This window comes from Onychostruthus taczanowskii, unplaced genomic scaffold (assembly GCF_017590055.1).
Source record: "Onychostruthus taczanowskii isolate IOZ18803 unplaced genomic scaffold, ASM1759005v1 scaffold38, whole genome shotgun sequence".
Classification (NCBI taxonomy): domain Eukaryota; kingdom Metazoa; phylum Chordata; class Aves; order Passeriformes; family Passeridae; genus Onychostruthus; species Onychostruthus taczanowskii.
In genome coordinates, this window is record NW_024501237.1 from 13,240,948 (window position 1) to 13,313,036 (window position 72,089).

The 72,089-nt window shown below is 41.0% G+C and overlaps 1 protein-coding gene across 2 annotated transcripts; it reads left to right on the forward strand.

Moving 5' to 3' along the window:
- The first annotated feature begins 18,550 nt into the window (after window positions 1-18,550).
- ANKRD50 (ankyrin repeat domain 50) lies at window positions 18,551-59,126 on the forward strand. 2 transcript variants are annotated; one of them, XM_041412015.1, is made up of 5 exons: window positions 18,551-18,764; window positions 19,583-20,869; window positions 41,068-41,297; window positions 49,659-53,206; window positions 55,427-59,126. In XM_041412015.1, exons 2-4 carry the CDS (start codon window positions 20,391-20,393, stop codon window positions 53,201-53,203), a joined length of 4,254 nt encoding a protein of 1,417 aa, XP_041267949.1. In that variant the 5' UTR covers window positions 18,551-18,764; window positions 19,583-20,390; the 3' UTR covers window positions 53,204-53,206; window positions 55,427-59,126. The 2 variants fall into 2 exon arrangements, with proteins under 2 accessions (XP_041267949.1, XP_041267950.1); XM_041412016.1 differs by lacking the exon at window positions 18,551-18,764 and adding an exon at window positions 18,776-18,870.
- Window positions 59,127-72,089: the final 12,963 nt, after the last annotated feature.

Sequence of the window (72,089 nt, forward strand, 5' to 3'; positions counted from 1 at the left end):
TTGGTTTGTCCAGTGCCATTGGAGAGGTGGCACTGTCACCCTCCAATCCACTGTCACTTTTGGAAATCTATAAATATTAAAGTCAGAAATGAAACATCCTCTTTTTCACCTTAGAAAATTGCATGTCCACATCATTTTATTCCGTGTCCTATAGTGACACATGAGCAATTTTTTTTTTAATCAAAAGGTAGTCATTTCAGCAAGGAATATTCCTTGTCTCCTGAAGACAGTAACTGTGCTAAAAAGCAATATTTGCTTAAAAAGAACCTAATCATTGATATTTCAGTGAGGTAGTTATGAAAACAGAAGAGCACAAAGTATCTGATGAGACTCACAGAAACACCAGAGCAAGCAGGTAATTAAAAAGGAAAGGAAATTTCACCACTTGTACTTTAGATTCAGTAAGATCTTTTAAATTCTATTTAATGTTTAGAAAATGTTAGATAACATGAAAAGCCCAATTCTTTTGAAATAAATCAGTAATATACCTGCATCTGGTTTGCATCATGTACAGGATACAACTTCTATGAGTTAACCCTTCTAACCCTTCTAGGGATTATTTCAAAATGGATTGAGAATGTGATTTGTCAGGCAGTTTCCCAACAGAATGCAAAAATGCAAACTATGTATCTCTTTCTGGATTTTTTGAGCGTTTTTGGGGGTTTTTTTAGCAGGGGGGTTGGTTGTTTTGGGTTTTTTTTTTGCTTCCTTGTAGTGTCGTTTAAAAAGAAGCATTCAAGCATCTTCATTGCTTTTGATGTGCTCCTGCAGATTACCACAACACAGCTTGAAACACTTTTTGGCTCTTAATTTATTATTGACAGTAAAATTTCAACTTGCAAAATAAGAACTTCTTTAAAATTCCAGGTTTAGATATATGAAAGTTTTGTTTGACACACTGACTGACTGAAAGTGAGAAGTATACTGTAATCGATGTTTAATTTGGTTCTTTCACATGAGCCATTGAGACTGGTACATCCAAATTGTTGTTGCATTAATTACTGATTAATTTTTGTTTTCTTGTGACTCTTCAAATTCTCATGTTTAATATCCTTTTTCTCCATTTGCTCTAAGTTTGAGGTAGGGATAAGGCCTAATGACTCATCCTTACAACTGACTATAAAATACTTACTCCACTTTAATGGAACCACCTGCAGAATAGAATACTATTTATTGCCAGAAAGATTATTAAACATCAAACTTTAAGTGCCTTGGTCATGTTCAAGACTTGCTTTTGTAGATAGAAAAGAAAATCCATTCTCTAGGAGGTCTTTTGAATCCCAAAACGCTTTCCCTGAATTACTTTTCCAGTGGGCCTTCTAGTATGCCACAGGAAGTTATAAAAGCACTCCAATACTGAAAATACCTAATTCTTAAAGCATATATCAGTGTGCAATATTAATTAATTTCTTAGGTGTTCATACATATTCTCAGAGATACTTGAGAAATGAAACTTTATCTTGTCTCAGGGACAGACAGGACAAATGCAAAGAAGGAAGGGAATTTTCCATTATTCTCTGGGGATTCCTTTCATCCTGGAAAAGGGATTTGTACCATATAATAGCATTAAATCACCTGTCCCTGCAAGTTAACTCATAAAACCCAGGTCGTTAGAAATGAAGGTTGTAGACATTAAAATAAATGGAAAGAAAAGACTTTTAAAATTATTCAGTTAAATATAAAAAAATTGCTGTAAAATACTCTTTTGTCCCACACTTCTTGAGGGCAAGAAAAAGTGAAGAAAGGCAGAAAAGTGTAATTGTTTGTGTGAATTCCTACTCATTTAGGGTTTTTCCTTGGGAAGAAAGGAGCTTTTCCTTGGCAGAAATTGGTCTTTACCCATCCTTTGCACCTTAAAATCTGCTGGGTATGGCCACACTAGTAAAGCCTTGCTTATGCCAGATGACATATTTAAAATGATTTAGCAAGATCATTTCACCATTGCATTTCACATAATGTCATTAGATGACACAGTTATTAGAATTAAAGTTTGGCAATCATTTGAAAAAAAAATCTGCCATGTCTAACAAAATCTAATAGTTATAAGAGAGGCTTAATTCACATGCTGCACCATAGCAAGGGGATTCAGTTCCTCTGGAGGAGAAAAGTAATCAAAAGATTTAAGTATGGTCTTCAAATCTTGGAAAGGCCAATATCTAAGGATATTTATCTTAGGAGCCCCTGGTAAGGCAGTAAGTCACATTAACACATTATTTCAGAGTAGATGGGTTATCTTGCATTTTCATTTCCAAATGGAGAAAACAAAGCAATTCCTGTACTAATGGTCTTTTAAGCATTTCTATTGGTCTTCTATAGATGATGGTTTGATATTACAGAATTCTGTCTTCAGTTTTAGCTTCAGTTACTTTATTTACAGTGAAACTGGGAAACACGTTTTGCTTTTTATTTACATTGGGAATACATTTGCTACTTGTCTTGAACTGTGTTTATTAAAGTATTTAAACTCCACATTTGTTAAAGACAAGTAGGTCTGTGCTTCTTCAGAGCAGCCAAGCACATCCCAGCTACAGCTCAAAGCCAGAGGTGATGGCTTTGCATTCCAGCTCTGCTCCCTACAGTGAAAACAGGTTTCAAGGAGAGACACCCAAGAGAATGGAAAACAAATGTTCATGGCAGGGAGCAGGTGCAGCAATATCTGTGCCATCGAGTGAGCAGAAATGCAGACCTGGCAGATCTAGCACTGTAACTGAGATGTGATGCTATCTGTGGCTGTGTCCAGTCTTGGGGGATTCCTCAGCCTGGATTCCTCTCGCTGCTGGTGCAGGCCAAAGCAACTGGGACAAATTAAATGCACGAGGTTTTGATGACTGCAAGAGGGAAACTCATTCTGAGGTTTCGTTTTTCTCCCCTGCCTTCCATCCTGACCAGGCATTTTGCTTCAAAGCTGCAGGAATCTTGTGAGTGATTTGTTTCCAGATGTTTGATTCAATGTCTTTTCCCTCAGTAAAAAGACTTTAGCATGTCCTAGAAGTAGCTGACCGGTTTCCCAAATATTTTTTCCACCTTAAATGGGTTGTAAAATGCTTTGTTGGAAAATGTGGAGACTTCTAAACTTAGATCTGTGTCCAGTCAAATAATTCTTTCTTTCCAATAAATAAATATGCCCATCAACACTGAGCAGCCACCCAGACACATCACCCAACAAAGAAACTGTGAGCAAATTTTGCCATACCACTACCCCATGTCAGATGGTACATGGAAAGCCTTAAATATAAAAGATGCCTTCTTAGCTACAGATAGAAAGGTAATTTTTCTTTTTCTCTTGGACACAGTTACTTGCATGGGATGGGACTCATGGCAGAAAGAAAAGGTTCATTTTACTACAAACAGATTAATTTTTTAAGAATGTGTCTAAGCACTTTACATGCTCAGAGTACTTCATGTTCATGAATGACCATAAATTTGTGCAGAGCTGGTAAGATTTTAAATGTAGACATTTTTGTAACCCTTCCTGACTGAAATACGGGTGTGGATAAATAACAGTTTTATCCCTCTGATTCCCTCTGATCTGTTCAGAAAGCAGCAAGCAACTTTCATGCTGGAGGGACAGAGAGAACTGTCTGAGAGAGCTCATGCTGAAAGTGTTCACAGGTGGAGCTGCTCTTTCACAAGACCTAGGAGGAGGTACAAAGATTGTGTTCCTGGCACAGTGGATTTGAAATCTTGCACGTTTTTGGCCTAGTTCTGTTGGATTCACTGAAGGTCAGTGTCAGCCTGATTTCTACAACCTCTCAGAAATCCTAAATCTAAGAGCTGGATGGTTATCTCACAGGATCCATCCAGTGTCTCCTGCTGCCATTGCCAGAACTATTTTGTCATGCCTCAGTCTCATCTGCTTCCCCACCCAAAGCCTGTTCCTGTCATGTTTGGTGTCCCCAAGTCATTTCCTGCTGGCTACTCCTGAGTGTGGTGTGTGCTAGGAAAAGGTTCCTGGGAAGCACTGACTGGAAATGTAACTCCAAGTAACAGGGAGGTGCAAAGCCTTGACTGGCAAGTAAAAAGATTTCCTGGTGTTCCCTTTCCCACTTTTTAAATGACAGGCATTTACAGATGCCATGGCCAAGAACCTGTTGTCTCAGAGCTTAAAAATAAATGCTTTTTGTCAGCTGGCTTGCAAAGCCCCAGTGCTGGTTGATCACCAGGAACTCTGCTCAGATGTGATTTTTGCATAAGGACAGTGAGCAGACTTCCTCATCCTCTGGCAGATTGGAGTTTCAGACCACTTCCCACCAAAGGCACTGGACTAAGATCCTTGGCTGAAGTCCAGGAAGCATGTTCCCGCTCATGTTTATGGATATTGGCATGTTTAAACCACATCAAGGGCTGGACCAATGTTTTAATTGTGGTTGAGTGTGCAAGATGACCAAGAGAATCAGCCTTTTCATGGGAAGAAAGCTGTTCTGAATTGCTTAAAGTGATGTCTTCAATTTTACCTGAATCACACTATCAGTCTGTTTTCTTTCCAATACCTCACTCCAAACCTGGGACAAAAATAGACTCTAAGCCTTACACATCAAGATTTCTTTTACACTTTCCTTGGATGCCATCAAGTAATTTTTTTTTTTTTTTTTTGTTGCCTTTGGGTTCAGCATAAGGAGAAGCAGTCCCACTCGGCATCTGTCAAAGCATTTTCCTCTGAGAAATCTGCAGGGCTGTTACCCAAAATTCTCTTCACACATTTGCACGGCTCTGCACTTGTCCTTGCCTCCAAGAAATAATGATTGATTTAGAGGGCCAGCTCTGTGCTCTGTGTTTAATTAAAGCCTACACTGCCCTCCTTTTTGCTATACTGTCTTCCACATCCCAGAACCCTTCACAGAGTGTATAGCTGGTGTTGTAATTAAATCCTTCCATTCTGGGACCTTGTTTTTTACTACTAACCTCTGGGTTTTCACCTTTAGAGCAAAGTTTTGCTATTCCTAGAGCATGGGACTTATGTCTTAGAGTACAGACTTCACCCTTCCCTGTCAAGGCTTCCTAACTTTCCTCCCCTGCCAATTTTCTGACTCTGAAGAGCCTCAATACATCAGCAGCCTTGGTACACTGCTCTTGTCTGGACATGTGTGACATGCTTGTGGTTTTATGGCCATAAACCCCACCTTTCCAGATATTCCTGTGCTTTGGGTCCCTGTAACTCCTCAAAATGCTTCTCTAGACCCTCAACAGCAGTCACAGCATTTCTAGTCTCACGTTTCTTGCAGAGGTCCTTGTTTTTAATGCTGCACTGCTGTGTCCCGCCTTACTGCAGGGCATACCCACAGCATTTTCCACCGGTAAAGGCATTTATCAGCATCTGTTTAACAAAGGTGTGTTGGTGTTCACTGAGTGCTGCTTCAGGAACGTTTCTCAATTTCACAATGCTGATGTGGGTATATGAAAGGGCGCTCATTCTTATCCAAAAATTTGCTGGTGAGTAAAGGAAAAAAGATTTTTTTTTTTCTTTACCAAGCAGTTTATAAAGTTTGCCTATTTGTGTTATAAATAGACCGTGACAAAACAAATTTTATATTAAGTGATGTTTTAAAGAGGTCTACTTTTCAATGAAGGCTTACTGTGGGTTTTCCATATGAATATATTTATTATGCATAAATCTGAATGGCTGCACACACTGAATACCTAAAGGAAAACAATTCAGATTTAAGGATCAAAATTTTAATATGTGTCCAAGTAATCCATGATATTCTTCCTTGCATAACTTGAGTTTTCAGAGGCAGACAGGCATCTGTGGGGTAGAGAAGCAGGTGCTAAATGTCTGTATTTACATGCCCTCCTCTGGCACAAAGGTACACCTAAAATACATCAGTGGAAGTCTGAGACTTAGGTGAAGGCTACTTCAGGCTAATGCTGCCATTCTTCAAAGCCACCTCCATAAAGAAGTCTGAAAAAACCAATTTGAATATGAAACCTTTATTAAAAAATAGCATTTACAGCATTTATATGTTATCGGGCTTCCTCACTGAGCACAATGTGTGTAACTTTATCCATTTTTCATCCACTTTTATCTTTGTCCTCTGTAATCTGGCTCATTTCTTCAGTGCGGGGAAAAATACAGGGAGTCAATCTGCTTCACCTTCTCCTCTAAATACAGGATCTGTTTAATGCAGCAAAAAGAGCAAAGCCAATAATGGATGTAAATATTGACACATTTAAAATGCATCAGAAATCCTTCCTCTCAAAGTATCCCATAATTTTGAAAAACTAACTCTAAAAAATTATACTATGTGGAAGACAATTCAGACTTTCCTCCCTTGACTTGCTAAATAGGACCTTTCCTAATTGCAATGAGCACAGTTCAAATAATCTGAAAAACCAATTTGATTAAAACAAAAAATTGGTTTCATTTCTCTAATTTAAATGAAATATTTGAAGTACCAAAAGCTTAAATAGGAGAATGCAGATTTAAATTAGCATAAATGCTACTAGCAATAGAATATAAATTTGCAAATCACTGACAATGAGGATCATGCTTCATTATTAACTCAGCAGGATTTAGTCCAAAGTTGAACAACATTATTTGATGTGTGTGCTCAACACACTGACAACTTCAAGGTGTGATTTGAACAAACTGACCTGGATGTCATAAAAATGTCATAACATTTTTTAAAGGAAATGCTGTTTATAATTCTATTTTATAAGGGTGGCAGAAGAATCTTCAGTGACTCTTTCAGTTTTTCTGTATTAATGATGACTGTTTCTCAACAGTAATGACTAAATAATTTTTTTTTTCTTCCTGGATGAAGTAATCCAAAAATACCTGGCAACTGTGAAGAATGATATGACTGAGATTCCACCTTCCCTGGGATTTTGCTTCTGTAGTGACAGTAATTAATAATTATGAAGTCATTAGGATTAAATGGAAATGTCACAGTGATGTTATTATTAATGAAGTAGGTTCTCCTAGAGGTGACAATGTGCCTCGCTTACAAACTAGCGTGATGACAGCCGCTACATATCTTTGTGGCAATTGCTGTGGTCCAAATTTTCTATGCTCCCAGGAACAGCAGCAACATGTGTTGGAGTCATCTGGTTCTATAATCAGAACATGAATGTAATTACAGACACACACACACTGCTCTGACTCCGTGCCCACAAGGGCTGCTGCCGCTGCGCTCTCCCTGTGGCACCTGGGGCCAGCTACCACTTCATGCTGCTTCCCAGGCAGGGAATGTAGGGAATGGGTTTATCCTGGGGTTTTGTCCCGTTCTGGAGCTGGAAACACTTCCTGTTCAGCCATAAGCTAAGGAAAAGTCTGGGATTCTAAAACACTTGGGTTGCATTTTCCTAACTCTGCCTGTGCTCGTCATCCCTGCTCCCTCACAAAAGTTGTGTATAAAAGCAGACATTGGATTCAAAGTATTTAGGAATCTGATATCCCGAGTTGATTGTAATTCTAATAGAGTTAATAATGTTCCTCAGAAAGCCAAATTACCCAACTAATTAGTATACATTCATAGTGAGATAACATTGAAGCTGTCAGTCAGCAGCCAGTGATGCTGTATTTATTAAAAATTAACACAGTTTCTGTTTGCCTTTAAGTGGTAGCTGGTTTAGTTTTGTTTTGTTTTAACTGCACAGCTTCTACTAATCTACTTCTCATTAACAGCACCAAGGCAAATCCTTTCTTTCTGCTTTGGCTGGCAGTTTCAGAACTGTCTGTACATATAGTGCAAACAAATTTTGCCTTATTAATGCCAACCGCCCACCTCCCGCACAGCCGATTAATCCGCCTAATCTATGGCGCTCGAGAAACACGTATTGCCGTGGCATAATTACGTTTCCAGATTAAATATCATCTGATTTCACTGGCAGGGAATTACTTTTCGTGGCATGGGTGGATCTCGTGGAAGGTTTGGAAGAAGCTCCTTCATGAGCTACTCAGGGATTTAGTGATGGTAGCTCTCTGCTGGGAAGGCAAAGCACTGAAGAACGTAACCAGCCCACGTTTATGGCTTGAACAAGGAGAAAATGCAAGTGTGAAATTAGTGAAAAAAGATATTGATGGGAGGACGGAGCCTTGCTTGGACCATTGCTGCAGTCCCCACCATCCTTGTGTACTGCTCACATCTGACTTTGGTTTATGTCAACAGGATTATAAAGCTGTTGATACACATGAATGCTATTACCTCCAGTAATAAGATGCTGAATTAGTAGTAAAATACTTAATCCTCTTCCACTGAATTTAATGCTGTGAATAGGGTGCAAGAGAAAATTTTAGACAAGTCTAAAATTCCTTGGAAACAGACATTTAGATATTGACTTTCCTTAAAGGCACCTACTTGACTTCCAGGGATTTCTGAGATCTGGAACACTTGTCAAAGGAGGGAAATGACTGTTTACCTATTAGGGCAATGGCATTAATGAGTGTCTTAGCATGCACAGTTAATATAGTGGCTTCATATAGGGCCATAATTTATCATTCTTAATTAGAAAATCATTGAGTTTATTTTCTATTTTTCTGACAAAACCTGACAGAACTTCTGATAAATGTGGCTTGAATCAGTTTGGTTTGATTTAGTGTAAGAGTAATACTGATTAGTGGTGAAAGGGAAAGAGAAAAAATAGCTGCTAAAAACTGCAGAAAAACACAGCAGATATGATACTGGAGCCCCAGGCACCAAATGGGATTCTTACCCCTTGAGAAACACAGATTAATCTGAAAACAGTTGCAAAAGTATTTTAAAATGAGGCTCTCGGCAACGAGATGGAAAAGCTGTTGATGTCATGGATACACTCTGATTTCTAGTGCAGGTCGATCTGCTGTACAGGCAGCTTCCTCAGTTATTTTCAGACTACTTTCAATCCTCTCCTTTATAGTAAGATTGTCTTTGCCATGGTGACTAATGACTTTTTCCTATGTTTGCCAAGGTTGATTTTTGTGCTGCCCTTCTGTCTCACTTCACCGAGCCTCTAGTGAGACACTAAAGGTTCCTTCTCACACTGAGAATTATTCCCCAGGCCTTGGATAATATGTGAGACACAGCTTCAAGCATTTCCACCACTGACTGTGTCACCTGAAGGGAAACTTAACCTGCTCGAGCAAATACAAAAATCCCTTTAGTCCCAGCACTTCTCCAGCAATTCACACCTGACTCCCACCCAGATAATTTAATCTGTGGAGGCTTCAGAACTTCATTTATCATCTCTCCCTCTTCTCATTTACAAGACAGCTAAAGTTATCTCCACCTCCTTCTGCCTGGGTCCCATTACCTCCTTAATCCATTTAAATCCTTGCATTATTTTTTTTTTCCTCTGCTAAATCCTCAGCTTCAAGGTCCTATGTGCCACCCCTGAATGTTTCCAAGAATATTCCGCACTAAAGTACTGGAATGGTTTTTGCCAAGACTGAGTAGAGCCTTGCTGACAGTTTATCTTTGGCTTTTTTCCTGCTGCTTATGGCTATGCAGCAAAATGGACTCGGGGCTTTTTTTTTTTTTTTTTTTTTTTTTTTTTTTTTCCCAGTCTTCTTGCAGATTCAGGATTTCATCTATAAGGAAGTGAATAATGATTGGACTCGATCTTAAAGGCCTTTTCCAACCTAAATGAATAAATCTGTGAATGGGTCTAAATGGTAAATTTGCTTAGTTGAATACAGCATTTCAACAATAAACTAATTTTTATCTGCTTGGGTTTTTTTTCCAGAGGACCTGTATCACCAAATTCACGCTTTTTACTCTTTTAACCTCAACTCCATTTGTGTCTTTTAGAACTTTTTATTATGAGACTTGTTTCCAAGAGAAAGCTAAAATAAGAAGATGCATGTTGGTCTACATCTAAATATCCTTTAATCCTTTTGGGCAGTGTACTCCATAAAACAATCTCATAAACTCTCTGGTGCCTCAGCCAGGCCTTTACCTCCTCTCCCAGGTTCCATTTCAATTGTCAGCATCAGAAGAGCGTTAAAAGGATTTTATGAAGATGACACATGCATGGAAACAAACCCTTTGATCTTATGTCCTAGATTTTGACTCCAGTTTGGATTTCTAGAGAAAAGGCAGAGAAGGGTGTTGGGTAATGCAAGCTGAGTGGTAGGAGATCAGCTAATGGAAGATACTCAGGAATGCACCACCACACTCAGGGCTGATGAAGAGCTCTTCCAAAGCTATCATCATGTTTGTTTTCCAGGTTCCCTGGCACTGACTGGGCCAAACTTAATGTACTGAAATCTAAACTCCTTTGGAAAAGTCTGCATCTGCAGTTCAGGGGAGTTTTTTATCCATTACTGAAAAATAAGGAATTTGTGGAAGCTGTTCCTATTATTGATATTACTACTACTATTTTGGCTTACGACATTTCATAGGAACTGCCAACAAATATCCAAACTTAGTATCTGCCCTGAATCAATTTTATGTGCTTTCTGAATCTCGCCTGAGTTACCTTTACCTTCTGAAGTATCAATAAATCATATAGCTTATGTGTTTGGTAAGTGCAGAAGTAACTGGTTTTCCCATTATGACACACCAAATTCAATTTTACTTCAAAAACCCCTGATTTTTTTTTTCATGTGGGAAAATAGTAAGTGGAAAAGTTAGTTGCTTTGATGCAAGTATGTGTCTAAAGTTTTGAGTTATTTTGCTGTGTTGCATGAGGAAACATAATTTGATTCTTTTCTTTTCATTCCCTTTAAAAGGAATTTTTTTGGATTCCTAAAATCCATTAGAATAAACAGTCTGGATGATGAAAAACAGAATGAGTTTCTTATTTAGGAGAAGGGAATCAAATTCTGCTTATCAAATGACACTAATGACCAAACTAAATTCACTTCCACACAAAATGCACATGCTGTTTTTCAATCAACATTAATTTGTCTTTCTCATTCTATTTTCAAAGTCTAATGGGACATTTCTAAGGATATATTTTAGCTGCCTCTTCTAGATTCAGAAGATCTGCAATTAATCTAAGCAAACTTATCCAAAATATGCTCTAAAAATTCTTCATCTCACTATGTCTCATCTGTGTTTAGAAATGTGTTAGAAGGGGACTAATCAAGTGGTTTCATAGATGCAGTGAAACAGATTAAAAATCTTTCATATTTACCCCTGTTGATTACAATTTGTCATGAATAATTTTGTTTTCTGAGTGTCTACAAGAGTTTGGTGGCCTCAGCCTGGGAAAAAATATAGTTTATATTGCAATTTTTTTAGGATTATGCTGATTACTTGTATTTACTAACTTTGTGAGCACAAAAATAATTCCACAAGCAATGGGGATGACTATTGAACTAGGCCTTGGTGGAGCAGTGGAAGATGCTGAAACAGTTTTGCAGGGGCCAAGTCCACAGCTGTCCTATGAGGAATTTTGCCAGCAAGGGCCACCAGCACAGTTCTGAACTTGCTCCTTCTGCTCCTGGCTCCTCCAGTGCTCCCACTGAACTCCTGAAGTGCTCTATGTTCCTTGAGCCTCCTCGTAAGGAAGGAGGATCTGTATTTGCTATTTTGAGCATGCCTTATGCTAAGGAACAAAGATGGGCGTGATTGCATTCCATATTATCTTCCAAAGTGCTGATAAATCTGGAAGCTGAGCTTATAGATAACCCCAAATTTGCATTTGATAGATGCAGCACCCATGCAGGTAAGGCGATGGAAGGCAGAATGCTGCCCTGGCGTCACAGGAAACAGGCTGGCTGGGTGAAGTTTGATTAAAAGGATGGGCAAACTGAAATCCTGCCATTTTCTCACTTCTGAAGTGATGATTTGCAGAGCCCCCCCAAACTGAGAAGAAGGGCAGCAGTCAGTGCTAAGTGACCTGGGCAGCCTGCCTGCCTGCCTAAGGATTGCAGTGGCGTGTTTAAAATGCACGAATTCACAAACAACATGAAACCCTTGAGCCAGGGTAAACTAGATGGAGAGAAAATGTGTTAAAATGACTCATTATAGTATCACAGTGTGCCTTCTTGCATAAAAGCTTTTGAGCTACTACAGGCCTAGGGCAGAAGTTTGTAAGAGCTTATACAGCAAAAAATATTTTGGTTATTTATTACTCCTGGTTTAGCCTGAAGAGTTTATGCTGATTCAATAACATCAGTCAAATTTAGCTGGTTGGAGCAAGTTTATGCCTATCTTGTGTTACTGAAGTGGTACAAAATATCTTGGCAAACCTTACTTTAGCTTGCCATTTGACCAGGCATAAGAAAGGAGATAGGAAAGATTTACTATTTATATTGTACTGATGGAGAAACAGAAGCAGGTAAGGTGACATGAGTTGCTCAAGATCACAGAGCAGGTCAGGGCAAGTGTTCAGACACTGCACTGACTGATGAAAACATTGAGTTTATGTGAGAAACATACATACATATATATATATATATACATACACTTTTACTCATGTTATTTGTACACAAAATTTCCCAAAGTTCACAGCTTATCCATGTGGTGCATAAAGCAAATGTTCTGCTAGGTTTCACCAGGTTTATACAGAATCTTGTGCCAGCATAATGTCTTTTCTAATTGTAGTTATTTGGAATATTCACATGAGAATCAGTTGCTTAACAATGTAAAAATTTCTTTCATGCCTGGTCTGAGAATGTTGCTGAATATACTTCTGGACCAACTCTCACACAAAAAGTCACTTTCATTATTTATCTTTCTCTTTTGACTTACTGCTATGGATTTATTTTTTTTCTTTCTACTCCACAGACATTTTCATGCCATCACTTAACAGCATCTAAAGTCTTCCCTTCCCAAGGAACAGACAATTATATTTTCATCCAACAGGACAATTTATCAACTGCAGCACCTGCTTTCAAGAATACCATTGCTTTGGTGTTAATTTTGGCTGGCGTTGTGCATTGTCAACTGTTATTAAATGGAATGGTGAGGTTATACCACAATTCATATTGCACAAATATTGGGTAACATGTTACTTCAAGGTAGGAGGAAGCTGAAGCAGATTCATGTTCCTGTACACACAGAAGTATTTAAAATTAGAATGACACAAGCTGGACAGAGCACAGCACTCCAGAGCACTGTACACATTTCTTGGATACTAAAAGCAGTTGTTTGGAATTTTTTGGGTTTTTTGTGTAGCTGGCTAAAAATTGTGATGCATTTTGCAGACACAGAGCTAAACCCTTGCCCAGCAAGTATCAGAGGTTGAGCATCCATTATTAATCAGAAGATTCCTATCTTCCTCTGTGAAGATGCATATTTGTGAGTGTATAAATACTACACATACATATAAAAAAGTTGCTGCCACAAATCTTTAAAGCCAATGCCTGGGTTTTGCTCAAGAGGCATAAAAAGTGCCTCCAAGCCTATCGACTAAGTTTAGTGTGCAATTGGGAGGATGGTGTTCTCACATCAGCACAGAGCAAGAATAAAAGCTACTCCTGAAGGAATTCAGAGCATTTAGACTGATCCCCTATTTTGAACAATCACCTGCAGAGTGTTTTCCTTGAGAGCACAGCAGTGAGAAGAAGGATCACCATCCTATCTACAGGGTGACAGTAACACGCAGTAGTAGATATAAGCACAGTTATAACTATATGTGATACAAATTATATTTTCCAGGCAGGACATGGACAGCAGGTCTTTTGAGTGTATCTTAATTCTATTATTAAGCTGCAAAATGGACATCCACCACTGCTGGGTATTCAATGCACACCTGTATTTGTACAGAGGATGAGGATATGTGGATGCAGACCTCCTGCTTTCCCTTTTCTGCAGCTACAGGACAGACCCTGGCCCCTGTGTATCAAGGGACAGAGAACTGCCTTTTCTAACACAAAGCACAATAGCCATTTCTCTACCAAAATGCAACTAGATTATGTTGTGGTGGCAGCTCTGTAATGACCTAGAGATGAATGCTGTCAGCCTGGAAATGAGAACTATTTCCTTTTCAGGGAAAATGGGAGTACAGCTCCCTCCTCTCCTGGCCAACTGTTCCAGCCACCACATGATCCTATCCCAGATCTTTTGTTTAATTTTGCTTCAACTTAGTCATTCTTGCATCCTTTGTTCACAGAGCTCCAGTTTCAATAGATGGGACAGATAGTACTCCTATCCAAATTACCTGGTAATGAGGAAGGGTGAGGAAAGAGCTGAAAGGAACTATTATGCTTCCTGGCTATATTCTTAGGTAAAAGAACACTATTACCTTCATCTATTGAAAATCGAAATTGTGAGTGCAAGTCCCTAATAAGTAGGAAAAAAAAAAGCCAAACAAAACCAACCTGCATTATGTTCCTCTTTAAAAAAGACAAGAAGGAACAAGATGGTCAGCCTCACTCAGTTCCTGAGGAGCTCAGGAAGCATATCCTCTTGGAGTCCATTGCCAAGTATGTGACTAAGTGACCAGTGTGACTCTGAAGGATCTAATAAATGTGAATAAGAACTAACCAGACCTTTCTGAGGCCTTTGACATCCATCCCCTGTAGCATCATTTAGGAGCTGAGGGTTTCTGACCTGGGGCAATGGATGACCAGAGATGGATGGATGGATGGATGGATGGATCAGAGACTGGCTGTGGCTGCCAGAATGGACACAGGCCACTCACAAACAGGACTTCCAGGTGATTTTGTGGAGGCGTCTTATACAATACTGACAGTCTCAAGTGCATCTCAGCCTAGACAGATTTTAGGACTAAGAGCTGAAACATCCATGTCAGAGGAATGCTTTTGCCTGAATACTTCACGTGATAAGATTTCCACTATTTGCTTGCGAAATTGTAAAATGGATGGATGGATGGATCAGAGACTGGCTGTGGCTGCCAGAATGGACACAGGCCACTCACAAACAGGACTTCCAAGTGATTTTGTGGAGGCGTCTTATACAAGTGCATCTCAGCCTAGACAGATTTTAGGACTAAGAGCTGAAACATCCATGTCAGAGGAATGCTTTTGCCTGAATACTTCACGTGATAAGATTTCCACTATTTGCTTGCGAAATTGTAAATTTTTTTTATGTTTATGTTCCTATGTTATCCTAAGTCTGCACTATCTTTATTTACCATCAACCTCACTAATTTTACCTGTCAGAGAATGAAAGCATCTCAATTAAAAGATAATGATGCACGAAAACCAGAAACTCCAAAGTTACAAAAGTAGTTAAAATGACTACCCCGTGCTTAAGCAGATAATCACGCCTCAGGCCCACCCTTGCAAAACATTTATTTTTGGATGTGAATCACTGCCTGCCCAGAGCTGTGCCCAAGCCATGAGGAGCTCCGAGGATGTGCAGCCCTGGCTCCGAGCTGGATGGGACGTGCGTGCACCCCGAGCAGGGACCCACGGCAGAGGGAACAGCGCTCCCAGCTACACGCGGGGCCAGTCCAAGTCTGTGCACACACAGGAGGGCTCCTGATGACTCCAAGGATCAGACGCTGCCTGTCTCGTTGTGATCCATCGTGTTCTGCCGTCCATCAGGACTGCCTGCTTTCACATGCAGCTAACATCATACTGAAAGTGGTGAAATAATTGAAAAGCACGTAGCAACCTTTCCTAATACTCTGCAAAAGATGTGGCAAATCATTTGGAAAGCATAAAAGATTTTTGCTTAACCCAGCCCCACATGTTTTTCCATTGTTACCGCAGACTTCCTAAAGTTACAACTTTCTGTGCAATCTTTTCACTCAAAGTTTCCTCTTTTTTTAACCTTAACCAGCTAAACACAAAACCATACTCAAAATCATGCACAACACAAACATCCCATCATTTAAAATCAAGTGCCTTGGTGTGGCTCAGATTAACCAGGAAGGTTCCCACAGCTTCAGACCACTAAAACAAAAAGTATAGAGTGTTTTTGAGAGGTTTTGGTGGGGTTTTTTTTGGTTTTTTTTTGTTTTTTTTTTTTTTGTTTTTTTGGTTTTTTTTTTTTTTTTTTCATATAGGAAATTTTGCTCTGTTTCATCTTCTTTTAGGCCTTATCTGTCAGCCTTGTAGCCTGCAAGGTTGCAGCCAATTAGATCACGGCTTGTTTGCTATCTGTGTCAAACTAAGTTATACAAAACCACAAAAATAAGGTTTGGTTCTTATCCTGATACTGTCTCATTAACTACAACGTTGCACAATTGTATCAGAAATATCTGACCCTCAGCTATAATAATTCACCAGGATGATGTCATCTGAGCTGTCACCTTAGGTATAGGAGGTACTACACAAATAATCTTGATAACAAAATGCCTCCTTTGCTTTTGAAGGTTGACTTCAGGGTCTTAGTTTCTTGTGTACAGATGAGAGATTGTGGCTGCTCCTCTTCATGACAACCTTGGGTTTTTAACCCTTTGAACTTAAAGATTTTTTTTTCTTTTTTCTAAAAAAAAAAGATTTAACATGGAAAGTGTTCAGATGCTGTTGCTTCCTAGTAGTAATTTGAGGGGAGGGTCAGTGCAAGACCATTCACCTTTAGCTTGTACATAGAAAGTTTTTGAAAGGTCATGCTTTGGACTTTGCAAGATTTTGCCTAATTATACTTTAGGCCTGCCACATTTTTTTTTCTAACTTCTGTTCCTCTCTCCCTTCCCCTCTCCTTCTTCCATTTGTAATTCCAGCAAGTATATTCATACTCTCGATGTCAGCTGTAGGAGTGATATCCTGAAGGGAAACTTAGCTCAGATGCAGTGCCCACTAGTCAGTTTTAGGGGGTTAATTATTTTGTGTCCTCTGTACCACACTAAAATCAAATTACTGTCATCTAGTTTAGGATTTATGTATTAGCATGGAAGGGTTAAGTGTTTTCACAGTTATTATCTATAACTCCATCATGCTAAATATCTGATTTTAGCAAACCGTGCTGTTATTCCACCTGCTTCACTATCTTCACACTGGATGTTGTGAAATCTATTTTTTTTTTTCATCTAAATTAGGTTTTCACTTGTGTCTTGGCCATCAGAAAGGCAGAAGTTGCACTTTCCCCTGCATCTCATCATTGTCCAATTTACTTTTTTTTTCCTCCTTGGGTCACCTACCAGTCTAATGCTTGTGCCAAGATCTGCTCCTTAACGTGTTGAATCTGCAGATATTTCTTGTGGGTTTTTTACCTTTTTTTTCTCTCTGTCAATTTCTGTTATTTCTCTAGCCTGCTCAGCAGACTAGAACTACAATCCCATCACTCCAACCATTATCTGTGTCTATCCCTTTATTGTTAAAATAAAATAAAAAAAAAAGAAAAAAGAAAAAAATTTACAGTTCAAAGTCTCTTGAACTTGTATTAGCATTAGTTTTGGAAGTCTTGAGTTTCCACAACATTTCGAAATGGAAGGGTGGTGCAGCTAGGAAGAAAAAAAAAAAAAAAACAAGCCTAGAGAAGAATACTTGCCAAAATTGTAGGGTTAAAAAAACCCAACCAAGTCAGAAAGCTTAAAAAACCCCAAAACAAAACAACCACACAGCATTTTCTTACTACTAATCTTATTTCTGTTTCTCCCCCACTCCCAATTGCTCTGCGAATTTGTAATTCACTGCTTCCAAAGGTTCTTCAAACTTGTTCTACTGGTTTTCAGAAGCAGACAGACTCGTTTTCCTAAGCTCTTCAGTACACCAACTGAATTTATTTAATTTTTCATTTTGCTCCTGCAAAGAACCCCGGGATGCTCCTTGAAGGGCCCTAAATCAATCACTCCGTTGTATCCTATGGATATATTCACTGTGTCCTCCACAATGCTGTGATTACCTGGTGTACAAAACCATACAGAGCCGTGCTAAAATGAAGGCACTGTTTAGCAGCCATAAAGACCTTGATCCTTGATGGAAAAGTGCCTCATCATAACTAATGCAGCCAGCTGCAAGGGGAGCAAATTTTCATGAAAATCCTTCCCTTGCTCTATCACTGACATAATAAAGGAGAGCGGTGGCTTTGTCATCATGGGTGGAAGAGGCTTCACAAGGGCCTCGTAACGGTGTCCTGGGGCGAGATCCACCCTGTTTTCTTCCATATCAAAGTTGTCCTGGAGGAGGTTCTACCCTGTTTCTTCCACAGTAAGGTCCCTGGTTCCAAGGGTTTGCAGGGATCCGCAAACTGTAAAGCTCAAGGGTCACTTTAACGTGGTCTAAGGGAAGGATGTGGGATGCCTCTTGGAGCTCTCACAGTCTTGGAAACATGATTTTGAGTAAATCCAGAAGCATGGTTGGGAAGGTGGAAAAGGCTCAGAACTGCTGCTACGATCCGGAGAGGCTGTCAGGGTAATTCATGGGAGCTCTGTCTGAAACGGGCCAGTGCGGGCAGCGAGTGAGAAGACCAAGCTCTGAGGTGCGTTCTTGCTTCTGAAAGACGACTCAGCCCAGGTGTCAATGCGAGGGCCTGTGCCAGCCCCGCGGTGAGGAGGGCTCGCCCCCAGCCAGGACCTTTGCCGCCCAAGTTCCGCGGCCGCGGAGCGGGGCCGGGCCGGGCCGGGCCAGCTCCCCGGGCCCGCGGCGGGAGGCGCGGCCGCCCCCTGCAGGGCCGCGCCGGGAGGCGCCGCGGCAGCGGGCGGGACGGAGGCGGCCCCGGGGCCGGGACAAAGCCGGGGGCGGCGGCAGGGGCACCGCCCGTCTCCCTCCGCCCCGCACTACTTCGCCCCAGATGTCCCCGCCGCCGGAGGGGAAGGGGGGCGGGCCGAGGCGGGGCCGGGGCGGGCGGAGCGGGGAGCGAGGGAGGCGCCGAGCAAGGAGAGCACCGGGCGGGCTGAGGCAGCCGCGGAGCGGGGTGGCCGCGGCCCTGGCACGGCGGCGCCCGGGGGCGGGAGCCCAGGGGCCGGGCGGAGGAAGAGGAGGGGCGCGGGCAGCGGCGAGAGGAGCCGTCTGGAGGAGCCGCCGCGCCGAGGCGGCGACGGAGGTGAGCGAACGGCGGGAGGAGGCCCCTGCCCGGGCGGGGCTGACACCGGCCCCGGGGCTGGGGGGTCCCCGCCGGGCGCGGTGCCCGGGTGCCCGTGCGGAGCCGGGTGTGTGCGCGGCGGAGGGCGGCGGGCACGGGGCGTGCGGAGCCGCGCCGGGGGGCAGAGGCAGAGGAAGGGCTGGGGCGCTCCCCGGCTGCTCGGAGGGTTCCCCGGAGGGAGGTGGTCGCGCTGGCGGGCGGCTCCGAGCCGTGCCTGTGCGGCGGTGCCCGGGCGGGCAGGGCGCGGGGCGGGAGCCCGGCCCGGCTCGGGTGCGCGGGGCACGGGGCGGTGGCGCGGGGTGTCACGGCGTGACCCCGGGGCTGCCGGGCGCCGCTGCCGCGAACAAAGAAGCGTGCGGGGAGCAGCGCTGCCCTGCAACACAAACTCCCGAAAACGCCCGCAGCCGGCAGGAGGAAAATGGGCTGAGAAGAGGATTCGCTGATGAGGGGATTCGCTGAGGAAGCCTCGCTAGGAGGAATGTTTCTAGGATGGAAGGATATATTCGGTTCTCCTCGGGAGAAAATGCAAGACTTGCAGTGGTTTTGAGGCCACTGTCATATCTGCTCATTGTTTGTTGTTGGGGATTTCTTTTTTTGCATGTGGCTAATCACGCCTCGTAACAAAAAATTTTCTTTAAGACGGCTCTCTTGATTAATTCAACAGTATTAGGAAGAATAAGGAATACGAGCCCTTCACTTTGGTCTTTGTTGTCTGCGTTTGCAGCTGACTGAATTATGACTTGCATGTAGGGTTAAAAGTGCTGTCTCCTTTATTTCAGAGCTCTAGGGGAAGATGTTGTCTCTTCTGACATCTTGCGATTGAGATACCTGAGAACAGGTTCAGTAAGAATCAAGTTCCTGAAGAAGACACTACGAATGTATTGAAATAAGAAGCTGTAAACATTTTTTCCCCCCTGTTGCCTGTGCTGCATAAGAAACCATAATGTGAAGCACTTCTCGGACACTCTCCCAAATGTATGAAATCTCCAAAGCTCGCTGGCCAGACTGGCTGCTTTAGTCAGTGGTACTTGCCATGTTTGTGGTGTGTTTATAGTACTCTGAAGAGAAATCAGTTTTTTTTATGAAATTCCCAGAAGGAGCATTTTATTATGGACAGCTTTTTCTGTATGTATATCCACAGAGATTAATGCCTAGAGTTGAAAGGCATTTAGTATACGCTGCAAAGTTGGCTTTCCCTCAGCTTTTCCAGCTGTATTGTCTCCCGTGTACACTGGGAACACACACAACTGCCTGAACCGCAGATGCAGCCATGGAGCTGCTTGAACTTGTGAGCCACACCAGAAGTCTTGCCCAGGGCTGGTCCCAGCCGCCGCTGCAGGATGTCAGCTGAGCTGTGATTGATAGTGCCATGCTGATGCCAGCACAGCAGCACACAGATGGAGTGACACCCGTCCTGCGGAGCAGAGGCTGCTGAGTTTTACGAGGAAGGGTGGCTGGTTGCTGTCACCTCTGTCAAGTTCCGCGCACAGGATCATCCCGTGCCGGGTGAACGCGCCTCTCCCCGCTCCTGAGATGCTGAAGATGTGCTGCAGCTTATGACACATCCAAGAGAAGAAGCTTTATAAAATGGCTCAGACCAGCTTGCTGCAGGGAAAGCAGTTTTACTGTAGGGAGTGGGTTTTCCACAAGCTTCAGCACTGCCTCCAGGAGAAAGCGAGCTGCAGCGGCAGTGCTGCCAACAAACCATCTCTTGTAGGGAATCCTGGGAATAACACCGGTGTTGTCTCTGGGAAAGGAGCTGCCTGGGGTGTGTTGTTGGTAGGAGGGCCCGGCAGTGGGAAGACAGCCCTCTGCACTGAGTTACTGTGGCCAAGCTCACCTGCCAACCTGCAAAGAGGCTTACATCGCCAGGCCCTGGCCTTCCATTTCTGCAGGGCCCAGGACTCTGACACGCTCTGTGTTGGAGGCTTTATTCGAGGTTTAGTCACACAGATATGCCGCAGTGGACTGATCCAGGGGTATGAGGACAAACTAAGAGATCCTGCTATTCAAAGTCTCTTGCAGCCCGGGGAATGTGAGAGGAACCCTGCTGAAGCGTTTAAAAGGTAAAAACAAATTTTAAAAAAACCAAAAAAAACCCAGCCCTATTGAAAACAAACCCAAAATAAAACAAACAAGAAAAATCTGCTGTTTAGGTCTTCCTTCCAGTGAGCCTAAGATGCAGATAGTTTAAAACATGTTTGCTTCATGGCTTGTTATCTCTGTCAGAGCGTGCAGACTTACCACGGAAAAAACTAACTTTGTCGTTATAGCTGACATAAATAAATATTTACTTTCAAAACAAAGTTTATTATTAATAGTGAATTTATTTACATTTGTATGTTAGTACCCTCAGATGTAACTGGGTGTTTTGGAAAGACTTGAAAGTAATTGACTTCAGAGTGGAAAATATCTGGTCCATGGTCTCTATGTGCCATAAAGGTAGGGCAGTTATCCTTCACAGACCTGAAACAGACCTTACAGGACCCTTGGAAAAGCTTCCAATTGCATGCTCTGTCTAAGAGGAAACTGGGCTAATGGATCTCTGGGTCTGATCCAGCACATCGGTTTTATGTTTGTCTAAAAATATGTGGTAGGAAAATGTCAATTAACTCCTTATGTTTCTTCTCACAATATGCACAGATTGTGTCAAATCTTTATTGCTGCTTCTTCTGTAAGTACTTCAGAGTGTTGATGGAATCAGAAATTGATAGAAATTGATCACCCTGCCTCTTAAGAGGTTTGTCAGCTGTCTAAGCTGAATGGAAAAGAAGCAGGCTTTTTTTATTAGTGTTCCCTAACAAACTATAGTTTCCTGAGTATATCACTGATAATTCTGTTTCTGAGAGGATAAGGGTATATGAAACGATAAATTACATGTATATAAGTGTATATCCATAGATATACTTAGAACAGTGTACAATCTTGAGCACAGCCTGTGTCTATTGGTCCTTATTCCTTTGGGTTACAGTGAAGGAAAATTGATGAAGGGTAAGGCTTGTCTTCATCAACAGAGTTTCAGTTGAACATGTTGCCAGCATAAAACTTCTCTGGAATATTGGTTAAACTGAATTTTTTTTTGGTACTGTGTAGTGGTGTAACTTTTTGTGGTGCTTGAGGGTTTATTGCCTGTTTCCAGTATAAAATTCCTCTCCCCTATTTTTTCTTTCCTGCCTACTAGGTTTGTGGAGGCAAGTACTGAGGTTGAACTGTAGTGCTTGCTCCCATTGTCATAGTGGTGTAAAAGAGCCTTCTAGTTCTGATGGCTGTTCTGTCCTTGCCTGCTGAATAAACAGGATGCATGTCTACATTGTTCTCAGTGTAGTGTCTTAAATAGTCTAAACCGAGACTAGTTCTGGATTTTTTGTTTGCTGCTAAGTGAATATGCAACTTCTAACAGCTATCAGGGTCCTAATTTCAGAGGTATCAAGCCCTCTTAAATTCTCATGAATAAAAACTGGATGCAATTAAGTGTCTATAAATGGAATAGCAGACTGGCCATCTAGCTTCAGGCAGTCTTTTAAAATCATGAAAGTGGATTAATCTGGTGTGTAAGAGCCCGTTTATGTTTAAAAGTCTATTACAGGGAAATCTGACTAATTTAGTACAGGCAAGTTCTCAGTAAGAGCTGGAATCCTTCCTCTTGTAAAAATGATTGCCTTACTGCACAGAACAGGAGCTAGGTAAATGTCTTTAGACAAAAATGCAACCTGGAAATATAAAATATAAGAGATATTTGTTTAGACTGATTTTTATAAACATAGGGTTTAATGCTGGGCTAGTTTGAGTAGGTCGATATACATGGTTCTTGGTTTTGTACTGGAAAAATTAAACAGGCACAACATCCAGCAATAGTCTTTTCCTTCTCAAATTTAGCAGTGCTGATTGTGAACTCCTGTTACTACACTAAAAATACTTATGGGGAAGTACAGCAGCTTCAGTCAAGGAGATTTTTCTTTTCTCCCTTCATGTATTCCCTTGCTCCCACTTACCCTGATCTCCTGCTCTCAAAAGCAGCTGTGGTGGCTGCTCTTGGTTCTCCTGTCTCAGATTTAAGGGAGATGAGGTGTTGGAGACAAGGTGCTGTGCTGGGAATATAAGTTTTCAGCACTGTAGCAGGGGACCAGGAGGTGGCTGTTGACAGCAGCACCACGAGCTTGTTCTGCTGGGTGATACAATCTCTGTCCACAAACAAGAGGCACTTGGCCACCCCCTTGCCACCATCAGACACCTCAGCCGTTTGTTTGATTGAGCCTTTGCTAGTGTATAAGCCGTGCAAGGAAGGTTTTGACAATTTAGGATGTTCCGTGGTTTCTAAGACTTGCCACGAAGCACTCCGATGCTCTGCTCTGGTGTGTTCAGAGTTTATGTTAAGTGAAGGTTGTTGTAATGTGAAATGAGTTCTAGGAAGACTTACCAGTCAGATGATTGCATCTCTCATTGTGTAAAGGCACTGAAGAAGCACAAAGTGCTTGCCATCAATTTTTGCCTTATTTTAGTTTATTCAGTAGAAGAGGAGAAGGATTTTTCTTTAAAGGCGCTGTCAAATTTTTGCTCTGCTTTTCACAGCTGCTCCAGACCCAGCCATGTATTCATGGCCTAAAATGGAAAGGCTTCTCTTCATAAGTGCTAAACAAGATGATACCACTCTATTTTTGTGCTGATTGTCCCAGAAATGCTGAGAAAGAAAAGCTTCTTAATGTCTGGTAACATGCTAGTTTATAAACAATGTAAAGTTTGTTAGTTAAAATGGTGACATGTTTTCCTGAAGGATGTTTCTTAAACAGATTTTCATCAGTCCTGATGGTCATAATGATACATGTGCAAGTGATGACCCTCAGAGTTAAGATGTTTCTCACACTGTTTCAATGTCTCCTCTTAAAAACTTCTTATACATTTATAAGCTTTAAATACCCTAAAAATTCTTTCAGGGGCAGATCTTGAAATTTGGAAGAACCAGAAGCGCTGAATTACACAAATGCATTTGTTTCTGCACTGACAGCTGAGAGAAAGAGCAGCTACTTGCATCACTTTTCTTATCAGGCACTCAGTGCTGGAGCAGAAAGCAGCTTAAAATGTGAGGGAGAGTGCTGAACCCTCACACTCAAATTTTCAGTGAAAGTAAAGCAGAAGAGAATGAAAAGATGTTACAGACACCAGAAGTTAAGAAATGGTGTGACAAACAAAGAATTTTAATTCAAAAGGTCCATTAGGTCTTCTTCCCTATTGATACAGAAAAGTCAAATTCTGAGTAACCCAAATTTTGTAATGCTCTCTCTAGGGTTGTTTTGGTTTTGCTGCAGCAAGTTTATGCTTCCAGTGATTTGGTAGGAATACAGGCAGATACCACTTATCCAAGGCCATGAGGGCATAGAGCAGCTCTGATATAGGCTGTGGATAATGCTAAAATTTGTGTAAACTAGGCTGTAGAAAGGCATTTCCCTTGTGTTCCTGGTTTATGTTTTCCAGACAGAGGAGATGACATTAAAAACCTTCAGACAGTAGGGAAAGGCACATAATTCCCATGTGTTGTGCTGCAGTTGGGATTACTGGTGGGAAGGCAGAGCTTGCTTCCTTCACAGCCCAGAGGGTGTCTGTCACTGGAAGTGTGGGCATGGTTTACCCTGCAGAGCTGATTCTTTTTTGCAGCCATTGCTCTTGAAGTTGAAAGATACCCAAGACCAAAGCTCCTGGGACAGAGAATTTAGAGGTGGAAGGCATTAAATAACATCATGTTTTGAAAATTCCACCAAACTCACATTTGAGTTTTGCTTGGGGGTGTTGCTGCAATTAATAAATCACCAAAAAATGGTGAATTTCCACATCTTCCAGCAGGATGGTGCAGGTGGAGCTGCTTTGTTCTCACTCACAGGTGAAGTTTCTTTCCAGCTTCTGGGTGTCTTTTCAGGGAACTTCCAACTCTTGTGAGACTTCTCACATCCTTGTTTGTCACATACTGAATTTGGGTCAGTGGTGTCCAAGTGGTTTTTTGCTTGTGAGGTATCCTAATATTTTATTACTAAAGTATTTCTCATACGACTATTTTAATGTAAGAGGGTCTAAGTGATTTTTATCAGTAAAAAGAATGCAGGGTGAATTCAGATTTCCACTTAATGCATTGCTAAAGTTGCATTCCCAAGCAAGTAGATGTCCCTGATCAGTAGAGACTCGAAAATCCCAGAAATTTAAAAGAAATAAAGCCAGAAAACCAAACCAGAATGAATTGCTGAACAAATCTATCACTCTTTAAGAGCTTCATAGAAGTTTTCTCAAGGTGATGTTACATCCATTCTACTGAAAGTAAATATAGGAATGCTGTACCCCAGAGCTTAAGTGTGTGTATATATATATTTTTTTTTTTTTTTAATTTTTTTTTTTCAGAAAGGACACCAGATTCTATGAATGCTGGTGCTAAATTCAGTGCAGTGGTTCCTTTTGCAGATTCCCATATTATCAGAGCCTTTCTTCTGTTTCAATTCCTCATCTCTTCATGCACTACAGATTTGCCTTGTGATTTAACGTGACCAATAATGTTAAGTGATGTAAAAGGCCAAACAGTTTTATAGTTCTCCAGAATATGCAAATACCTGTAGACTTGAGTGTAAGAGGTGTGAGAGGTCATGTAAGGTTCTCTGCTGACTGCAAGTCTGAAGCAGGGGTTTATGTTGATTAAATTTGAAAGCCTTGTATGAGTTGTGTGAGTCACTCCCTTGGACAGCATTAAAGTGCAGCAGGTCTTGTGCCAGTTGCTGTTATCTATGCAAAGTTCCTTCTGCCTGCCTGGAGAACTCCAAAGGGTTGAGCCTCTGGTGTTTTGTCTTTGGCAATGTAATGGAAACCTCATAAAGGGCAGAATTCAGAGGAAAAACCTCTGAGTGTCAGCCAGAGCTAACAAGCTTTTCCTTCCCCCAGCCGTTCACCTGTATTACCTTTCCATGTTACTAAGTTATTTATCTTTTTCTTCCCTCAAGAGTCGTGTATCATCAGAAAGTTGCAAATTGTAGGTGATATTTTTACTCCTATCTAAATGATACGGGGTAGCAAGTTTTATTTCAAGTTCCGGGTTCTTTGCCTGGCAATGTAGAAAAACAGTGGTTTGTTCAGCAAACCTTCTGTGACTTTTGTCCAGGGACTTTCAATCTGCAGTACTGAAATGCCTTTTTCCTGCTTAGATGAAGGAAGAGATTCAGACATTGAGTTGTAAACGATGACAGATGAAGTGTGAAGAAGCTGTTCATTTTTAGAACTCTTTGTACCATCTTTGAAGTCAGTAATATAATTAAAATTATAATGGATTGTGTAGGCTTTATTGAGCAATTAACTAGTGAGCTTTTTGCTGGCTTGGAGTAGCCTGTTCTTAATTGCAAAAATCTGAGTGCGTTTTGGAGTAAATTTGAGATGAATTAGGAGTATCCTGACTTTAATGGGTTTTGATACTGCACCCTACAAACTTGGGAGTTTTCCTTGCTAATGAATTAACCACGGTATGTGCTTCTACTGCAGTTTGCAGCACCCAAGTTCCAAGACTGCTGTGAAAAGGTGAGAGGCAGCACATTGGAGACACTTCAAGATACCCGAGCTTGGGCTACTGGAAACGCAAAAGCTGCTGGAATTTCTATCAATTTACCCTAGAGGACTTTAGTAATTCAGTATTAATCTCTCATAGGTGATAAATTACTCAGTTTTTCTCAGCCAGGTCTCAGACTGTCTGGGAGTGATCTACCTGTTTTTTGCTAATTACTTCCTTCTGGAAAGGGCTGCTGCAGAGCCTTCCTCTGCTTCCAGGGCTTCAGTACAGTCTTGGGAGCTGTAGCTCTCCAGTGGTTGCAAGAAGAGTGTGAGTTTGTAGATTTTGTTAGACTCTCTTAATTTCGTAGAGCTATAAATGGTAGAAACAAAGGCAAGGACTAACTGTATCCTGTTTCATGCAAATAAGGATCTGAATGCATGATAAATTAATTTACAGGACTCTTTAGAGAAGTAAGTTAAACCTCCAGTGTGTTTGTTACACATTTACCACATGTGAGGTTCAAATGTGCAATTGAAAATTAAGAAGGTTGGAAGGGGAGCTCAGAAAAATCAAGTCCAGCATCTTCTTCACCAGACAGAAGATGCTGGCTTCATCTGCTCTTATGCTTCATAGTTCATCTAGGAAAAAAAATCTGTATGTTACCCTGAGTTGGTCTCTTCTTGCTATAATCCAAGTTTTTTACTACTTAGGGAGCTCTCTAGAGACATGTTGAAAGAATTCTTCCTTTCCTTTTTGGGACAGACTTTTACGTCTTTAAATACAGCTTTTTTGTCTTGCATCTCAGCCTGAAATTCACTAATTCGTTTTGTTAGTGTGTCCTCAGAGGTCACACCTAAGAATGTGGCATTAAAAAATCCCTTACCTAAATAAAAGAGTTGGGTTTCTAAAGGGATTTTTTCTTACCAATGTTTTAGATGTGTAAATAGGCAACATTCCACTTCTGTACTTTCCCAGATTTTTGTCCATTCCTACACCTTTCACCTATGCTTGACTAGAATCCTGAAGCTAGTTGGACCGTAGCCCAGAAGAGCTTGATCTGGTAGAAGATTGAATTCTCCTTTTAGTAGGATCATTCAGTTAACAACTGTCTCATTACAGTTAAAGTCAAGTCATTTTGTTTATGTCATTTATTTAATACTCAACAATGATGGAGGCAAGATATAAACTGAAAATCATACCAATTTATGGGTGAGCTGAGAAACTATTTCTGTGAGATCGTGCCACAAGAGGGTTAAAAAGAATCTGCCAACTCAGCCTGTCTTTCCAGTGGAGTTGCAGAAGGTAAATTTGATTTTTTGTGAGAGCATCTTGACTCTGCTGAAACTTCTGAGTATTTATTCATAACTAGGCCTTTAGACTTTTAACTGATGCTGTGTTTCATAGGAAACTCTGTGTTCTGGTGTTCTCCAGACCATTAGAACCGTTGAGCATTGCCTGAAGCTTAAGTACTTTGTGGCATGTTTCTCTTTAGGCTTTTCCCTTAAATCTGTGGAGTTAACGGGTCACATAGCAGCAGTCAGTGTTTCTGCAAGAGCAAGCTGTATGTTCCTCTTTCATTGTATGGAAGTACAGCCTACAGACTGAACATAATACCGTTTAAGGTTTTAACCTTTTCAGATTAAATTACCATAAGAAAGTTTCCCCGAGGCATTTTAATAATGACAACTTACATAGACCTTTTTGTCTTCTACTTCTATAAGCATTAACATTTTGGCTTTAATCAATGTGGCTCAGACTTAAACCTTACAGGTTTTCCTATTAGCTCTTTAGTTAGATGGACCTTCATAGCAATTCTTACTTGTTAATTGTTTCCCTTCCCTTCAGTTTTCTGTGCACATGTTCATAGCTTGTGCAAGGGTTTAGGTTTCCTTTCCTGTCTTCCTTTTCAATGAAAAAATGAAAAGGATTTGGTGGATTGTGAAGTAGAAAGGATGTAGTGTGTCTTATATACTGTGAGAAGATAGTATTGAAATATTGCCTCCTGAAAACCATGACTTGAAGAGGTTTCAGTTTCTTGTGTGTGATGATGTGTACAGTACACTAGGAATGGTGAGAAATCTTCTGTCTTTGTCCAGGAGCAGGAATGTTTTCAATAGTTAATGTCTTTACATTTTGTGATTGAAGAATGACTGCTGAAAAAGAAATAATCAGGCCAAAAAAGCAAGAAAATAATTACATTGACCCAAGGGTTGAGTTGTACAGAGGTGTTCAAAGGTATTGCAGAGTAGGTGCCAGAAAGTATGGACGTGGATAGGTTCCTGGTCTGCTTGTCGACATCAAAATGTGAGAAGAAGATAGCATGAAAAAAGAACTGGAAATGAGATCATGAAAAGAAGGCAACTGGGGAGATGTACATAATGAAGAAATAAAGGAGAAATAAAAGGAGAGAGCAATCAAATTCCTATCTCTGTCACGTTTGCAGATACCTTCACACAGAGTGAGGGCCATGCAGGCAGGTAGGAGGCATCAGATTTTGGACTCAGTTGTGGATGCTGGGGTTTAAATTGATAGGAGTGAGAGGAAGGATGGAATAAAGGATCATATGTGAGTGAGTAGACTTTGAATCCACAGACCACCACCAGTGTCTTTTCCTTGGATTTTTTTCTTTGTCATGTCCTAATAAGAGCTGGTAGTGCTTTTGTGGAGAAGGGGAGGTGGGCACCTGGCTGTGCATAGGATGCAAGTTGTGTTCTACAGATCTGTGATATCTTAGAACATGAGAGAAGGAATGAGCCCTGGCAGAACCTTATTTAAGGTTATTTGCAGCATCATAGAGTTGTCCTGGAAAAAAAGAGAGCGCTGCTCAGAAGTTATAGGTCAGGTAAGGAAGATACCAGCAGTGTAGAGATGACAGTAACAGGCAGGTAGGAATGAACCTCAGGAGGAAAAACTGTTCAGAATGGGATTACAGCATGATCTCCATATTAAAACAGTTAATGAACAAGTCTTGGTTTAACTACATCAGCTCTCCTGCAGCAATAGTGAGCATGATACACTAAGCTGTCTGTCATTTTTCTACACTTTCCTGGAGTAGAGTTCAGCAGGACATTAGAAAAAAAGCTCAATTTGTAGGTAAAGTGAAGCTGATCCATTATAAGAGAAATTGTGTCCTACAGGATTTTGGATTACCCTAAATGATCAAAGTCTTAACAGATGGAAACTTCAGCAGTCAACAGCGCAACACCAAATCATTCCGTATTTCTATACTTTTTTTATTAATACTTTCTTTAATTTTAAATGGTGGTTTTCATCCACGGTAAATAATTTGTATATGCATAATTGGACAGGAGGCAGAGGAAGCTGTAGTTTCTATCACTTGTTCTAGTGTAGCTAAGGCTAATAAATATTAGGCTGCAAAAGCAGTTCCAAAGCTAAATGCATCGGATCATTAAGATGTGCAGTAAGATTATAGAACCAGGGTTACACAGTGCTAACCTAACAGTGTTTTTTGAGAGTAAATTATGGTGACAATACAGAAAGCATGAATTGGAGCTTTACAGGCAGAACAGAAAAACTCTTATCTGCTTGGGGCTGGGGATGAAAAAACCCAAACCACAAGGTAACTGATAAGGCCCCAAAGTGATGCATGAGGAACATATGCTGTGAATTGTGCTTTGGGGAGTATGGGAGAATAATTTTGAATGGGACACACGAAAGCTGCTCCATCTGTTCCCTTTTCAACTGAGTGAAATAAACATTAGGATAGTCCGTTTTACTAAGATGGAAAATAAAATGGCTAAACAGAGTAGGAAAGCTATCTTGAATGTACTTGACTAAGAAGGTAAATTCTCAACGGCTTTTCATCTGGTATTTGTGCAGAGGATTTTCTCAAAATGAGGTCGGACAGTATAATCCTGCAATCAGTTCAGCGGTGGAAGTGTGAGATGCTTTATGATGGTGTGCAAGACATGACTCAGGCAGGTGTGGAATAACTTGATTAGGAAATTATCAAGATTTTAAAATGTCAGTTGTTTTTTAGCCTGGTTCTTCCAGACTGGCAGTTCAAGAGCCATTCTTATGAAGGAGCAGCTTACTGCTGAAACAGCCACTGCAGCTCTTCCTCTTCTGGTTCCCAGTCAATAATGTTGGGGTTTTTTCCCTTTGGAATGCATAGGACAAATCTAATTAATTTGGGGGTTGTCAGACTGAACTGCAGTAATGATGGTGGCTCTTTTATTGTGTATATTAATCTACTGTATTCTCTTTTATGGTCATGGAATAATAGAACATAGTAAACTAGCATATAGTCTGACAACAGGCACACAATTGAATTTATTCAGTGCAGTTTTCTACCTGCCTCATCTGGGAGATTTTAGGTTTCTTTTTGTGCTTAGCATTTCTCTCACGCCAGCAAATACAATCATACACCTGGAAAGAAATATTTGTTCCTTCAGTTGTGTTTATGCACTGCATAAATAGAGACGAAAATCCCTTTCTTTTTTCTATCTCCAAAATGTAGAATAATACCTACAAATTCAAATGCCCGTAAAGTTAAAATAATTTCAATTCCATTGTGTACTAATGTGTTCAGATAACACACCTTATAGAAGTTACATTTTTTTAACAAAGAAATATTACTTTTGCTACAACTAGGGAATCAGGTAATTAATCAGGAAAGCTGAAAAGACTGAATATATCTGTGTATGTATATATATATATTTCACTCACTGTATCTTTAACTTTATAAATTATTTAAAACCAACCTTGTAATTTTGATACATTCTGTTGAATATATAAACTCGTTCATTTTCTTATTGTGATGCCCCACTCTTACACGTTGCATTTCAACCACAGGCTTTTGAATATTTGCAAAGTAAGTTATCCCAACTTTACATGTATGCAAAATAAGGTGAAGTATAGGCAATTCTCTCATTTCTACTAATGATAGTTTTCAGTGAGTCTGATTTGATGCTTTCATCTCGTGCTTTTGATCTAAAGTGTACGTTCTTTGACACCTCCTACTTTTTTTTTTTAAAAAGAGATGGATTTGCGGGAAAAAATACCATTGAGAACTAATCTGATGCTTAATAGAAAGAAAAACATTGATTTTTGACCCTAAGTAAAGAGCTTTAAAGCAAAACCTGGTGGATGACAAGTTCCAGGAATAAATCTAACTAACAGCAACTTAGACAACAGCTCAAAAACTGGGGATGGAGGAGGAGGGGAAATAGGCTTAGTCATGTAGGTCATGGGACAGACAAGAAGATAAGTCAGGGAGTAATCAAATGCCTTAGGTGCCTTCATACTAATGGAAAAAAGGTAAGGGGTGAACAAGCAGAACTGGAAATTTTAGTGTACAGTCAAGATGGAGTTCAGTGCTCTAAAAGATCTGTCAGGATAACTTGTATAACAGGTATGTGTTTAAAAAAAGTAGCTTGTTTTGTACATAATATGCTTGCTTGTAGTTCTAGACTAAAGTAAAGAAATTAAAGCCACTGGAAAATCTGAATAAAATACATATATCACATATGGTGATAGCCCTACAGGTGGGATTTCCATTTGAAGGTTTGTTGGTAAGCCTGCTCGTCCATGGACTGTAAATCAAACTACCTATCAGAACACCTTGTGTGTCTAAGAGTTTACCTGCTTTGTCCAAATAGGGTTTGTGGTAACTCAGAGAGATTCCTTCACCTCAAAACTTTTGTAAAATTACAAGTGCTTTACCCTACCAAAGCAGCAAGCTCAAGTAAGCTAAGCTGGTTTAAGATAACAAGTGGTGTCATCCATGGCATAGAATTTGGATGATAATGTCTGTCTCTGGTAGAGTTAAAAATCTGAATAACAAATAGGAGATAAACATCAGCTGGGAAGGCATGATACAAGCCGGAGTCTGCCAGTGACCATGCTTCTGATGTCAAAGAGGAGAGAATACTTAGTGGGGAGACATAAATTAGCTTCAGTCAGATTGGAAAAAATCAGCTGAGGAAGTGAAATCTTTTGGATATAGTGACTATGAAATGATCTTAAATGCATGTGTTGAGTTAATGGTTGGACTCAAAGGTCTTCTCGTAGAATCTTAAATGATTCTCTGCTTAGAAGGGGAGGAGGAAGAAAGACAAACTAAAAAGGATGGAGATGTTCACCATCTCAGAGGATTTGTGAGTAAGATCTGATGAAGACAAGTATAATGAAAGCAAGGAGCTGGCTGGGAAGAGCACTGAGGTCTCAAAGCACTGTATTAAATGTCTGCTTCAGTGAAACTGAGCTACTCAGCACTCACGTGTTGAACTCCAGCAGGAAGGTGGCAGGAAGAAAATAGAGCAGCCACTAAATGTGAAAGTGAAAGAGTAATGTGAAAATGAGATCAAGAATGCAAGTTCAAGGTGGGTTGATCATGTTTCCTGTGAGGTGTGTTTTACAAGAAGTAACTCCGTATATATGTTAGCAGAAAAAAGACAATATCCACCAAGTGTGGGCTGCTATTCCTTGGGGAGAAAAAACTGATAAGAGTAGGAAAGCTAAAATTTCAATGCTTCTATGTATTGCCCTTTCTTTAAAAACAGTCGTTCTGCAGTCAGCTAACATAATTAAAAGTAGCAAGAAATAGGTAAGATCAAAGAAAAACATAGCCCAGGCCAAAAACCTCAAACAGATATCCAACATAGAATAGGTGAGATGCTCCCAAACTGTTAGTGATTGTCTGCAAAGGAGAGGTTTTCAGGATTGCTGGAAATTCAGAGTTGAAAAAAAATCTGTATATTTAGTGCCTTGATTTAAGAAGGATATAAAAGGTGTGGGGAATTAGAAGTGTGTCAGTTGAGATGAAAAATAACAGAAGAAATAATCACACAAACTATTTGCAGACAGCTGGGAGATAACAAAGAGGTGAAAAACAACTAACATGGTATGACATGGTTTGGTTTTGATAAGTTTAATCTAATGTCTGTTTGGAAGAGTCACAGGACTTGTGGATAAGAGATAACCATAAATGCCATCTTGACTGCAGGAAGGCTTTACTTGCATGAGACTGGTGCAAACAGGCCATGTGCAAGGTAAAACTATATTTGACTACATGGAATAAGAGATTAGTAACCGTACTTAATTATCAGTACTCCACTTTCAAACTGACACAGCACATCAAGTTGGTTTCATACCAACTTTTTCCTGTGTGTTTTTGGTTTTTTTTTCTTTCTTTTCAATCTGTTCCTTAGTTCTGTCAGGTGACTGGAGAGAAATGGTTATAAATTTGGAGTACTGCTGGCTTCCTTGTAATGACCCTGGTGTTATCTGTGGGGCAGAAGTAATGGTGCAGCAAGTACAAGGTTTGAATTGCAGAAAGCAGGTAAAGGTTAGACACAGAAAGGGAAGGAGAAAACTTCCCAGTTTCAAGAATATTGAAGCACTGGAATGGATTGCTTAGGGAGATAGTATTGATTTGTGGAAATCTTCAGGAATGCCTAGGCTTGTATGTCAGGGATGGCAGATGTAGAGCTGACCCTGCTGAAGGTGGGGAGGTGGACTAGGTGACCTCTCCATCACTATAAAACAGAACTGTGAGAGTTTGTTTTGAATACATTGGGGGTTTTTTATTTTATTACATGTTTGGGGAAAATATTTTCATTATATTGTGTACTCTTCCCCTCTTTGCCTTTGGGGACACAGATTTTTGTATGTCAGACTCAGCGTAATTTAGAATATATCTTATATGTTAGGACATATGGCAAGTATATTCCATTTAAAATCCAGTCAGCCTGCTCTTGGTAGCAGTTGGGAATGACTTTCAGCCACAGTTGTCTGTCCTTTATAATCGCCAAGTTGTTTGCAAACTGTTCTGGGCAGTCCACTATTACACCAAAATATTTGCTCTTGAGGCTTCTATTTTCCGAAGTAAATCCAGGAGTAGATCTGCTGGCGGTGCTTTGCAGGCAGAACTCACCTCTGCATTTGTGTGAGACTGTAGGAGGGCTCTAATCAATACCAGGGTCCTGCATGGCCTGTTTCTGTGGGACCAGTGGCGCTGCTTCCACTATCAGCTCTGCTTTTGTCTGGCCTGATGCCCTAGAGCCGGCTTTTGTGCTCTCCTGGTGGGGCTGCAAGTCCGCCTTACAATTGCAGATAAAATCCAGGTTGCTACAAGACATTGCAAAATCAGGTATTGAGTTGCACAAGACTTGCCTGCTGTTTCTAATTCACCGCTTCTGAAAAGGCCAGACCCTCGATTTACATCTGTGTACTTCGCCTAGAGCTTTCCCAATAGGTGATTCTCAGGGTGGGTTTTGTTTTGTTTGTTTTTTTTCTTCTTCTGCTTTCTGCCCCTTCCTTCATAGGATTAACCATGGTTGGGTAGAAGTGTTAGAGCCAATTTGTCTTCCTGTGCAGTCTGCAAATAAATAATTTACTAGAAACAATCTGTATTACATTGTAGCCCAGGAGTGTGCCTTAATTCCAGTATTGCACTTAGTCAGAAAGTCATAATCAGATGCAGTGCACTTTATCTTGTTGAGAAAGTACAGAACAAGTACCTCGATAACCAGATCAGATCTGTCAGTGTGTACACAGGTGTGCACACATCCAACTGGGTCACTTCATTTTTGCCTTATGGGTTCTGTTTTTCAGCTTTTTAAAGTGTGGAATTGTTCTGGGCTTCACAGTCCTTGTATTTCATAAATATTCCCAGTTAGTTAAAGGTCCCATGTGTCTGTTTTTCTGGATGTTATTACCAGTATGAGCAGCTGGGCAATTAGTAAGAAGGAAAGGCCTGTATTCCACATGTATATAGTGCCAAGAATTGGGGTGGTGATATACAGAAAGCAGCTATTGATTTGATCATTAATTTCCCTTTTAATCATTAGCCAGAATGCATTATAAGGCCGGTAAATAAACTGTTTACTGTAAGTCATCCATAAGACGTAAATGCCTTGTCACAGGACAAAGTAAAACTCACTCTTCTACAAACAATGCTACAAGCAATTTGTAAAGATGCTCTGGTTTTTCTTTCTATGTGAATACAGCTGCTACAAGTACTTGGAATGAGGGTAGTATTTCATCAGCTGAACAGCAGGAATTGTCAATTTTATTAGAAGTTAAATTCACACCTTTTTTTATTGTGACCTGTGCCCCAAATGCAGTTTGGAAAACAAAAGAGAAAAATGCAGCTATTGGTGTAAGTCTGTCTTTGCTGAAGCTTCTAACAGTCTTTAACAGCTTTATCTTCACTGGCTCCATGCTTTTAAATGCAAATTGAGACTTGGGGGTGGTGGGGACAGACAGCTTTAATGGATTATGCTCCCTGCTAACCAACCCTGGATTATTACAATATACAAATGAACATGTGTCTGTAAGCTAGGAGAAGCTCGGAGAAGCGAGCTCTGGTGTTTGCTGTCACTTGTGAGAATTTTTCAAGTAGGGATGATTACAAAATACTTGGAGTTTAGCATTTTGTTTTCTATTTTTAGGCATTTAGAAGCTCTTATGTTTACTCCATGAGCAGTGGAAGTAGTGAAAACCCTATTGCATAGATTTTTGTCCTTGGGTACCTCTGTCCTTAGGTGTCCTGCAATGGCCTGAGCTCCCCTCTGTTACAACAGAATTCCTTCGCCTTTCCCTGGCATGCAGCTCCTCCAGCCTTAACTGCCCTACAGAGCCTTCTCCTTCCCTGTGTATTCCCCAGCAGTGGCTGGGCACAGCAGAGCTTCTGCTGCATCTCATGCAGAGGCAGCAGCAGCAGCTTTCCCCTTAGTGCTTAGGATTTTTGCTAGGTCTCAGCGTGTGATTTTTAGGGAAAAATCCTGCTGCTTCTTATGTTGCTGGCAAAAATTGCTGCAATACTATGTAAATATAGTTGGCTTATTTGCAGTCTCACTGTGCACTTCATTTTCCATATTTGCCAATACAACATAAATGGAAGTAAGTGCCTTAAAAATCACATTGTAAAAGGCTGTGATGTATCATGTTGTAAACCACTTACAAGAAGGAAGATGCTTGTTTGCTTTTCTGAAGATTGAGATGAGTGCTTGGAGAATTACTTTGTTACACACCAGTTATTGTTAAACTCTTTGTATATAAATACATAATCACAAAGACATCAGTCCAATATATATAGAGGCATATTCCTGATCAATATGCAAAGTTTAGGTGTATGACAAGTAGCTGGTGAATTTCCTCAAGGAATCTGGTGTAGAAACTTGGGAAAAAGCAGGAGGAGGCTGTGTGTGGAATAACGATGTTACGCTTCTTTACAAATTTTCTTTGGAAAGAAGAGAGTTTGTAAATTCCTGATGCAGATTTCTGGGATGGTGCTTCTCAGAAATACGAGTTGGAAATGCTGAGATATAATATCTTGGGAGGTGTCCCAAGAAGCAGTTTGTTAAAGCATTGTTACACTGTTTAGAAAAGGAAAGGTAAGAGCTCAGTAGTAGTAGTACAGCAGATTTCCAAGTATGTAATTTCTGTCATAAAATTTCAAGCATGTCATGCTTTGCTAAAAGTAGCAGCACTTGGAGTCTGACAAATCAGGGGTAGTGGATGTATTTTTCTTTGGGTTTTTTTGTTGGTTTTTTTTTGTTTGGTTTTTTTTTTGTTTGGTTTTTTTTTTGTTTGGTTTTTTTTTTGTTTGGTTTTTTTTTTGTTTGGTTTTTTTTTTGTTTGGTTTTTTTTTTGTTTGGTTTTTTTTTTGTTTTTTTTTTTGACCCTGTGGCTTCTGGCCTGCTTAGGAGATGATTTTTATACACTTGTTCTGTGTGTTTGTCAGTAGAGAATGCTGGCAGTAGGGTAGGGAAACAGGAGCCCTTCTAGGATGCTACACTCCCAATTTAAGTGGGACATAGCTGAATTTTTACACACCAGAGACAGTCAAATACAAGGAACACGTTACGATTTCTTTTACCCCTAGAGCCACTCATTAATTGCTACTTGGCAATGTTTTTGCTTTTTTTTTTTTTTCTTTTTAAAATAAGCATGTGCACTCCACTGTGACTCTTTTCAGCTTTTGTGGACAGCGCCGCTGTCTTTCTGCTCTGTTCTGTTGTGTCTTTGTGTTTTTGTGGATCCAATCAAAATCTCAAGGCCAGCTAGAAGCAGAAGTTCAGCATAGCTTGTATATATTCCTTCCATGTGTGGAAAATCATGTTTGCATGGGTTCAGTCAGCTCAGTAGCAATCCTGAAGAATTCTATGGGATGGCTCATTGTTCTGAGGAATTCTTGTTTGCTGCAGAGCATGTAAAACATCTTTGCTCTGCATAAGTAAGTCATTAGGTTGCCATTAAAATGCATTCCAGCTTTTAAAATACGTAATTGTGCTGTTTTCTCTGGAGATTTTGTATTTTTACAAATATCCAGGTTAACTTGGGGCTTTTTTTAATGATCACCTCTTTTATATCTATATTAAATATAAAAGTTGTAAAGATAAAGCTGTTACCCTTTCAGAAGGTAAAGAAAATCAACTTCCAATCTTTTGAGAGGCACTCTGCAATTAAGCAATCTGTTACAACAATCTGTAGATGAATCACCCTTGAGGGAAGTGCTTTAAAGACCTTGTTAATTCCGTGTTGATTTATGTTATTTTCCTGTGTAATCAAGAAATGGAAGGGGAGTGGAATTACTAAGTCGTGTTACTGAGGCAAACACAGACTCATAGGATGGTGTAGAAAAGACCTTTGAGATCATTGACCCAGTACTGCCCAGTCCACCACTAAACCATATCTTGGGAGAAGAGGCTGACCTAGGGAGGGTTCACTCGGTGCCCCTGTCTAGGTCAGGGATAAGGATACCAAACAGAACCGGCCGCAAAACTGAGCCCAGGCAATACCACTTGTGACTTGCCCCCAGCTGGGTTTAACTCCCTTCCCCACCTCTCTTTAGGACTCCACCATCCAGCCAGTTTGTCCAGGAGGATGATGAGGCTGACGCTGGCAGAGGCTTTACTAAAGTCTGGATAAACAACATCCACAGTCTCCCCTCATCCCCTGAGCAGGTTCTGGTGTCCTAGAAGGAGATCAGGTTGGTCAGGCAGGACTTGCCTTTCCCAACCCCTTGCTGTCTGGGGCTGATCCCCTGGCTGTCACATAATGGGACTGTCTCTGGCACATTAGCACAGCACTTCCCGAAAAGTTTCATTGTTATGTTCCTTGGCATCCACTCTGAACTCGTGATGTAAAGTGTCTCGGAAGAACAGAATTTTATCAAACCTTTTAAAGGGCACTTAAAGGAAAGCCTGATCAATATCTTGTTAATGCCACACTTTTATTAATATTGCTCTAACCTGGGAGAAGTCATTGTGCCTCATTTCTTATGTGCATATATTTTTCCTAGTGGAATTTAAATTATGTTAAGATTCAGAAATACAAGTTTTGTGAAGTGGAAAGAAGCAGAGCACAGGGAGACTAGGGGCTGTGGAATAGCATTTTGTGGAGCAGCTTCAATATGCTAGGACTCGTCTGCCTGGGAAAAAATAGCTCAGAGAGGCTGTGGTACAAATGGCACAGATAGTGGGAATATGACATTACTGCTCACTGCCTCTTTTAGTCAGAAGTTGAAGGATATCAAATGGAACAAGGACGTTTTGGTTTTTAAACCACAAAAGGAAGGGTTATTTCATGCAGTGTGCAGCTAAGCTGCAGACAGCCTTGCTGTTGTGAATGCCAGAGGCTTAAACCAGTTCCTACAAGACTTGGACAGACCTGTGGAAGTGTGGTCAGTGAAGGGACGTTACACGCAAAGGCTGAATCTCAGAAAGTCCCTGGAAGCAGTGGTTGCTGAGAAAAATGGTAAAATTTGGTCTTCTAGTGCTTGCCCAGTGCTTACATTATTCCTTAGACATCTGCTTCCAACCCTGATTAGAGGCAGAGTGATTTGGGAATCTTTCCCATACAAGACTGTTTGCTTTTCTTGGTGGTGTTCCCAACAGGTAAAAACTGACACAAGAATATTTCTGGATGCTCCTAAGGTATTTCGTAGGCATTTTGTTAGGGTGACATGGATTTTAAGTGAGATTTTTAATTTAAGATAACCATTACCATTTCTTCATATCTCATAGTAACATTCATTCTCAAAAAGTAATTTCATACAGAGAACTGTACGAGAAGAAAATTAGTTTTGATAGGGCAAGAAATGTTGCAGGAAAAATGCCTTGACACAAATAGCTGAGGGGGCAAGGCAGAATTTTGGTGGGGGAAGGGTTGGAAAATGTGGTGGTTTCCAACTGCCTCCTTTCATTGTGGGATTGGCATCGCTTGGGAAAGTAATTTTAACCTCATGGCTACTTTAATTTCCTGTTCTGTAAATTGGTAGCTGCTTAACTTCTCAGCTTAGTGGGCAGTGATTGCAGTTGTACATCAGGCATCCTCTGAAGGAGTACTTAGCTGGGGAACTACTAAAGTTCCAGAAGTCTTGTGCTTCTGAAAAAAAGGGGGGAAGGACGTGTTTTAAAATCCATGTAATACTGAATATTTTCAGATCACAAGTAGTCTGTACTTCCTTTTTATACCTCTGGGGAAATTTCCCCCCTAGTCTGTTCTGCTAGATTCTACTGTTACTGTCAGATGTAAAAAGTGCGCCACTATTTCCATTTTGCTTTTTTCTCAGTCAGAAAACCAGAAAATACCAAACCTTTCCTTAACAAGGCTTTTGAATAATTTCTGAAGTGGGTTATGTTCTTGCATTAGCAGGCAGGATTTTGTTATATTCCCATTTGAATGCTTGGTAGGTGATAACGTGTTGACCAAAGTCTTCTGAAGGTAAATTTGTTCAATAAAATAAATGAAAAAAGGTTATTATGGTCTTGAGTAAAACAAAAAATACTTATGATGGGTATGCCTTCTGGACATGTGCAAACAGCAAATTTACAGAGAATAAACTGTCAGATATGTATTTTTCTCACCTCGTTTCATTTTCCAAATCTTTGTACTATAAAGTCAAAGTTGACTTGCCAAGTGTATTTAAAGATAATTTAGTTAGTGAAACTTACAGGCCTAAATCACTATGAAGTTTCCCAAAAAATAGTAGTGTAGTGTGGAAATACTGAATAGATGCATGATGGTTATGTAGTGCTATTTAAAGATACATGTAAATGCAGTTAGGTATATTTTTAAGAACCACCTGCTAAAGAGAGCAACAGTAGATGCAAATTTGAAATTTTTAGCCACACAATTGGATGTGTTGTTAGAGCTGCATCCCAGGGATGCAGATAATCCTTTCCCAGTAACAGGAGCTTGGCAGCTTCAATATAAATAAAAGCTAATACATCAAAGTCACTACCAAATGCCTCAGTCTGCTACTAATTTGCATTTTATTTGTGAAGGTATGGCAAAAATTCTGTTCTTTGTAATAGTGTTATTCATTCTGACTTGAACTCTTTGAGCTTTGATATTTCATGTGTCTTTCAGATTTTTGTTTCATGACCAGCTATTGTTCACTATTAGTTTCTGATAAGCAGTAGCAACAGCTTTGGCAGAGACAACAGTAATGAAGTTCTTAAGCTTTAGACCAAGTAGCTTCTTAGTGAAGCAATGTTTTTTCCCCCAAGTCTTCTAATTAGCCTTGAAAACTATTACATAATTTTAAAGTATTGTTATAAATTAGAAGTTCATGAAAAAGTAATGGTGCCCAACCAAGAACTACATCACTGCCTGTTCAAAGTAATCAAGTTTAGTCTACCTCAATATTTTCCATGGTGACTATTTTTAAAAAGTAACTTTGCATTTTAAGTTGAGCATAGCTTAGTCCTGGATGTCTGTGACAGTCAATGTATTGTTAAATGCATTTAAAACACCGATTTTGTGCTGTGTTCCTTCCAGGTGCATTCTGCTGCCTCTCTTGGGAATGAAGCCCCCTCAGCAGAGCCTCTTCATGCTGGTGGACTCGGTGGACGAGGGCTGTAACGTTTCTGAGGGTGAACAGACTTCCACAAGTTTGTCTGGGACGATAGCAGAGATTTTAGCCAGCCACTTCGAGTTCTTCCCTCCCTGGCTGCTCCTCCTGTGTTCTGCCCGCAAGCAGAGTAAAGCTGTTACAAAAATGTTTACAGGTGAGCACAGAGCGCAGGACCTGTACCTAGGATGTTGTGTTTACCAGGCCCTGGGGATGGTGGGAAGCACTGCTGCATGCTTAGTTCTAAAAAATGACAATAGCAAAAATGGTAATTCTAAAAAACACACGTCGTTGTTTCCCAAGGACTATGGAAAGCTTAAATCAGCCAAGCATTTTAGAGTTGAATTTTATCTTTGCAAAGCATCCATGTTCTCTACAGTGTCTTGAGTTTTTCTCTTGCTTTGCTCATTTTAGGAAGCTTCAAACAGCATAGGTGATGTGTAAGTGCAGAAGTATTTCAGATGCATACACCCATTCCTTACCACCTCAGAAGGTTTTTCTTTCATCTGCTGTTAAAATCTCTCCCCATGTTTGCAGAAAGTGGATAATAATCTCTGAAGGTGAAATGGGAGAGAGGAACAATGTAGATGTGAATTCTTGGACTGTGCTTTTGTAAAAGGTTGCACAGTAAAAAAACTTCTTACAGCTTCTTCATCCAGGCTTTACTGTGTCATGAGAACATTTCTTCACCGTAATGACATTGTTACTGGAAGTTGTCTGAAATTTAATAAAAGGCAATATCTGGACTGGATTCCAGGCCTATGTATAAAGCCTGTGTGTATTGAGGACACAATTAGGACAAAAAATGTGATTATAGAACTTAGACCCATAGACTTGCTCGTTTCCACAGTGGCAGAAGGTTAATGGGATAATTGTACTTTGGAATGAAGTACTGTATTAATCAGAGGCAGACATGAAGACTGGTATTTGGGAGTATGTGACAACTAAAAGAAACTTCGGGGTGGCTTCACAGGGCTCCTTCAGGCATTCATATGGGAATAGTTTTGTCAGGCTTTGGCTGATTAGATACGTTGTTATTGCCAAAAAACCAGACAAGACTTTCTTACAACAGTCCTATTTCCTTTCCATTGAATCATACAGTGTTTCACACTAGCCCTAAAAATTGCTGTTGTCTTTTAAGTATATTTCCAGATGGAATTCCTGACAGGAAAAATCAGCAGAACTAATGGATATGCCTTTAAAATAAATTTTAATTCCAGTGAGTTAATTTTTCATTTCCACAGAGTATGACTTGATGAATAGCTTAAAGGAAATTGGTGTGTGATACTATAATCCCATCTTCATTGTGGGAAAGAAACAGCAAAGAAAGAATTGGATACAAATTGAGAAGAAATTTTAGGGTCTATTTGAAGGCAGCTGTGGTTTAGCCACTATGAAAGGAAAATGTGACATTACAGCCAATGTGATGGCTGCCCGTTTAATTCACTGTTAGAGGATTTTCCTGTTACCAGCCAATATTCAGGTTTGCTGGAGGTGTAGTGAGAATATGGGAGCATGGCTGAAGCTTCTGTTAACTTCAGAAACTATGCAACTTGGTGTTGTAAAACTGCAAATTTTTAGGTTGCGGCCTGCAAAGGATTGACTGACATTAACTCTTCTAGTGGGGCAAACTCTTCTCCTCCTTTGTGGTGTTTGAATGTTTACTTTTAGCTCAGCCAATTTTTAAAGCTATTTATATTTAGTTGGTGGGCAGGCAGAAATGGAGATCAACAATAAGTATTTGGACCAAATAAAAATCAGTTGCACTGTAACTTGGTGAGAGAGATTGGCGTCCTTTCAGAACTGATTTGGAAAATGTGTCCCATTTGTAGTTTTTTCTGTTAAAAAAGTTTTGGCGTATGGTATGAAATATGCATTGACCAGTATTAATTTGTTTGCAGTGAGTTTGTATCTGTTTTCACTTAAAATTTTCATTCATTGAAAAATTCTTCTGAATCTGTCTGACAAATAGGTTTAGCTCTCATGTCAGCAAAGTGTTCCCAATGATTGGAAGCAGGCTTTCTGCAGTGGCCTTGTCCTGATGATGCTCTTTTTTGGGTCTGCAGTACAGACTGGAGTTGTGCAAGCATCTCCTGAGCCTAAAATAGTGATGACATGGAAGAGAGAGTCCAGTCTTTCTCACCCACTGTCATCCTGACACTGCCAGTGATGAATAATCATCCCTAGAACTCTTTAAGAATGAGAAAAGGAGGAGGGGTGTTTGTTCTGGTCCTCTTTGTTCTTTCACTTCTGGTGGCAACTTATTTATGAAAACTGAATAGCTGTGCCTGCATCTGCTGCAGCTTGTGCTCTGGGCCCTTCTGTATTCCCAGATTCTGTAGTAGCACAATGTGCTACGGATTTTTTCCCCTGGCTCAGATTCTCAGCTTTCATTAATTTAAAAAAAAAAAAAAGTAAAAAAAAAAGTTTTGCCTCTTGTGGCTACAGAGACAACCTCAAAAATATGAACCACATGTGAGATGATGCCTGGCTGAGTCTGCGGTCACCCTCCACAGTGAGCAAATGCCAAATGAGTTAAAAAAGGAGACGGACAGATAACTGCCTTCTCTTCATATGCTCTGTCACCAGCTGCCACATGCTGCCTGCTTGCTTTCCCTAATGGCGTTTCCCCTAAATTTAACAATTCTGTCTTGCACCCATAGTTATCCACGTTGTCTCCCACATCATCGTTTATCATTTGGCTCCAAGTGTGGGCACTCAAGCAGCTACATCAACGCAGCCTTTCCAACATGAAACTGGCACAGAGCATAAAATGTTGGGGTTTTTTTTCATTTTTAGCTAATGAGCTAATTCAAATGCTTTTTCTAAAATGAGACTAAATTTTGAAAGCATAGGAGTCGTGCCTACAAAACTAATTTCCTGTTTTGAAAATCCCTCATATTAGTTGGAGAACTTGAGGCATTTTAAAATCAGGCAATTTTACATAGATAAGTTGAAGTGAACAGCAAATAATTTCTCATTAACAGCATAAAGGTAAGTAGGCAAAAGTACATATGTACGAATGGTTTTAAAAGGCTTCTTTTTAATAGGCATTTATCTAATTTCTTCTTTTTTTGCTGGACACATAAATCAAGTATCTGTGGCATGTGGCTTGATAATACCCCTCAGTTAAACACTGACATTCTTCCAAAGAATTCCTTCTCATGCATGAGGCATGAGTGCACCAGTGCAGCACAACCTGTGCAGGGTCACATCTCAGGGAGCCATAGTTCTCATGAGGTTAATGACAAATACCAGAAAGGTACTGGAAAATTCAATAAAAAACCGAAAGTGGAGGTGAAAGGGTTCTGTTTAGCCTCAGGGGCAACTTTTAAGTTCCATTCACCCACTTGTCCATAGGCAGGAACTGACAATGTCATCCATTTTTCACTCATCCTTTTTTTTAATTTGTCATTCAGTTCCAGACAGACAGGAACTTTTAGGAGTTGGTGTTTATCCAAATTTGTTCTTGATTGGAAATCTCAGGAACATGTATTTCTCATGTTTCTACTCTTTACTGGTCTGAATAGATGTGCAGAGTTGTTTTCCTTACAGCCTTCCCAAAAATTTAAAACTAAGCAAAAAAGTGAAAATCTTAGCGAAATACAGTAAAAAAATCACAGTGCAGCTTCTCTCAGAAACCTCACTGTCTGGTGATTAGAGCTACTAAGTTAGTTCTATTGCTGAATCCCCAAACTAAATCAGTTGCCAGATTTGGAGCTGAACATTTCTGCCATTCTAGAAAATAGATTGCATGAGACTGCTTCAGGAGAGATTGCTTCCAAAATAAAAAAATCTAAGTTGTCCTCTAATTTTTCATTATAAGTTGGGATTTACTTGGGTGATTTCATGTTTCTTTGAAGTCTTTATGGGAGTTGGATTCTTACTGTAAAAAATAAACTATATATTTATGTGGTTGTGAAATTTACTTTTCTAATATTGAAGCTTTGAAAAAGTTTATTTCTTGTTTAGGTTTGAGGTTTGGAAAGAAAAATTCTTTAGAATGCTTGGGAAAATGTAGGGAGCTTTTAATTACTGTGTCCTTTCTTTTCATTACCACTTTGAAGGCATTGTACTAGGGAATTTCATATTTCCTTGTAAAAAGTTGTGTGTGAACTTGGAGTTTAATTGCCTTGTAATTAAAGAGGGAAGACTAAATTGTTTTAAATGGACTATTACCTGTAGATCTAATTAAATAAACCTCTGTGCAGTGACACGGACCACTGAGAGCAGCAGATTTCAGCCTCAGTGTCTCGTAGCACCTGCAGAAGAGGCAGAGAAATTTGTAATGCACAATATACTGCAAATGCACTAACAGCTAAGTGTGCTGCCTGAGTCTCCAGGTGCCCTTTACTCTGCTGGATAAGTTATTCTTTTTGAGCAGATGTGCATAAATGGCCACAGAAGTACCTAATTCAACACGTGTTTAGATCAGCAGCATAAATTATTAATGCCAAATTACTGCCATGTTTGTGACAATTTGGATTTCTCTAAAGCTTACCATTCAGTTAAATACATTAAAATGCATTTTAAACTTCTCTTATGTGCTTATGTAAATCCATTTAAAGATAGGAAAGTGGAAGGATATTTCTAAGTATTGAAACTTGCTAGTTAATAGCTTTTTTACTATTAAAGTATGAAAAGGTTGACATGCTATAAAAGTATTTATAATCAAGATACTTCTTTTCCCCTTTTGAATAACCTAGGTCTTGCCAAGGAATACATTTGGAACAGATTTGTTTACAGAACTGCCAGAAATGTAATAAATTAGAACAATCCATATTGGAGCTCCCATTGGGTTGAAAGTGATGTGTTCTAAAAAAAAAATTTTAGCAATGCAAGAAGCAGGGTCGTGGGATTGCAAGTTCTGTCTACTGTAACTTCTGTTTTGCTGAGCTTAAGTAGTTCATGGGAACGCATCTGAAACAAAATGAGCTTTCTCTTAATATTTTGGTACTTCTTGTCCATGAACGTGACTTATTGTATGGGGCAGGGTTGAAAAGCAAGTTTGCAGGAGCTTTGTTTGGAAATGTAAAATGGCTTCATTTAGGCACATATTTGGGGGAAAATAACATAGCTTTGTTTTCCTTCTTCAAGCTAGCAACAAAAAATTCAGACTTAAAAAAATTCAGTTCTATCTATAAGGCTTCTTTTGAATTATTTGCTTATTATAGTATGGCCTGATGCAGTGGTTAAAATTAACATCCTGTTTCATGTCCAAAATTCTGCTACAATGGCAGTTTGTTCATCACAGCCCTTAAAGGGTGTTTCATCCCTGGGATGTGGGAAGGTCTGTATGGGTGTATGTGCTTCTTGCTATCCAAGCTTACTTTCAGATACAATATATAGGATCTCATTAACAAAGGATGTATGGTAATACTGCAGAAAATGGGGGAAAAGGCAGGTTTTGGCTTCTATAAACATATAGCCAATCAAATAGTTTAAAACTGCTCTGAAGCCTTCTGAAATTTATTTACCTGTCTGAAGTGCTTAGATACTTGGTGTATCTCAGGTAAGAATGGATCAGGGTAATATTTTTAGCTCTAGTATGGAACAAAGTAATCAGAGCATCTTAGAATGTTTTGTGTTGAAAAAGACCTTAAAGATCATTTCATTCCAACCCCCTGCCATGGGCAGGGACACCTTCCACTCTCCCAGGTTATTCAAAGTCCCATCCAACCTGGCCTTGAACACTTCCAGGAATGGAGCATCCACAGCTTCTCTGGGCACTGATACATCATTTAAAGGGGAGAAAAAAAGCCAATCACACAAACCCTTCCTTTTTTACTTTTTTTATTTGAAGGGCTTGGGGTTTTTTTTGTTCAATTTCCCACCCATTTTGGGAAGCAAAATGAAAACTGTTTTTCAAAGAATGCTTGCAAGACGAGGAAGAGTCTTTTGTTTTTGAAGCGGAGATACAGTTACCAAGACAGAGGCACTTAAACAGTTGTCACTGCACATTTTCCTGGGAAGGCTGGGAGTCAGGGGAGGTGAAGTGTAATCATTAGTCAGGCAACACTGAACATCAGCTGAAATCTCAGGATTGCTGTTGTGCCAGTCTATTGGGGCTTTTCTCATTGCGGGGAAACAAAATCCACTGCTGGAAAAACACTCAAACCATGTAAAAATAAAAATAGCTTACGTTTGCAGGTATATATTGGAAGGCAGGATGTGGGCATGGGATTAATGTGAGAGGTTGGGGATTTTGTGAGCAGGGTCACTTAGGTCTAAAGACATAGAGAATGATTTTGCAGAGCTCCCTGCCTGTTCTTGTTCAGCCAGGAGACACGGGGACAGATCTGTGCAGGACAGTTCAGAGGAGGGTGAGTGAGCAGGGTGGTTGTGTTTGCTCCAGATTGAGCAAAACAGAGCTGTTCCCTCTGCACACATGAGCCAGGCAAAGGGACACTTGTCCCTAATTACAGCTCCTTGGATGCATGTCACTGTGGGTCCATGCACCAAGCAATGCCCTGCCTTTGGTGTTATTTTTTCACTTCTGTGTCTTCTGAATGATCCTGACCTAGAAACAGCCTTTCACTTGAGTGGGAGCTTGGGATCTGCAGAATCACAGGACACTGTCTGCTCTTACTCAGCAAAGTTTTTTATTTGGGTTATGTGCAAGTATTAAGGGGTTCACAAAATTACATACAGAATATTTTAATAAAATACATAGTAAAGCAATGAATTATGCCATCCTACAGGTCAGGTTAGGACATTACTTGAATTTGTGGCATGTTATGGTAGATAAAGCTATTTCTGTGTTTCATTTTAGAGCCAAGTGGAGAAAGATTGTTTTCTTGTTCCTGGCCTTTTAATTAAAAAATCTTCAAGTAGTCAGTCTTGCTTGTGTAGTCTTATTCTCTGAACTGACTGTGCAAAAGTGTCCTCTCCAGTGATTTCATTTTGTGGAGAAGCATGATTTTGTTTTAGGTATTCTATTGGTTCAGTCCTGTTTGTAGTGCTTCCATAATTACTAAGGGAAGCAGAAATATTTTAGTAACACTTCCATAGCTGGACTCTGTTCTCATCTGTGGTGTTTGTACAGTGCTGATGTAGACTAAACAATTAACAGAGTGACCTTAACGGGACATTCAGAACCTCTGCTGAAGCCACTGGGGAGCAAAAACCACAGCTCTGTTACCAGCCTGAATTTGCTGTCAGAACAACCTCACAGACTGAGCAGTTTGATCCACAATGTTTAGATACAATAAAAATATAGATCTAAAAGCAACATCCTTCAGAGGCTCACTTAATGTTTTTTTTCCCATAGAGATGGGGCTGGAATTGAATTGAACACATTGATCAAATGTTGCTTTTACTTCCGTGTAATTTAGAGATTAGTAACTTAGCTTTGGTTTGATGAGTAGTTGGTTTTGTGTCTGACTAGCTGAGCTGGCTGTAAGGAAGGGATCACAAGCTGTCCCTGGAGAAGTGAGGTGCAGTTCTGGCCCAAAATGCAGTCACTGAAGCTGCTGCCTCCGTGACCTCTGTGGTTTTCCCGTAACTTCCACAAGAGCAGCGTTCAAACAACGCGGTGTGTCATTAATCAGGGAGGGCAGGTCCTCATCAAGTGCTTACCTTGGCCCCACCAGAGCAAATGTTTGAAATGGCAGGGGCAGCCTTGTATCCACACAGCTCTGCCTTGGTTCAGCCCCATTCCTGAGAGTCTTCCGGCCACTAAGGCAGCGCAGAGAACTTCCCTGCATATGCTGCTGGGAACAGTGTCCCTTTCCTTGAGTGGGGAGGGGACAGACACAGTCTGTGTGTGTGAAATAATGTCCCTTTTGCCTCTAGAGAGTAAACAGGCTGGAAAAACAGAGATGTGATTACGAGAGAACCTATGTCTTTATACAATGAGTCACCTACCAGAGAACCAGGGTGGTTATCTAGAACTCAGTCGTCATTTGCAAAAATTAGATAATTTTGGTGTGCAGAGGTCTGAAGATGTTTAAAACTATTTTTGAGTGTCTCTCCTGTATCATAAAAGCTTCTAAAAGAAGCTGTGATGGTCAAGTTAGTGATTTATATACATTTGATCATGCATATGCAGCACGTGTGAACACCCTTTTCTCTAATTAAATAAATATAATAATTGTCTTAATCTAAATAGCTGAAAATTACTTAGAATTCCATTGTTAACCACACTGGAGAAGGGATTGTTCCTTTAATAACATAACAATATTTAATAATCTTATTTCGGTTGCAGTTTTGATGGTTTTGCTTAGGTGTTTAATGGTGTCCAAAGCAGCTGCACAATGCCTAATTCAGAGTGATTTTCAATATTATTTTTGTTAATAGCACCTATTTTTTCCTATAATAGATGATGATAACAGTGTATCTAATTATCAAAGTTTTCTGCTATTATAATTAATTTATATTCACTGTGTTTAGAGGGGAAAATATTTTCTTGTGGGTGTTCCCCACCCAAAAATGTCTTGGCTTTTATTTACTCTTCTTTCAACATTGAGTTAAGCAGAACTGGATCAGAAATAATTACAATTTTCTCTCCTCTCAACAGGTTTTCGAAAAATAAGTCTGGACGACCTCCGAAAAGCTTACATTGTGAAAGATGTGCAGCAGTATATTCTGCATCGTTTGGATCAGGAAGAAGCCCTGAGACAGCACCTCACAAAAGAAACAGCAGAAATGCTGAATCAGCTTCACATCAAAAGCAGCGGCTGCTTTTTGTATCTGGAACGTGTCCTAGATGGAGTTGTGGAGAATTTTATCATGTTACGGGAGATCCGTGATATTCCAGGAACATTAAATGGCCTCTACCTTTGGCTCTGTCAGAGACTTTTTGTGAGAAAACAGTTTGCAAAGGTCCAGCCCATCCTTAATGTAATTCTTGCAGCCTGCAGGCCCTTGACCACCACGGAATTGTATCAGGCGGTGTGGACCAAAAACATGACGTTGACGATGGAAGACTTTCAGCGCAAATTGGATGTCCTGTCCAAAGTCCTTATCGATGGCCTTGGAAATACAAAAATCTTGTTCCATTACAGTTTTGCGGAGTGGTTGCTGGATGTAAAGCACTGTACACAGAAATACCTGTGTAACGCCGCAGAGGGACACAGAATGCTGGCAATGAGTTACACCTGCCGGGCAAAGGATTTAACGCCGTTAGAAGCTCAAGAGTTTGCATTGCATCTCATTAATTCTAATTTACAGTTGGAGACTTCAGAGCTGGCTTTGTGGATGATATGGAATGGCACACCCGTCAAAGACTCCCTGTCAACCTTAATTCCTAAAGAGCAAGAGGTGTTACAGCTGCTGGTGAAGGCTGGTGCCCACGTCAACAGCGAAGACGACCGCACGTCTTGCATCGTCCGGCAGGCCCTGGAGAGGGAGGACTCCATCCGCACCTTGCTGGACAACGGGGCATCCGTAAACCAGTGCGATTCCAACGGGAGAACACTGCTGGCCAACGCAGCCTACAGCGGCAACCTCGACGTGGTCAACCTGCTGGTGTCGAGGGGAGCGGATCTGGAGATCGAAGACGCCCACGGGCAAACAGCGCTGACCTTGGCTTCTCGGCAGGGCCACACCAAGGTGGTCAACTGCCTCATCGGCTGTGGGGCCAACGTCAACCACACGGACCACGACGGCTGGACGGCGCTGCGCTCGGCAGCGTGGGGAGGGCACACGGAGGTGGTGTCCGCGCTGCTGTACGCCGGGGTCAAAGTCGACTGCGCCGACGCCGACAGCCGGACAGCGCTGAGAGCGGCTGCCTGGGGAGGGCACGAAGATATCGTGCTGAATCTGCTCCAGCACGGGGCTGAAGTTAATAAAGCTGACAACGAGGGCAGGACGGCTCTGATCGCGGCTGCCTACATGGGGCACAAAGAGATCGTGGAGCACCTGCTGGACCACGGTGCGGAGGTGAACCACGAGGACGTGGACGGGAGGACGGCGCTGTCTGTGGCTGCGCTCTGCGTGCCCGCCAGTAAGGGCCATGCCTCGGTGGTCAGCCTCCTCATCGACCGCGGTGCTGAAGTCGACCACTGTGACAAGGATGGCATGACACCGCTGCTGGTGGCCGCCTATGAAGGACACGTGGATGTGGTTGATCTGCTCCTGGAAGGAGGAGCTGATGTGGATCACACGGACAACAACGGCCGGACGCCGCTTTTGGCAGCAGCCTCCATGGGCCACGCCTCAGTGGTGAATACTCTCTTGTTTTGGGGTGCAGCTGTTGACAGCATTGACAGTGAAGGTAGAACGGTCCTGAGCATAGCATCTGCGCAGGGCAATGTTGAAGTAGTACGGACTCTGCTGGACAGGGGGCTAGATGAAAATCACAGAGACGATGCAGGCTGGACACCTTTGCACATGGCAGCTTTTGAAGGTCACAGGTTGATCTGTGAAGCTCTTATAGAACAAGGTGCTAGAACAAATGAAATTGATAATGATGGACGGATACCTTTCATATTAGCTGCACAGGAAGGTCACTATGATTGTGTGCAGATGTTACTGGAAAATAAATCCAACATTGATCAGAGAGGCTACGATGGGAGAAATGCTCTCCGGGTTGCTGCCTTAGAAGGTCACAGAGATATAGTAGAGCTACTGCTCAGCCATGGAGCAGATGTGAACTACAAAGATGCTGATGGCCGGCCGACACTTTATATCCTAGCATTAGAAAACCAGCTTACAATGGCTGAGTATTTTTTAGAAAATGGTGCAAATGTCGAAGCAAGCGATGCTGAAGGAAGAACAGCACTCCATGTTTCCTGCTGGCAGGGCCATTTGGAGATGGTACAGGTGCTGATAACGTACCACGCTGATGTGAACGCTGCAGATAACGAGAAGAGATCCGCTTTGCAGTCTGCTGCGTGGCAAGGCCACGTGAAGGTCGTGCAGCTTCTCATCGAGCATGGTGCTCTGGTTGACCACACTTGTAATCAAGGTGCTACTGGACTCTGCATTGCAGCCCAAGAGGGGCACATTGACGTTGTCCAGATATTACTGGAGCATGGTGCTGATCCCAATCACGCTGACCAATTTGGGCGCACTGCTATGCGGGTTGCAGCCAAAAATGGACACTCCCAGATTATCAAATTACTGGAAAAATATGGTGCATCGACTTTGAATGGTTGTACTCCGTCTCCAGTCCACACAATGGAGCAGAAGCCCTTACAATCAGTCTCCTCTAAAATGCAGTCCTTAACCATGAAGTCAAACAGTTCAGGGAGTACTGGAGGAGACATGCAGCCTGGAATGCGGGGATTGTCCAATGGGCCTGCACACGCCTTCAGTTCTCCTTCGGAGTCTCCCGATTCTACGGTTGACCGTCAGAAGTCATCTTTATCAAATAATTCCCTGAAAAGCTCCAAAAATTCTTCTCTCCGCACCACGTCCTCAACGGCCACCGCTCAGACAGTTCCCATCGATAGTTTCCACAGCCTGTCATTCACGGAGCAAATCCAGCAGCATTCCCTGCCACGCAGCAGAAGCAGGCAGTCCATTGTTTCCCCTTCTTCCACAACTCATTCCCTGAGTCAAAATCATAATTCACCCAGTAGTGAGTTTGAATGGAGCCAAGTGAAACCTAGCTTGAAATCAACTAAAGTGAACAAAGGGGGCAAAACAGACAACTCCAGCAAGTCTGGGTCAGCTGGAAAAAAAATAAAGCAGAGTAGTTCCTCCCAACCCAAAGTGCTAGAGTATGAAATGACTCAGTTTGATAAACGAGTACCTATTGCCAAATCTGGCACAAGCATGCCACTGAAATCAATGCCACCAGAGCCACAGTGCAAAATTTTGGTCCCTCCAGCTCAGCAAGAAGTTGGTCGATCTCAGCAGCAGTTCCTGATTCACCAACAGAGTGGGGAGCAGAAGAAGAGAAATGGCATTATGACAAATCCAAATTACCATCTTCAGAGCAATCAGGTTTTTCTCGGCAGGGTTTCTGTCCCACGAACAGTGCAGGACAGAGGGCATCAGGATGTGTTGGAAGGTTATCCCCCCGCAGAGACAGAACTCAGCCTTAAGCAAGCCTTAAAACTTCAGATTGAAGGTAGCGACCCAAGCTTCAACTACAAGAAGGAAACACCATTGTAAGAGGTAACTTACCCAGTCACAAAGGAACCAAATGCCTGCATTTCATTTAAAATGTGCTAAAATGACATTTTATTATCATTTACCATCATGACTGCTTGTGTGATGGATGTTAAAATCTTAACCTGTCAAGTATTTCCTTAGCTGTTATTTAAAAGCACCAGCCATAGAGGAATTGGATCACTGTCATGTTGTCTGTTGAATTCAGTTGCTCAAATTGTTCCCCACTGTCTTTGATAAGTGAGTTTCAGGTGACTTTGATTTGGAATTTGATTTTCCAATATAAGGACAGATGAGAATTTCAGTTCATTATATTTTCAGATACAGTCTTTATTTCATTATTTATGAAAATGCTCTTCAGAACCTTCTTTCTGAATGTTCCTAAAAGTTATGGGCAACCACTTTTCTGAATGTGGATTTCAAGGAGGAGAATATGCTTATAAGTATGAAATACTATTCTAAAGCTTTGATTTTAAATTTCTGTAAAGGTAATCCTCCCATAAAAGAGGTGGCTTTTCTCACGGCAAGATTATAATCTATGTTATGGTACTACTTTTCTGACCATTCTATTCTTCTTAATCAGTCATTTAGATATCTAACCTCCTCTCCAGTACTGAATTTTAAGCTGATAAAGTAATTATAAGTCTCTTTTTCAGACATGAATTGTCAGTGAGTAAGCTAAAATAGTTCTATTTTTCTCCCTCTTCCTTTTGAGGTGTATATTTTTTTAGGGTGTTTGGAATGTGTTAATATGTTTTTTATTGGAATTTCAGAGAAGCAGAATAAGAGGTATGCCTACCTCTTATCACTTGCTCACTTATTTTTGAAAACATTTTTTTTTGTGTGTGAATGCAGCATTTTGGACAGCTCAGGCTGCTGCTCCTTAGAACAAAAATGTTCTTGCCAGCTCTGACTCAGTTCTGCTGCAGGTCATCAGAGACAGCGTGTTTCTAGGACAGTTGAAGGGGGTGCAGAATCCACACATGGAAGGTTTTCAGCTGTTAAAAACACATAAATAGGCGTTTTCCCAAAATGTCCTGGCAATTGATTTTAGTGGAATATATCTGTAGACACCGCTGAGGTCCCTGGAGAATTACAAAGCTATAGAATATTGTCAGGATCCTGCTGGGCTGGCATTTTGGTTCACTTAAAATGTTTGAAACAATACAGTGTTTCAGAAACATCTGCACAAAAGCCTGCACATTTGTGAAATGCAAATTTTACCAAAGGGTCAGATGAGCTGTGGGGCAGGGCAGCAGGAACAGGCATAGAGAGGAATCATCAGCTGGGAGAGCAACATCCTTAAATCTTCATAAAAGTTACAAGGACTTCGGATTCCCACAGTAGTACATCATGCCCAAACAGGATTAGAATTTATTTGTAATTTTTTTCCTGCTTCTGTAAAACTTTAAAACATGTAATTAAGGATTGTATTTCCTAACTCTTACATGCCTCCACCTGATGTTCATCGCTTGCTTTCATGTTATACTTTATTGTAAATCCATTGCATGGTTCTGATGTAGAATGTGTTCATCTGACCCGACCTGTCATCAAAAGACTGGTTTTGGTGAATTTTTCCATCTTCCTTGATTTTAAAATATAAACAGCATATAAAGAAATCTGAACATTCCACATATAATACTTAAATTTGGCTTTGCTTTGTCTGGAACAAATGGTGTGTTACTGAAAATTCAGGGTTTCTCTCAGTGAAGTTTTTGGTTTTGCAAATGGCTAAAAAATGAGGTGTGGATAAACAGATTATTCCTTTTGCTTTTCTCTTAACACTTCCCTGAGCATCACTCTAAAGATGGGAGTTTAGAAAAGTTCTCTGTGGATTATGAATTGCTTACCACAGGCTGTAATTTACCTCCTCTTTTGCCAAATCTCAAGCAGAAAAAAGGGTAATTTCCCTGACTGGTGGATAAATGAGTCACCTGTGGGGAATCACATCAGAAATACTCCATGGGAGCACCACAGGAATGGCTTTCCTTCCCTGGCTGCTGCTTCCCAGCATATCCAGGAAGCTCTCCTGTTGTAGGGTCTTGGGATGGCAGAGAGCACAGGGAAACAATCACAGGACTGGGGCTGGGCAGGAAACACTTTTCCTCATCAGGTTGTTGCTGTGTGCTTTTGACTTCAGTTAGGGATGATACAGCTTCATTTCTGACAATGATGTTTGTGTTACAGATTGTTTCAAAGCTCAGTGTTTTTATTTTATGCTTCCAGGCCGATTCCATGATGCTGTGAACAGAAGCGCTTCTGCTCCCGATGATTTATCAGCTGGCTGGGATGAAAGCAAACAGTGCTTGTTTAGTCCACCTAGAAATTCAAGAATGTGATTCCTACAGTTCAGTTACCTTACTTACTGTAACGTGCCTACATTTTCAGGCTGCCTTCTCAGTATAACCCTCTCTGCTTCGAAATTTTATTTTGTGTACTTTGTATTTAATACACAGAATGAGCACTTTTTTTAATTGCAGAAAGATATATGCTGTATTTCCCTGACCACAGCTGAAAATGGTAAGAGCCAGGAATTCTGATTTCCTATTCCAGATCGCTTGGTAGAGGTGCATGTGCCACAGTGAACTGTGTTATGGAAAAGGCAGTGCTTTTTGTATTTATTTTTCTGTGGCTAAAGAAAATAAGCAACGAGTTTGTCACATTTGCATTGTTGTCATGTATTGTCAGTTCCCCGTGTACTTCAAAAGGTTCCCTCCAGAATTACAAGTCTTGTAACAGTATTTTATAAATACTGTACTTGTGTGTTCTGTCTGTGTAATTGCTGTTCAGTGGTGGCAAAGAAGTCGGACTGCAGCCACCTGCAGTGTCTTTGGGATTTTTAAGAGGCAAAAATCTACTCTCTGGTACTACAGCACCAAATCTGGATGGCAGATTGGGACCACTGAAAGCAATAGGCAAATTTTGGACACTTGGACTTCAATAGGCTCTGTTATTGCTACGGTGATGAGGTAACTAATATGGGCATGTCTGAGGTGCTAAAAGGTCTGATCCTGCTTTCTTGTATATCTCTATACATTAGAAACAGCTCTTTCTCTTTTCCAAGGTAAAGAACTATTTTTGGGAATGTCAGTAAAGCAAACCATGGAAAATACAGACCCTTTGTGAGCGAGGCTGAGAGAATACCCAGCAGGAGTGCAGTGGAAAAGCACAGCGACAGCGTTGCCTGGGGAGTGCAGAGGTGGCTGAGTTAGCCCTGTCCTGAGACAATAACTCCTTAAAGCACAAACTTGTATGAATGTGGTTACTGCTTCATGGGGATTAGGTAGAGCCAGCGTGTCTCTGTACCTGGAGCACGGTGAATCAGCAGTCAGGAGAGCCTATCCATGGGTAGTGGAAAGCTGGTTTCCTGCTCTTACAGCAGAAGTATTTTACTTGTGTGGAAGAGAGCAAAGTCAAGGTCATTGTTGTGAAAGTGAGCAGTGTGAGTTTTCCCTTTGAATGTGCACATCTTACTTGCACAGTTCCGCAAGTGATAAAATGAAAAAAGTGGGTTCTTTTCTCCTACAAATGCAAGCTATATTCTATTATTCACCATTACACAGCCTTGCTCTTTAGAGAATAAGCCTATTTTTGTATGCAAGTGTTTCTTCTAAAGGCTTGGGTTTCATCTTTTTCATACGCTAATTCTGATCATTCCAGAAATAAGATGATGGAGAGCTGAGGTTATTTTTCATAGATGATTAATTAGATCCTTAAACTTTGATGAATGGCCTCTGGATGTAGATGTAGTGCATATTCTGAGGCACTGAAGGGCTCCATGTCTGGCTATTATGATCAACTGTCATCAGAATACTTTTTTTTTTTTTTTAAATCTTATACCTCCATTCTTATTTGCTCTTTCCTAAATGTAAAAGAAGAATCTTTTATAGTCAGGCATTCAGCATATAGTAAAATTAGATGGTAGAAGCTGACACGCGGCAATATGGATTATTCTGAATGTTTCATGTATTGAATTTCTTGTCCCCGTGGGACAATTATAAAATAAACACAACAGGAGTCTGGCAGAATGGCCTTAAGAGGGTTAGTGGTTTAGAAAAGAGAAAGTACCAAAATGTTCTCAGCAGACTTGTTCCAAACCTCAAGTGTAGTACATTTGCAATACTGTGCAAGAATACGACTTTCCTTAGTGATTAGATGTATGTTTTGTTCTGTGGAAAGGGATCCCTGAATGCCAACATTTTTTCTACTGACCTTGACTGTCATTGGGATTATATTTATTTAATTTTATTGTGTTGTTATTAGTTGCACCTTGTGGACAGAGGACGTAAAAATATGGCCAATTTCACAAGGGGCCACAACTTACAGATAGTCTGGTGGGTTTTGTGTGAATAGCATTTACATTTGAAACAGTCACTGGGGAAACCCTCTCTCCAAATCAGCAGAAAGTAGACCTGTCAAAAATGCTTTCAGAATGACAATTCTGCCACATTTGAATATCCCTTTGGAATGGGGCAGGAATTGTTTTAAATCATTTATTTTCTCAGATGGTCTGTGTAATTCCACATTGCTGTTGTGTGTGATTTTTAGCATCACCATTTGTGAGGGGTTTGTGTGCCAAGCAAAGTTGCTGTTCCCCCATTGTTCCCTCTGCCCTGCCCTTTCCCATCTGTAAGTGGAGTGGAGGTGAGCAGAGAGGTGCAGCTGTGACTCAGCACAGCTCCTTCTGCCAGGGCAGCAGTTCTCACCACCCAAAAAACCTGAATAAAACAGGAATCCTGTTTCTCTTCATCCCATTTTGCTGGTCCTTCCAAGGTCATCTCCACAAGACATCCAAAATTCTTGATGGGAGAGCTGGGGAAAAAGACTGTTTTGTGGACATGGATATCAATACTGGGTGCATGTGGAAAAACTCATCTGGAGAGAAATGCATTAAGAGATAAAGAGGCACAATTGATGCATTTTTGTCTTCTCTGTGATCAGTATTGAAAACATTACCATTTCTTTAAAAAGGTGTTTTCCCTCCTCAGTTACTCTGCTATGCAAATGTCTGTTATGCTTAATATTCCCCATCTGAACTCCTCAGTTAACTTGGTTTGCAGATAGACTGTTTTTTCCTGGAGTGGGTTGTAAATAGCCTTTAATGTACATTGAATGAATTTCACATTGTAAAATTTTTATTTTATTCCTTGTATTATATTAAGCGAAAATCCCTGTGTATATTAAAGTGCATAATAAATATATTTGCTTTTCAGCAGACATCTAACTGTTTTAATTTTTCTACCTCATTTCCTGGGACATTTCAGGAAAAGGTTATTAAACTTGATTCACTTTCGTGTAGTACTAAATGAAGCGTGATGTGTGTGTCCAGTAAGCAGCCCAGGTTAGGCAACCTCAGACCCTGGCATTAATTCCTGTGGCTTTGAGCATATGCAGGAGAAGATTTGCTGCATGTCCTTCTGTTTAAAGTGGCCATGATATACTGTAAATACCACAAGGGCCAATAAATTAACTATTTCTGTTGCTGTAAGTTCTTAACAAGCTCAAATGGGCTTTAATTATTGCCTTGATGAGTGTTTCTCTGTAGTATTTTCAGCTTGAGCAAAAGCTCTCTTACTTTGAGTGGCTTCTCATTTTTCTTGAATGTGTTATTAGAAAAGGTAGGGGAGAGACTTTTTCTGGTCTTTGCAATAATACCGTTTGGCTCTGTGATCTTGTCTCACTTCATATGGTAGACCCACCATGATTTCTCTGCAGAGGGTTTTTGAGTGTGCAGGAGGAGTTTGGCTGTGCCTTCTGCAAATGATGCTTCAGATTTACCCCCCAGGTATTCTGGTTCACACAGATCCCAGCAGCTGGTACATATGGCTCAACTGATTTCTAAAATTAGGTGAATGGCAAAATTGTCATTGTCTGCTGACTTGTTTCTGTGGATTTCTGTTGTTTCTCACAGCAGTTATTGACCCTCTTTTGTTAAGTTCTCAGTCTGAAATAACCAAGTATGAGATGTGTTAATTCAGTGGCTATTTTTCATTGAAGCAAAGAATTTTCACTGAATTAATCTTTGAATAAGTTCTCTTATGTCCCAGAGACAGACATTTTCTTCAGATGAGCACTGTAATAAGATTTAAATAAAATTATTCAACACCTGTTTTAAATCTCTTATTGTATGGAATATGCACAATCACATTAAATAATGCTTCACCTCTTCTGTGAGATCCCTGCTACAATTTGGCTTGTGTATTACATGTGTTTTCCACAAGAAAACTGAGATTGGTTGGCACAGCAAACTCAAGCTTTTCAGTTGGAGGCCCTTGGAGAGACAGCAATGAGTTTAGCCTTGATCTAAATCCTAAACATTTTGTGCTACAAAGAGTCACAGAAACAGAGTATGGGACTGAGAAATCTAGTAGGCAAATAATTTTGATAAAGAAGTCTCCAAATGTGTATGTAGGCAATATAAACAGATTGATCTTTAGAATCAAAATGTAACTTGCTGGTTGCAGGGAAAGAATAAGGCTTTGGGGTCTGGTTGTTGATTATGGTTTTTATTTTCCCTGATAACTTTTTTAATGTAACGACTTTTAAGGCTACATCTCCTAGGGAAGAAGTTTTTTTGAAATATTATGATAAGTAATAAAATTCTCTTCTCTTAGAGTTAAGGCTGTGAGCAGAGCTATTGTGTGTTTGTTATGTCTTGGTGAACATTAGACAATCTCATAGAGAGACTTTAAAACTCCAAATTTTATCTATAAATGACAGAGTGGACCTTTATTATGATTTATTCTGCCATTTTCCATTATGCTGCCTATGCAGTTCACCACGGTGTTTTCCCCAAGAACGACACATTCCAGTCTTGCTCCAGCTTTAATAACAGTGTGATAGTTCTGTTGCTGTTTTTTCATACTGCTCTCACGAAAGGTGTTACTATTCGCCAGTAAATCCCAAAGCAGTTCACAGAAAACTCAGGAGAAATACTGAGATGAGGATTCATTTGCTCTGTCAGTCACTGAGCAGGCTCAAAACAACATCAGGAAAAGCCCCTGGGCCTCTCCCAGCACTAGGCAATTCTGCTGCCTTGAATAACCTGTTGTCTGGCATTAACTCATCTCCTGCCTTTTTTTTTTTTTTTTTTTTCCTGTTGCTTTTTTTAGTTGCTTTTTGTGCATTTGCAGTGCAGCTTGCTGGAGGCTGTCCGTGCAGCTGGGTGCTGCCAGCTCCAGCTCCTGGCTGGCTGCTGGAGCTGGGGGAGAGGAGTCAGCTCCACTCTGGAGGCTGCTGGAGCTGTTGGAGAGGAGTCAGCTGCACTCTGGAGGCTGCTCTGCCAGCAGATTCCTGCATGGTTGGGCTGGGGACCAGGGACCACCTCGCTGTGTCTGGCCCATGCTGAGCAGCGTGGCACAGGGAGAGAGCTTGCCAAGCTCTCTCTGGAGTTGTGCTCATTTTTCCTACTGCAATCAGAGCTTCCAAAAAAAAAAAAAAAAAAACCAAAAAAATCCAGGCTTATCCAGGAACCTTGTTGACAGGTGAGAGCTTTGTGAGAGGCAATACTGAGCAGGCAGCCAAGCCTTTGTGTCCTGGTGCCAGTTTTCTGCTAATGTAACACTGAATTGAAGGGGAGATAAAGCAGTCTGAATGTTTCTGTCTGTGCTAACATTTCACATCTCCCCTGTGCCTAGCTTAGCTGTCAGCCTGCTGACGAATTAATGGGGATGCCTGCTTCTGAAGGCTGTCATTTGATGGTATTCACGGTGTGGAGAGACAAGATCCTTCTACAGGCACAGTGCTCAGAGCAGAGAAGTTTTTCAGAAGCTGGGTAGGACCAAGTTGCATACTTTCCCTTCCAGCTGAACTCCCTACAGGAGCAGGAGCAAAAGCACCTGGACGGGTGATGTACAAGGTTAGTTGCATGAGAAGAAAGCAGGGAGGAAAGGTTCACGCCATCTCTGAAGTCTTCAAAATGCAGCTCACTCTTTGCCACGTCTAAAAACTTCACTGCTAAAGCAAATCTTGAGATGATTAGAGGGTGCATAATTAAGAGTCCTCATTTGGCTGCGAGAGCTGTTCACTGCAGACCCAGAGCGAGGCAGAGGCATATTTGCTCCGACTCTGTTGCAATGTTGGCCTTGGTAACACCGTGATTAATTCACTCTGCTTGCGCCGAGATTTCCCACAAGAGCACTGGATAGAGTTGGTTTTGAAATGCTTTTGCTAATTACTTTTTTTAACATGTGAAATTAATGAGCAGAATTATTCAGGGACATTCTTATTTACATGGGGTCAAGATGTCAGCAGTTACAATCCACTTCCACAGTAGTATTTGAAGAGTGTGGTTCCCTTCACCTGAGGAAAGGTAGCAAAATCTGTGCCTAAATTGATACTAAAGTGCTTTTTGGCTCACACTGCTGGCTCATTTACATGCAGCCTATTTTCTAAAAAGGGTAAGTCTTTCCTCTTTGCCAGGATGGGATGATGGATTTAAGAACAGCCATTTCAGGACACACCAGAAATTCATCCAGCCCTGCAATCTGTCATTAGCAAGGACCAATATCAGATGTGAATAGAGAAGTACAACAACAGGGTAAATTTTCAATGATTTATTTTCTCTGAATGTTCTCTAGCTGCTTGCGGTTCTGGGATTTCCCAACACAGAGACAACGTTTTTGTTATCGTTAATATTTTCTGTGTCAATCAGTGCTAACTAAACCAGGAACAAGTGGCTGAGATTGAAAAGGTGCACTGTAATTTATAAATAATATTTGTTCTTTAAGGGTAAGACCACTGGATAATCAGCTACCAAACACAAGTTTTAAGCCATGAGTAGATTTATGCCGGAAGATGTATGTGAAGATCTGTATGTCCAAAAGCATTTGGTCTGGAATAAATGTGGAGCAGTTCATAGGAGCATTATACAACGCAGAAAGTGAAGATACTATTTGAAGCATAAGGATTTCCTTGCATCTGCTGAAAACCTGTTTTGCAACAAACTAGAAGGAACATTTCTGTGCCCCAGATCCATGCAGGGAAGTTGGTCTATCGTTTTGCATGGAGACAAGACTACCCCAAGAACATCAGAGTTATTCTTCCCTTATTAACAACATGAACAAACTTGAATACTGATTCAGCACCTCTCCAGCTCTTAGCCAAAGCCATCAGATGCTGGTAATAGGGAATGCACACTCTCAGAAATGAGTGTTTTCCAGATTACCAGTGGGCACAAAGGGGAGCACAGGTGCAGGAGCGTATTTCCATAGCACTGCTCGGCAGTGCCGCTGTGCAGCACGGCAGGAGCCAGGTGAAAAGGAAAATTACTGCAGCAGATGTACTCCTTCCTGTGTTTCCTAAGCTCCCAGTTTGCCAAGCTGTATCCCCAGGATAAAGCACTTTCCCTGCAGAAATAATGACTGTGTTTGCCTTTTCAATCTGTTTTCATTTAACTCTGGGATTTTCACAGATCACATGGACAGTGACTAGAAGTTGCCAATTAGTGTTGGGCTGCTTTAAACTTGATATTCCCCACACTCCTAATCTACTCCTTCAGGAACAAAACAGGTTTCCACAATTTAGGTAACATTATGGTCAAAGTATTCCTTGGCTCTTCCAGTTTTCCCACTCTGGCAGGACCGCTAGGCTGTGGGCACCGTGCCTCACATGGAAAAATCAGTCTCAATTAAATCTGTTCTGTTCTCATTTAGGCATCCTAATTATTAGGGGGTGGGGTGTTGCTGAGCATGGAGATGGACAGACAAGAGGATGGATGTGGAAAAGGCTTGGTCTGTACATGCATGTTTGTCACATCCCAGGGGGAAGCATGGAATGCTTGTCTGAACACCCAGCTCCACGGTGGGCAGCGCTGGCTAACCAGAGAGCTTCCCTTCAGGAACAAATGGGAGGTGAGACTGGGAATCAAAGCCTTCAAAAACACACCAGGGGTGTGTCATTTTTGGCACATCAGACGAGGGGCTGTCAGTGCAGGGCATGGCAAGAGCCATGCTAGAAAGGTGTCCTCGGGGTGGATACAGCAGTTTTACCGTGTGGGAAGAGAGCATTCCTCATCTGCCCAAGAGGTTGCTGAGATTGACAGAAGAGGCCCTGCAAAGTTAGGTGTGATGTGAAGAGCAAGATAGCGACAGAATGTCTTCATCCTCCTCCAAATGTAGCCTGGGCTGTCCCCTGCTTGGGAACAGCTGGTGGGAGGACTTTGTTTGGATATCAGGGCGCTGCCGTAGCCTCAGGGTAGAAAGCAGGGCTAGCACAGCGTGACCCCTCCCTTCGGAGGAGGGCTTTAATCCAGGCATGTATTAGTTTGAAATTACATAAAGCTATTTAAGTGTGTTTCTTCCATTCTGGGGACGTTTGCAAACGGGGTCTATTGTGCAATTAAGAGCAGCAGTAGCTGGTTGTGGCAGCTCTGCTGGGGCTGCGGTGTGGTCGCTGCATCCAGGGCTGGAGCACAGCGGCTTTAGTGGGGATAACTCCCAGGCTCCACCCGGAATGCCGGCTGCCAGCAGGCTTGGCTCCCCTGGGAACGAGCTGAGGGCTATTCAAAGAGCTTGAATCTCTCTCTAAACATGAAATGCAGCCAGGTTATGACACACGGTTCATCCTCTGTTAGTTGAGATTAATCAGGGAGTCTCCAGGTACACTCCCTCAACCATCAGCGCTGCGGGATGTGCGTGGGAAGGCCGTGCTCGCACATCCACAGGTCATCCAGCAGGTTTATTGGCCCCAGGGCAGCGCTGGCTTTTCCTGACCTGTGCTGGCTCCTACAGGGCGCATTCATGCAGGCACTGAGCAGGCAGGAGGAGGTGGTTAAAGCCAGCGCAGCATCCTCGGAGGCAGGACCAAGCGGAGAGACCCTGCGTGTCTCAGCCCAAGCCCAGTGCCCATCTCCCCTTCTTCCCCGGGAGGAAGGATCCTTCTTGGCAGGATTTCCCCTCCGGACACACGTTCAGAACAGCATCTCTGCTCATTTTCCATAACCACTTTAATCCCCAAATAACTGTTCAGACTGAAGTTTGCTGTGTAGTGAGAATTGGTTTAGTTTAAGGTAATCCAAACGGAGCGTGATGGAATAAATACTGCTTCACTCACTGTTACTATTTCATCTGGCAGTGGGTGAACGGCTGACTAAAAGAGGAAAACTACTTCACACAGCAAGAATTTCCATATTGCTTTTAAAAATTAAAAAGTTAAATAAAATGAAAGATAGCAACCCCGAGTCCCTTTCCTCCCAGCAGACTGCAGCGTCTCAGAAAGAACAATGCAACATCACGTGTGAAAATGCAGGCGTAACTCCCAAATGCTTTCCCTATCTCTGTTTTTATTGCTTCAATAGCAGCTTATGAAACATTAGTGTAAAAAGACTCAAAGCATGAGTCTGCAAAGAGGCAGGAAACAATAAAGTAAATCCCACGGGAACAACTGTCACTGTCCTTCAGCGTTCCATTGTTCAGTGTATAGGACCAGAACGGCAGTCATTTATCACTTATTGATCACTTTAATACTAGGCATTAGTATAGGAGCTCTGTGGCTGAAATTCCACTGAAAGAACAGTGTTTTACTGCCGAGTTCAAAACCCATCAAAAAATACTTCCCGAAACATTTATGATTGCATTTAATCTGTGACAAATCACAGCGGAATATGGTTTGGCCAGTCCTTGGCTTTAACCAGATGCAGAGGGATCCAGGCTTCTCCATTGTACAAGAAAATGACTCACATATTCCTCTTTCATCCTAGGGGACAGATGAAAAACTGATTGCAGGCTTTCTTGCCACTATCCTTTTTTTGCTCTTGGCCCAGTCCTGTGCTCAAGCTGGGTTTAAGGAAAATAAAAGATGTTTATGTCTAAGAGATTAAATATGCTTTGGCTGTAGCCATGAGTTAGTCCCAGCTGTGGCACTGTGCTAAACTTGTGCTGTACCTCAATCCTGAGGCATGGTGACAGGGAAAAACCTTAAGTATTCACCCCATCCCATTTTTATGCTGTTTTTCCTCCACTGGCTTTGCAGACTTTCATAACCACAAGACATTGGAGATTGTGCTGGCAAATTGCAATCTGGATTTAAAACATATCTATATATACAGTCTCTTTTCAAAATCCTTAGATCCAATGGAAGTTTGGCCCTGTGAAATGATGTTTATAGTACAGTATTTTGACGACTATAAATGCTGTTGAGACTCGGAGCCCAAAACAACTGCAGTCATTACAGACCCAAAGAAATCGTTTTCAGGCTCGTGCCAACAAATTGTGATTAATTTCTTTGTTGTGGTGCAAGCTGGTTTCTGAACACGTTCCCCATTAGCTCTGTGAGCAGCCCATGCAGTCCCTGGCACGCTCCACAGGACTCATCCATCCTCCCTTCCGCATCACTGCCTGCAAAATGCAGCATGCAAAGCTCTGCGTGTCTTCCTTCCCTCTATCTTTACCCCCAAACTAGAAACTGCTTCTTCTTTAACTCCTCTGGGGAGGCATTTGGGACCAGCAATGATGAGGGTACTGCTGTCTTTTATAGCAATTGCATATATAATTATATACATAATATGTATATTTTTTATTATACATTGCTATATATATGAAAATAGCAGCAATTCATCTAAATTGAAACTCCTCTGTGGTAAGAAGACTCAGAGTCAGTTCCAATTTTCATTCTCTGCAAAGTTTGAAATCACTGAAGCGGGTTTTTTTGTAATTTTGTTACTTCAGTTTTTTAAAGTAAAACTTACAGAAGGAAAAAGCAGGCATAAAAATGGGGGCTTGAGATGAGCAGGCAGCATTTTTTAGCTGATTTGGTGCAGGTTCCTCCCTTTTAGTTCTCTGGATCATGGTGGCTTTCAGGTGTTGAGCCTGAAGTCTTCAAACACAAAAAGTTTAATCTTCACCCAGCTTTAATTCTCCAGTCTTTTCACTATATGAGCTTGTAAATCTGCCATGTGCCAGGTTTTCCAAAGTGTAGGGTTTTGCCTGCTTTTGTCTTGTTTTATTCATCAAAATCACTCTGAAGTATGAGCAAGCATATTTCAGTCTCTCGTGCTCTGCTTCCTGGCTTTCCTCTGGCTCCTGGGACATGGGAAGAGGCACAGACAAGACTTGGCTTTGTGGGGAGCAGTGGTGAGGCTTAAAAGCAGGTGAGACGGCACCAGGGAGCTTGGGGGAGGAAGCTCATTTCCTCCTCTGGCATATTTTTCCCTTGATTTAATCATTCCAAGCACCCTATGGATCTAAAACCTGAGCACAGGCGTCTTATCTGCTGAGGTGTAACATTTCAGAGCTTCTGCTCAGAATAAACAAAATGAGGCATGTGTGCTTGCACAGAATTTATTAGTTTGTATTTTTGGAGCATTTTTGGTCCAACAGAGGGGAGTCGGGTTCATGGTCATAAAAAACATGTAGGCCTGGAACCTGGTGTGTCCAACAAGCAGGGATCATAAATCCTGATGCCTTGTCCAGGAACAAAGCTACAAGGGGAGGTCATACATAAGGATAAGGGAGAGTTTTTTAGGATGAGGATGGTGACAGAGGTTGCCCAGAGAGGTGGTGGAGGCCTCGTCCCTGGAAACATTCAAGGCTTGGTTAGATGGGGCCCTGAGCAACCTGAGCTAATTGAGGATGCTCCTGCTCATTGCAGGGGGGTTGGTGCTTTCCAACCCACACCATTCTGTGATTCTTTCATCTCAGATTGCCGAGGAAACCCATCAGCTTTATAATCCTCAAGTATAACCAAATTTCCTTTCACTTAGAGTAGCTTCATTGAAATCAACGTTAGATTGGTGCAGTTGGAGCCATCAGGGGTGAGGGAAAGAAAGGTAATCTCTATTTTTAGGAAAATGTTATGGTGAACTGTGTTGAGATTAATAAGAACTGAAATAATGCCTTTGTTCCTCCATAAGAATGGATAATTATGTTTATTTTAATCACAGCAAACTGTTTGGAGCTGACTACAGGAGATGATGTATCTGCTGTGTGATCTCACTCTCCATGGTTCAGGAGTTACATTCTTTTGTCTTAAAACCTCCATCAATACCAGCTTCTAAACAGTTAATGAGCCTGGTAGAAGATCACACAAATTGGGCATCTAAGGCAGCTTTAATCAGCCTGAAAGTAATGTTGTACAGAGTTTCTGGTGCTGTTATTTACTGCACTACAGTCATTTCTCTCTTCCTTAGAGTCACAGCTCTGCCTAAAGTCATATCACCTACTGCTGTGATCAGATTTCACAAGTTAAGCAGTCACACCAGATCTGTGGGTGATGGGAGCCCTTAAAAATACATCTAGTGCTGCAGGCAAAGGCATCTGAGTCTCAGGTGGATGCCTGTGCTGCTTCTTGGGGGTCTCTCTCAATGGATTAAAAGAGATTTTTTTGCACACAGCATGTCTGCAATATTAAGAAGGAAGGGTGCAGGAAATGTTCCTTCTCTTTTCTGTCTTTTAAATCCCTTTCTACTTTTGAACTCCTGTTGTCCCCATGCCTTGTGAATGACAACCTTCTCCTGAGATGCTCTGTAACCCCATCTTGAGGGCAGGGGTTTGTTGTGATGCCTCCCCAGAACTGATAAGGTACCTCTCTACCTCCCTGCTGGTGCTTCTTCATTCCTCAGCACCAACTTTTTGACAGACAGACACAAATGTCACTACTAAACCCAACCTAGTTGCTAATGATGTTATTATTGTTGTTATTATTATTATTATTATTATTATTATTACTATTATTATTATTATTATTGTAGTTAGGGGAACAAAAGTGTCTTTCTTCCTAGCAGAAGGAATCTAGCAGAGGCTCCTTGAGTACTCAAGACCTGCATAAAATGATAGTTCACATCCTCCTGTATCCTTCTTTTATTAAATCAAGTGTCAAAGCTAATTATATAGACCCCGGGACAATTGCTAACTCCATTCAGACACAATGAGTGTTAATGAGAACGATGTCTTTTTTTAAAATTCACCATAAAACAAGGCTTGTTGCCTCCAGCTCTCTGCTGCATAAACCCTGGGATGCATTTTTATATCTTTCCATTTGGTTTAGCATTGTCTTGCAGAGAGTGTTTGACAATAACCTTTAATTTGAGGAGATGCTGCTGCACACTGTAATTAAGGCAGCCAGTTGGGTGTTGGGGTTTTTTAATTTTTTTTATTATTAAAAAAAAAAAAAAAGCAATAAACCATCAGCAGAATCTTTTTAAAGACCAGGAGTCTTTCTCCTTGTTAAGGTGTTTAGAAAATATGTCCCCTAGAGCTTTTCTCCTTGAGAAAATAACCTTCTTTTTAACTATATTAAATATATCAAGGTATTGTACAGATTGTCTTTTTAAATATGACTTCTTAAGGTTTTGCTGATGTGACAAAAACAAAACAGGGAAGTGTTTTGATTGTAGCTGAGCTCAAATTTCATTCTGAAGGGGAAAAAAGCTTTTTAATTATTTCTGAAATAATTGCTTGTGATAATACAATCTCCTTTGTAATGTTTAGACAGAAATAGTTTCTATATAAATAGAGACATTTAATGTAAGAGTAACCTAATCTTTGTTTTGAGCGCTGTGATACTTCAAGCCCTATTATAGGATCAAAAGGTTTTCATATCAGTAGATAGTTGTTAAAAAAACCAATTTTAATGATAATTGAAGGCCTAATTATTTAGTTTGTAATGCTTAACTAATATCTTTACTACTTCAGGACATTCTAAGAAAGAGAAACAATAGCTCTGCCAATTTAAGCTAAAGGAACTCATAAAATATGAATTTGAAAGGGCTGCTTAAAAAGAAAAAGTAAAGGTTCTCTTAAAAAAAAAAAAGAAACCTTTTTAAATTAAGCTAAATTAGAATGTACTTTCAGCTTTAAAGAAGTTCTGAGAGTGACAGTAACTGCATCAATGGATTTCCACACAAACCACAGAGGAGGGCAGTAATTGTTGCTCTTGTTTTACAGAGAGGAAAGTTAAAGTGTGGAGAAGGAGGTGCTGCAGAGGGTATCCCATCCAGATGCCAAGGAATGGCCAAGTTCTCACCCAGACTGTGTGGAAAAGAGGATATCAACGTGATATTTCCTTTTTTTTTTTTTTTTGCAGCCATGGGCTTGTTCCATCCGTGAGGATTATCAGTGGTTCTGACAAGAGCAGGAGATTTCACAGCAACCAAATAAAAGGGATGACATCTGCTGTCGCTAGGATGCTGTCTGGGTGGAGAACAAGGGAAGATGTGAGATTTATGGAGTGGAAACCAAATCCAGGCAAGGTTTTCAGCTTTGTTTTATCAATGCTGCTCAACATCACACTCTCTACTGTGCATCTCCTGCTTTCTCCGAAACAAACCCATCCTCATCATGGAGATACAGACTTCTAGAAAACCACAAACATTTTCTGCAAACGTTTTTATTTGTAGGGTTCTAAAACAGAACCATGGAATGTTGTGGGTTGGAAGGGACCTTAAATATCATCCAGTTCCACACCCCACACCCCCTACCCACCCTGGGCAGGGAATGTGAGCTACATAAGTACCAGATGAAAAAATACATAATCTTCAAATATGCTTCAAGAGAGCTTTCTGGCCTGCTAGGAAAATGGTTTAAAGCCTTAAAGCTTCAGCTGTCTTCAGGATTATACAAACTGAGCATCTCTGATGGGACTTCTGATCAGTGGCTTAATGGTTACAGTGTCCTGTGTCAGGGATTATGAACTCCCACGTGTATGGTGCTAAATTGCCTGTGCCTTGGTTTAGCAGAGGGAAAAAAGCTCTGTCATTGCACCCGCTACTTTTGATGGAGTCATAACAGTTCATGCCAGCCAGCTCAGAGCCATTGTGCAGGAAAAGTGGAAAATGGGATGGTTTAGATGGGATAGCAAAGCACTGAAGAGAGCTAGGCACAGCAATTATGATATATGTATTTTTAATTAAATTTCATAGATTTTAAATGTCATTCCAAGCGGGGAGAATTCCCAAGGCTACCAATCATCTTGCACCACTTACAATATCCATAAAGTGCTGCTGCCTTTCATCAAGTCACTGAAAAAAAGAAAAAAAAAAAAAAGGAAAATCTTTAAGCAAAATGTGGAAGATTTATAGCTCTGGAAAAGTTTGCAAGATTGACAGTGTTGATATCCAAACTTTTGGCAATGTTTTCTGTTCATTTAATGTTTCTGCTTTAATCTCAGCAAATGAAATCGACTTAAAACCTCTGATTTTTGTTACTCTCCAAGCTAATTCTAGGGCCAAAAAAAAAAAAAAAAATCTGTGATGAATATGCCTGAAGGATAATGGAAATTGCTGTGCTTGGTGTTTGCATTAGTGTAGGATGTGCTTTGTACTCTATATGCAAAAGTGCTACTGCTTTATCATCATATGCGATCTCCTGCTATAATACTTCCCTAGTGTTTCTGTTTGTGTTTAATTTCTCCTTGATATCTGTAGAATACAACTTTCCAGTGGCAATATCCTGGTAAAGAAAAGCCCAGGGATATATTTCTACTGAGAAAAACCTCTGAAAAGAAAGGGAAAACAGATAAAGTCCCCCCACAAGAAACAGTTCCTCTAGAAGATTCTGCTATTGGAGATATATAATTACCTAATCGCTCCTATCCTGGTATGAAGCATATAATTAGCTGACATCCTCCCTCCTCTTGAAAGGGAACAAATGCCGCATATATTCAATTAGAAAATGATTAAATAAAGTATTGCTGGAGCTCAGTGCAAGGAGGAACCTGAAGGACTCAGATATTTCTTCTCAGGATCTCATCACCTAAGACAATCATACCCATTGTACCTTCTAAGTTGCTTAAAGCAAGAGCTCCAGCAATCCACAGAGGCAAAACATGAATCAGGAACAAACTGTTGTGTAAATAAGCTGGCAGACAATGCCAATGAGAATACATTTTAAATAATAAAGGTAGGAATGACTCCTGTTAACCTCTGAACCTGAGCTTTTCTTTAACTTGGCCAAGGGAAACTACCTGAGCAAGTTCCATGGGCTCTTTAACAATAGTCATTAGACAGTGTTGTTTATATCCCTTTGAATGGAATTATGAGAGCATTGTGGGAAGGCTACAATAATTGTTAAAAGCTAATAATACACATGGCATTTGATGATTTGTTAAATTAACAAATCATTATATACCTCAGATTAGCAGTAACTGTGACTCTGGCAAACATCAATTTATAACTTAACTGTAGCAAGATTGAATTTAATGGAAAAACTATTAAAGTAAGAATGTGAAATCTTCCAGAAAATAATGCTACCATGTGCAGTGAAGACTGCAGATCCTCTACTTCTGATCTCTTCCCTGGCTTCCCCATATCTGAAGCAGATCTTTTGTTAAGTCAATTAATGAAATTAAATTATAAGTTAAAAAGAACTGCAGGAGAAAATATTCTTTATAAGTCATTTATATGTATGTGATAAATTAAAAAAAAAAAAAGGGAAAACTTGTGCAATTATAATTCCATGCACTTTGCTAAACAGTTGCAGCTGTAGTGAGCTTTCATTCACTCATAGAGGTACAGCCCGTTAAAATGCCAGCTCCACACTCCATTTCCATAAATGAGCAACCCCAGCGCAGGGCGTTTGTGCACCACCAATGTGCAGGTGCACAGGCTGTGCTAATTGGGAGCACCATCCCTAATTGGGCACAGCTGTGCAGAGCAGGTGAGCAGCAGTGAGGGTAAAGAGTGCCCAGGGGCACTGACCAACCACCAAAGGGAGCAGAGGGCACACAGGGGCAGTGCATCAACATCAGGGGATAAAAGGCTGGGCTGAGGGACAAAGGGAGCCTTCTGAGGGTGGCAGGATGTTACTCTGTGTGGGGAGAAGCCTTCTGATGAGGTAAGGTGTTGCTCTGTTTGGGTGAATGCTTGAAAGCATCTGAAAATCTATGGTGATACTCTGTGTGTCGTGGCTGTCCCAGCTGTGACGTGTGCTGTGATGTAAATCCATATCTGTCATCT

Excerpts from the sequence above, each read along its gene's own strand:
- ANKRD50 (XM_041412015.1), top strand. The coding sequence starts at position 20,391 with ATGGCTCAGACCAGCTTGCTGCAGGGAAAGCAGTTTTACTGTAGGGAG. Across the intron at positions 20,870-41,067 it reads CCTGCTGAAGCGTTTAAAAG|GTGCATTCTGCTGCCTCTCT; the intron begins GTAAAAACAAAT and ends TGTTCCTTCCAG. Across the intron at positions 41,298-49,658 it reads TGTTACAAAAATGTTTACAG|GTTTTCGAAAAATAAGTCTG; the intron begins GTGAGCACAGAG and ends TCCTCTCAACAG.